Source organism: Nicotiana sylvestris, chromosome 2 (genome assembly GCF_000393655.2).
Source record: "Nicotiana sylvestris chromosome 2, ASM39365v2, whole genome shotgun sequence".
Lineage (NCBI taxonomy): Eukaryota > Viridiplantae > Streptophyta > Magnoliopsida > Solanales > Solanaceae > Nicotiana > Nicotiana sylvestris.
In genome coordinates, this window is record NC_091058.1 from 134,535,868 (window position 1) to 134,586,580 (window position 50,713).

Here is a 50,713-nt window from a genome sequence, read left to right on the forward strand (position 1 = left end):
TTTTATATTTCCTTAGTTTTAATTTTTTTATCCAATTTTTAGTTTTTTATCTAGTAAAAATTATAATTTTGTAGTCTTATCCATAGTTTGAGCGTTTCACCATAATTTTAATCTAAATCTCAAGTTCAAATCGTCTTTCCCTTCTATTTCTAATATAAATATTTTTAAATTTTTTATTATTGTTGTTAAGTTACCTAATATATATAGTATTTTATTTTCTTATGTGGCTTTCATTAACATGCCTCTTTATTTTATATCTTAATCTATTTATATCCTTTAATATTATTATATAAATCGATGTATAATTTTTAATATTGAAATAAATATTTATTTTATTTAAAATTAATACCCAAAATTATCAAATTGTTTAAATTTATTAATAATATTTTTAAGCCTTATATATTTACTTTATTTTATATTATAACTAATTCTTAGTATAAATAACCTCACATTATCTCTAATTTATTAATATTTTAATTTTTTTAAATTTTTTAATCTATTAAACTTCAGTTATGTGGTCTTATCCACATCATGGACATTTTTTATCATACTTAAAAAAAACTTTTTTATATCAAATTTAAATAAAATTTATCCTTTTTTGTTCTTTATGATAGAAATTTTGATTTTTTTCTCTGTTTGTTTCTCATTTTGCTATTGAATACTTAATATTATTAACGTTGTTTATTAGTTTACTTGAATTTAATATCCACTTTTATCACATTCATTTTAATATAATATAAATAATAAATAAAAATTATTTCAATAGTAACTTTAACTTTATTGCTCATATTCTTAAATAGTATGAATTTTCTTACTATCATATTAAAAAAAAGTCCCATCTCAAATTCAAATATATCTTATTCTTCTATTTTCTCCATTGGACCATATTTCCAAAAATTATCTTATACTTTCAAACTTAACCTAGCAATACTCAATTCAAATATTAATTGTAAAAACTCTAATTGTTGCAACAATATTTTCACTATTATTTTAAGAAATATTTATTTATGTATAAAATATTTATTGTCCGAATTGTCAACATTAATATAACCTCATTATATATATAATTATGTATAATTATAATTTTTTAATAATTATATATATATATATATATATATATATATATATATATAAAATTATTTTTCCTACCATAATTGAATTATACACAAAATTTACTTAAAGATACATATAGTAATGTATATTGTTCACAAATAAGCTCAGATACAAAGCTTGTACTAAATAAAAAATTATTATTCCAACTTAACATTAATGTGTAAGATACAAATAAAAATTTAATTAATTCTTTCTCAAAAAAATATACCTACCATAACTGAATTATATAAAAAAAATTAATTAAAGATACCTACAGTAATGTATATTGCACCCAAATAAGGTCAGATACAAAGTTTGTACTAAATAAAGAATTACTATTTAAACTTAAAATTAATGTATAAGATACAAAACGAAAATTTAATTGATTCTTTCTCAAATACCTACCATAACTGAATTATGCATTAAATTTTAATTAAAGATACCTACAGTAATATATATTGTACCAAAATAAGGTCAGTTACAAAGCTTGATCAATTAATTAAAATTCGTCCCTACCATAATTTATTTCGTCCCTACCATAATTATACAAAAAAATGTTAACTAAATTATACTGCTAATAAAGATTTGTATCATAATTAAAAAATAATTTTTATTGAACTACTACTTCCATTAATTATGTTTCTATTTATAATTCAAATTTTTAATGTTGTCTTAAAATTGTCAAGTGACTTTTTTTTAGCTTGCCACCTGGCTTAACGTCATACTTCACTATTCTCCTTTTAATATAATATAGATATTTTCAACATGTCTTCTTATGTGGAGGTATGATTCATTTGCACATTCTAAAATATTGTAGAGTGTGACAATTTAATTTGAAAGGTTAAACTGTTAAAGAGTGTATATTTTTTTTTACTTAATTATGTCTTGAACGCTTATGATTAGTCACACAATTATTGTGATAATAGTATCTCATGAACAACAAATGTAAATGTGAATTATAAGTTTTTTAAAATATTAAAAAATGTTAATCTTTTTCATAATGAACAAACAATGAAAAAGCGTTAAGAATTTAGAAAATATAAAATAAAAAGTTAGACACACACACATATAGATAGGTATATACACCGATTATTACCAAAAAAATATTACTAGTATCTTGATAATTATAGTACATTAATTAAAATTCTAGATCCGTTTTTCACTTGGATTAACGTAGCTGGCTGTCATTTCGTCATATCTGCAGAGAGAGTGGACCTATAAATATGTCCGAGCATGACACCTTTCTTCATCGTTCAAAAGCTTGAACATTTCAAACCCGTAAAGCTCCCATTTCCCCAAGCCAAATTTCTTTCTCATTACTAAGTTTTTCTTATTCTCTTTTGTATCAATGGCGTTAAAAAAATCGCTAGCTCAGCGCCTTTTCAATGCATACAAAACCACTAATTTTTCCATTTCCACATGCCGTATTATTCCTTCAGCTTCATCCATGGCATCCAATTCATTGACTACTCCTTGTCCTGATAATAATATCGCCCCAGATCCCGGAGACAACGGAACTTTCCGGCGATTCCTCCACCGCTACCCATCTCCGGCGAACTCGCCGGATCTCCGATCACTACCCTCCGGCGAAAAGCTCATCGAGAAACTGCGTGAAATGGACACTGAAAGAAACAGGATCAGACTCGATGGACTCCTGACGCCGGAAAAGTTGAGGCCGGAGGAGACGTCGGAGGGAAAATTGACGGTGGAGGATGCAAGGAAGTTGCTGAAATTATCACAATTGGAGATGGTGAAATTGAAGCTAAGGAAAATTGAAAAAAATTGTATTTCGTACTCAGAATTTGTTCAGATCTGCTGTGAATCTTGTTCGAATAGTACTGATCAATGCCTAGAATTCGCGAAGATTCTAGATGATTCTGGAAGTGTAATTGTTCTAGGAAACGTTGTGTTCCTCAGGCCTGATCAGGTTGGTTTTCCACTTTTTCATTATTCTTTTATTAAGCCTTTCTCTGATACATAAGGATTATTGTTTCTACAGATTCTCAGAAAGATAAATTACGATGAATTACTATGTGATGGTTGGTAATTAGCAGCATTACATAGAAATTATACATGTTGATTTACTTTTCGTTAGATACTCCGAGTCTACCGAAAACTGATAGATTTTCATCTATTTTGTGTGTTTTTTCTCCAGACAGGAAAATGAAACAAAGTTACTCCAGATCTCTAAACGAGATGGTGACTTTTATAAAGGAGTGGACCAGTCGGATCATTTTCAAAGACCCAAAAATTTCTTCTTGAACACATTCGAGGCTTTTAAGATATTTCTCCCCAAAAAAAAAAAATTGAGATATTTGATTATTGGAGAGAAAAATGAGATGCTAAAATTTTAATTTATGGATTTTGGGGGTTTGGTGGGGGATGGGATGTAGGAAGAGTTGGGTAAGAAGAAAAGGACATCCAATTATTGTGGAGTTCAAAAAATTAGCAAAGCCCATAACAAAGAGAAAATGATTTAGCTATCAATTTCCATTTCCATTTCAAATTGCCCACTGGTATTTTCTAATGCTTGACGCTATAGAACTCTTAGCAAATTAGGTGGGTGAGAAGTTGTTTGCGTAGTCATGGGTAGAGAAGCCCCTTATGTCAATTGTGGCATATTCATATATTACGTGTGTTTAATGGGTACATAACGTGGTGGATTGGTCACTCGTCTATCCCATTCTTATTGGAGGAATAGAGTAAGAGAATAACAAATTTAGGGGCCAAGATATTTTCATTACTCTTAAGAGGGAGATGTTATTTTCATTTCTCTCAACAGGGAGTTAGCTCTCATTTTTAGGTAGGATTTTTTATGCGTGTCGATTGACTTTTCACAAATTGGGTTTAGGAAAATGTCAATTTTGAAGTTTTATTTCCTGTTTATAAATTAGTAGTTACATCGTATGATTTTAACTAGTGTCAACCTATTGTCTAATGTCTATATACATATGAATTTTTAAAAGAAATACTATTTATATATACGTGTAAGAAATACTACTATGCTGATTGTCATATGATCTTCAAATAGACAGAGGTATGTCAAGTGGAGTGTTAGTTTTACCCAAATGTTTGGTACTCTGTTTTTGTTTACAGGTAGTGAAAACCATACAAGGCCTATTACCAATGCCATTGCCGAACCCAAATGACCCACAAATGATGAAGGAGCTCAAGCAAATGGAGGAGGAAAAATCAATGATTGACAAGAAAGCTGAGTCATTGGTGCGTAGAGAGTTGTGGTGTGGGCTAGGCTATTTTGTCATTCAGACAGCAGCATTCATGAGATTGACATTCTGGGAACTTTCATGGGACGTCATGGAACCAATTTGCTTTTATGTCACATCCATTTACTGCATGGCTGGTTATGCATTTTTCCTCAGGACGTCGAAAGAGCCTTCATTCGAAGGATTTTTCCAAAGCCGATTTGCTGCTAAGCAAAAACGACTTGTGAAGCTTAAGAATTTCGATCTTCAAAGGTATAATGAGCTCAAAAGAGCTTGTTATCCTAATTCAACGTCGCCTCCTGGAAATACCTTAGCCTTTAACCCTTTATCCCTTGATGTAAACAAGACAGAATTTCACCATTTACCTGAACATTTTTCTAGGTAGAATAGTTTATTTCATGAATAGGGAAGATTAAAACAATATTATGGTTGCAAAAGAAAAAGAAGAGGCATCAATTTTGTCTCTGTTTTTTTTTTCTTCCCTTCTTGGTTTTAGTTTTACACTCGGACAAAGTTAACTTTTATTGTCTATTAATGACGGCCAATGTATATGTATGTGAAGAGTTTAGGAATGAAATGGAGTTCCAATAACAATACGAATCTCTTCTTCGGGTATATGCATTTTGTCACTACTCAAAACGGTACACTTGCCATACTCAGCTTCTCGTTATCAAATGGAGTATAATTTAATTAACAATTACAAGTGAATAAAATAATACAGTAGTTATAGAATATTGATGAAACCACCGGATCTATATTTTGATCCAACGAATATGCCAAAAAAGAATGACTCAGAAATTATGTGCCTGTGCCCCTCCAAATGACAAAAACTGGGAGATTAATGTAGATTCTTTTTCATCATTCCCGGAGATTGTTGGGGAATATAGAATAGGACAAATCAAAATGCAACAATTTCAAACGAATGCAAAGTATGGGTCCAGGGTCTACCTGGATCGGATTGGTCCGGTTTTTATCAAAACCAAATCAAATCAATTATATCGATTTAGATTGGTTCGGTTTAATCGGGTTTTTCGGGTTTTTTATTACTTAAATATTTGTTTACCCTAAAATTCGAGTAACAATTAAACTTATATTGTGATTTTAAGGATATGTGATTTAATCCAATACCAACTGATAAACAAGGAATTAAATATACAAATTGAAGAATAAAATAAGTCAAACAAGTGTGCAAACCAAATCTCGACCTCGAGCTATGACGGCCTAGAGGTGGAATAGTAGAAATAGCAAGTTATAAAGCAACTCTGATGAACAATGAATAAAATAACTAGAGAATAAAGTGTATGCATTGTATTATCAGTCAAAATGTATCTTACAAATGAATGGGCTCCCCTTTATATAATAGGGGAGTCCTAAATAAGGTACACTTCTAATTACGAAAATAAATCATGTGATTAGCGCCGATAACCGCTTGGTATTATCTATTCCGACATTCTACCGAGACCTTCGGTTGGTTGCTAATATCTTGTCATTCCGTTATTATGCCTTACTCGAGGTTGGTCATACTCGGCCTTGGTTTTCATCGATCACTTTGATCATCAAGCTCTATACTCCGCCATCGGGCTCGAGCCAGGTCCGTTTTGAGCTCATTCTCGCATCAACTCCTCGAGCCTACGAAATCGAGGCATACCTGATTTCGACCGTATACAGATAGTCCCCGCATTTCTCAGAGTGAAATGATAAGAAATGATTTGATCCTCGATTCTCCGATACCTCGATCATGACGTCATTTCCATAACGTCAGCGACAGAAGTGACTGAAGTGTCACGTCCGCATAGTTCCCAAGGCCATTAATTAACGATGGCTGATGGTTGGCCATGAATTTCCTCAAACCATTGAAGTGGCCACTATAAATAGATCAATTTCTCAATCTTTACTTCCAAAACCTTTCCTCAAATCTCTACAAGCTTCTCAATTTTCTTTAAATCCATCCTCCTCTTCAATGTGTGTTTGTCATAACATCAACTTCTTCTCCTTTATTGAATCCCATAACAGTGATGGCTAAAACATCTAAAGTTGTCCCTCAAAAAGAAAAAAAATCCTCATCGCGGTCGGCCGGTGATAAAATGTCGGTGGAGCCTCGCATTGAGGAGTGCGTTCCTGGGACATGCGAGCTGTCTTCCGATTTAAAATCGAAAGACATTCATCAGTTCCAGCCGATGCGAGACCATGTCCCGATACATCTGCTTGATATCTGAAAACGATCTCGAGCGGGTGAAAGAGGACTGCAATTGGGAAAACAAGGATGTGGTGATTCCTTCCCCTGAGGAGGACATCACTACCCATGTGAAAGGGTACTTAAGTGTGTATACTTACCCTTTAACATTGTGTCCCATAGATCCGGTCATACTCGATTTCTGTCACCAATATCGGGTGACCCTTGGCCAGATCTACCACTCTTTCTGTCGCATTGTCATTTTGATCAGATATTTTTTAAGCAAGGTCAAGGGGATATCTTTTACCCTTGACCATCATGTTATACAACCCACGCCTTTATCGAGGTGGGCTGATAAAGCTCCAGCGTCAGTCCGCGAAGGCGCTATTCTCGAGCATTGATGAGGACAAAGACCGAGGATGGATGGGCCGATTCGTCCGAATCAAGATCTCTGACCTGATCCCCGCCGAAAGAATGCCATTCCCCGAGGAATGGAACATGAAACATAAGTACAACTCCATCAATGATGTTCACTATTTTGCTTTCTTTATTCTCCTTCGATCTAATTTCTTTTTCATGGTGCAGTTTCCCCTTAGTTTCCTTGTGTGATTCTGGACTTTGAAGTTTAGGTTCTACAACTGGCCTCTACTTCTTCACACACCAAGCGTTGTTGGCGTGATTTGGCCAAGGGTCGGTGAGAAGCTAAAAACCACAGTGAGTCCCTTTGTTCACATATTGATGTTTCTCTGTAAAATACTTAGTTTCTCCTCATGCAGGCCTCAGATACAATGTTGTTTTGAGGTCGCCTCCGCCTGGTGAAGAGGAGATCCCGAAGCCAAACAAAGAGAAGAAAAGGAAAAGGATCTCGCCTCCAAATACCTCAAATCACAGAAAAAGTAGGGTTCGAAACCAAGAGTCGACCTGCATCCCTATCTGCTGATGCGATTCAACAACTTTGGGAGGAGGAGAAAGAAGGAGAGGACGTCGACTGCTTGTTGGTAGTTCGGAAGTGGGGAAGCACTGAAACTTCAAAGGTCGTTGAACCAGTGGTAGTTGATGCGGTTCAATCTCGAATCGAAGAAATCTCGGAGGGAAATCCGAGCAGAGTCCTCGAGCCATCGGGTGATAAAAGCGTACCCCTCCGTGAAGAATGGCTGGCGGGTATGCCTGAAGGGTCTAATTCTGAGGCCCCTCAAAAAGAAGAGAATGTCCCTAGTGATTCACTTGGGATAATTAATAACGATGAATCGCCACCCGGCCCTACTTTCTTCGAAGGGCAGTTCCGAGATGCTCGGGCTATGAAGACCTCTCACGTAGGGACGACCCACAAAGGGAATTATATTTTCTAGGGGTGCTTCATAGGGGTTGAAAATGGTCCCGATCCGAATGCTTCGTTCATTTTTTATGAGGCCCAGCGGCTTCTTAAACAAGTATCTGCTTTCATAATTATGTTTGTGTTTTACTCTCATTTTTCCAAGTCTGACTTTTTCCCTTTGTGTGAAGGCCATGATGCTCTATCGAGAAGCATTTTCCAAGTCTTGAGCTGAGCTGACCCGATGCGAGCCAAACTTAAGAGGCTTGTGGAGGAGAGAAACGGCCTCAAGCTCCTCTATTTTCAAAAAGATGAGGAGATCAAGGACCTCTGAGTCGAACTGACGAGGGCTCATCGAGCAGGTAATGTAACGTTTTGGGAATTTGTTACGTATTCATTTGATTTAGTGATTAACATTTTGACTTTGCAGGACCAGCAGAAGGATGAGCTGGTGGAGCAGCTTCGAGAAGAGGTCAAGACAAAAGATGCTGAGACCCTAGGGTAGAAATAGCACATGGATCATCTTGCCTCAGAGAAGGACACGCTTTGGGCCTAACTAACTTCGCTCGAATGCCAACTTCAAAGTGTGAAGGGGGAAAGCTTGGCCCAGATCCGGAAGATTGAGGAGCTCGAGGCTAAGTTGGCCGCTGAACTTGTAAAGGCTAAATCTAAGGTGGAGGCGTTTGTGTCCTCTTACCGAGCTGACGCCGAGGCTGCCAACATTCAGGCACAGGATATCTCGCCAGGCGACAATCCTAGAGAGAGACTCTCGAGGAAGTGCATGCTCGTGGCTTTGACCTCTCAACCGATATCGAGAAAGTGAAAGCTTTGGAGGACGAGGTTGTAGCTTTACTCTCCGATGATGAAGACTCTACTAGTGGATCTGAGAGTGGAGGAGATGAGGATGAGGTCCCCGAAGAAGCTGCTTCCGAAGATATAGCTCCCAAAGATGTGGCTCCCTAAGTGGACTAGGCCCTTAGGATTTTGTTTTTTGTGTAAGGCCCCTCGTGGGCATTGTACATACCTTCTATGTATAAAAAAGTTCCCTTTCTTTCCGCTCTATCTCTGATCCGTGGTAAAGTCTGCTTTGTTTTTGCCTTGCGATGTTGTTATAACTTCAATAATTGAGTGAGCATCAGCTCGAACTCAAAGTAAAACAAACCCTTAGGTTTTTTAGTAAATAATAGGAAAGTTTTGAACTTATAATAGAATACCTCTTAAGGTTTTATGATGAATCCTCGAGCTATATTCAAGTCAATTTTATTTGAGCTCGGAATAGTGGGACCCTTATGTCCGACTTGAATGAGAACAAGGTCTTGAACTCTAAATGTTTTGGACCTTAGGCTCTTTTAGATCGGACCGTTATGGCCTCTAAAAGATGGCTATTATTTCCCCCCTTCGGCTTAAAAGACTTAGTAAAAATTTCTTTATGACTTGGCAGGTATTTTTTACCCATTAGGTTTTTTGAGGGTCCGATGCCGATGGAGACCCCTTTGCTTTTTGTGCCTTAGAACGTTTGTGTTAGGTAATTTGATACCTCTTAAGGTTTTTCGAGGGCCAATTTTATTGAAGCCCTTTTTTATTATTTGTCGAGGGTAGCCTTTTTTAACCGGTTTTTCATAGAATCTGAAATTCTATTTTGATTGCGGGGTTCGGACGTCTCCGAGTCGCATTAATTTAGCCGTAGCCTTTGGGTATGCCTCTTGGGCTTATTTCCTAATAACACTTCGAACTTGTTTGAGGTGTTAGTCCCTGAGAAAGATAGCCTTGGCCTATAGATCGAGGGGCACCTATTGATGTCTAATGAATTCGAGTTGATTACCAATGACAGTCCCTGAGTATTCGAGGTATATTTGTGCTTGGCCCTTGAGCCATTATTCATGAAATTATAAATATAGAGCTCGTATAGTAGCAATTTTCCTTTGTGACATAAAGTGTTTGATATAGAAAGGATGCTTCTTTAAATAATTTATACATGCGTACATATTTTGCTATCGGGGCTCAACTAATCTATATAGCCACAGTTCAATCGACCGTTTGGCCCATTACAAAGTTTCTCTATCAAGACCTTTTGTCATGAAGTATTTTTCTCGAAAATATATCCTCCGAGGGTGATTCCCCCCAGTATTCGAGGTTGATTGAAAAGAAGCCTTGGATACTGTTGAATTTTTCTTAGGTAGCACATAATTGTTGCCTTGATAAAAACTTCGCCGGAAAAACCCATTTGGTATAAAAACCGATCTAAGGGAAAAAGAGTGCAACACATGCTTTAAACCTAAGGTCTTCGTGTTGAAGTGTTTCTCGACGTCTTCGATCGAACACCTGCAATATGTTAGTATCAAACACAAATGGAAAAAGGGAGAAAGTCATATCTCAACAATAATATCGTTTGAGCAGTGATATATTCCAATTGTTTGGCAATTGTCCGCCCTCCATTATGCCAAGTTTGTAAGATCCTTTTTCGATGATGCTGATAACTCGATATGGTCCTTCCCGCCCTTTGTTTGGGTTTCGAGTATTGAGGGTGACTTTCCTTAGAACTAAGTCCCCGATTCCGAAGTGGGGAAGGTTGGTTCTTTAATTGTAATATCTTTCGATTCTTTGCTTCTGTGCATCCATCCGAACAAGTGTAGCTTCTCATTTTTCATCCAATAGTTTGAGTCTAGTATTCATAGCCTCGTGATTTGATTTCTCCATTGCATGTCGAAATCTGGCGTTAGGTTCCCCGACCTCAACTAGAATTAAGGCCTCGGATCCATATACTAAGGAGAACGGGGTTTCCCCCGTGCTGGAATTTGATGTCATTCGATACGCCCAAAGAACTTCGGGTAGAACTTCTCTCCATTTCTCCTTAGCGTCATTCAACCTTTTCTTTAAGTTTTGAATGATAGTCTTATTTGTCGATTCTGCCTGCTCATTTCCGTTTGGGTGATACGGCATTGATAAGATCCTTTTTATTTTGTGTTCTTCGAGGAACTTCGTTACCTTGATGTCGTTGAATTGCTTTCCGTTGTCGCATACGATTTTGGCAGGTATCTGAATCGACACACGATGTGGTCCCAAATGAAGTCTATAACTTCTTTTTCTCTGACTTTCTCAAAGGCCTGTGCTTCCACCCATTTAGAAAAGTAGTCAGTCATAAACAAAATGAATTTAGCTTTACCTAGGGTCATTGGCAGAGGGCCGATGATATCCATCCTCCATTTCATGAATGACCATGAGGATAGGACTGAATGAAGTTGCTCTCCGGGCTGATGGATCATCGGTGCAAACCTTTGACATTTATCACATTTTTGAACAAACTCCTTAGTGTTTTTTTCCATGTTATCCCAGTAATACCCTAATCTAATGATTTTGCGAATCAAAAGTTCGGCGCTGGAGTGTTTCCCACAAGTGCCTTCATGGATCTCTCGTAAAACATAATCGGTGTCCCCCGACCCTAAACATACTGCCAATGGTCCATCGAACGTCCTTCTGTATAACATTCCATTTTCATCCAATGTGAACCGAGTAGCTTTGGTTCGTAGAGCCCTCGACTCTTTAGGGTCCGATGGGAGCTTTTCATTCTTTAAATATTCAATATATTTATTCCTCCAATCCCAGGTCAAGCTTGTAGAATTTATCTCGGCATGACCCTCATCGACCACAGATCTTGAAAATTGGAAGAAAGTCCCCAGGATAATATCATCTTCCTATACTGATGACCCCAAATTTGCAAGTGCATCGGCCTCACTATTTTGTTCTCGAGGTACGTGATCTAGAGTCCACTCCTTAAAGCGGTGCAAAGTTACCTGTAGCTTGTCCAAATACCTTTGCATTCTATCTTCTCGAACTTCAAAGCTTTTGTTTACTTGGTTCACTTCCAATAAAGAGTCACATTTGGCTTCAATGACTTCTTCCTCCAAGCCTTTAGCTAGCTCGAGACCTGCAATCATGTCCTCGTACTCGGCCTCATTGTTAGTCAACCTAGAAGTTTTGATAGACTGCCTAATAGTGCTACCTATGGGTGGCTTCAAAATGATGCCTAGCCTGGACCCTTTCACATTAGAAGCGCCATCTTTGAAAATGGTCCATACCCCTGATGACGTGCTCGATTTTAACAAGAGTTCCTTTTCAACTTCGGGTACGAGAGTTGGCGTGAAATCGGCCACGAAGTCTGCTAAAATTTGAGACTTGATGGTCGTTCGAGGTTGATACTCGATATCATACCCACTAAGTCCGACGGCCCATTTGGCCAATCGATCCGAAAGTTCGGGCTTGTGCAAAATATTACGAAGTGGGTAAGTGTTTAACACACTTATGGGGTGACATTGAAAGTATTGTTTCAGCTTTCTAGAAGCGCTTATTAGTGCAAGTACTAATTTTTCTAAGTGTGGATATCTAGTTTCTGTTTCCCCTAAGGTTCGACTTACATAGTAAATGGAAAATTGCGTGCCTAGGTCTTCTCGAACTAGGACACCACTTACCGCGATATCTAACACCGCCAAATATAAGTAGAGTTTCACATCTGCCTTCGAGGTGTGAAGCAAAGGTGGGCTCGATAAGTATCGTTTTAATTCCTCTAATGCTTGTTGACATTCTGGGGTCTAGGTGAAATCATTCTTCTTCTTGAGTAAAGAGAAAAATCTATGACTTCGATCCGACGACCTTGAGATAAATCGGCCTAAAACAGTTATCCGCCCAGTTAGCCTCTACACGGCTTTTACGCTGTCCACAACGGTGATGTCTTCGATGGCCTTGATTTTATCGGGGTTGATCTTGATCCCCCGACTTGACACCATGAAGCCTAGGAACTTGCCCGAGACGACCCCGAAAGCACATTTCTCGGGGTTAAGTTTCATGTTATATTTCCTCAAAATCTTGAACGTTTCCTACAAATAAGCCAAATGGTCCTCTGCAGTCTGCGCGCAGGGACTTAACTAGCATGTCATTAATATAAACTTCCATTGAATTACCTATTTGTTCTTCGAACATCTTATTTACTAGGCGTTGGTAAGTAGCTCCTGTATTTTTTAACCCGAATGGCATTAAATTGTAACAATATGTTCCATACTTAGTGATAAATGAGATCTTCTCCTGATCTTTTGGGTTCATCTGAATTTGATTATACCCAAAATAGGCGTCGAGAAAGGTAAGGGTCTCATGGCCAGCCATGGCATCGATCATGCGATCGATGTTAGGCAATGGAAAAGAGTCTTTAGGGCATGCCTTGTTCAAATCCTAGTAATCTACACACATTCTAAGTTTGTTCCCTTTTTTAGGGACTACGACTACATTGGCTAACCATTTGGGGTATTTTACCTCCTGAATGGATCCTATTTTGAAAAGTTTAGTTACCTCATCCTTCATAAATGCATGCTTTACCTCGTACTGGGGCCTTCTCTTTTGTTTCAGCTGTTTGAACCTGGTTCAAGGCTTAGCCGATGCGTTGTTATCTCTGGTGGGATCCATGTCATGTCTAAATGGGACCAAGAAAAACAATCCATGTTAACCCTATTCCCAGGTATACCTTTCGCTCGGGCAGGTACTCGATCAATTAACCTGTTCCAGCTCCTCGACCGTTGATTTGGTGGCGTCGGAGTCTTCGGGTACAATAAAGGTTCGAGAAATCAGAAAATCCTCCTCTTCTTCTATATCCTGCTTTCTTGATTCGGTCGAGGTTGGTGGCTGTCATTGCTATTTGGTTTCCTGTTTACCTTTGATGATTGACCTTTCCGAGGTTGATAATGATGATACCGGTATTACCTCATCAACTACAAATATTTCCTTCGCAGCATGTTGCTCCCCGTACATTTTTTTCACGCCGTCTGACATCCAGAATTTCATCATTCTGTGAAGAGTCGAAGGAACTGCCCTCATGTTGTAGATCCAAGGCCTCCCGAGTAGGGCATTGTACCTCATGTTGCCCTTGATCACGTGGAACTTGGTATCTTGAATGGTTCCATCCACGTTCACCAGTAGAGTAATCTCACCTTTAGTTGTTTCACTGGCCATGTTGAAGCCATTTAAGACCCGAGCTACGGGTACAATTTGATCTTGCAAACCGAGTGCTCCATGACCCTCGATCGGATGATGTTCGCCAAACTACCTGAATCCATTAAAACACGCTTAACTTGAACTTTATTTAATATGATAGAAATTACCAGAGCATCGTTGTGTGGTTGAGAAATTCCTTCTGCTTCCTCATTGTTGAATGATAAGGAACCCTCAGGCACGTAATCCCGTGTCCGCTTCTCTCTAGTAATTGACACCTTAGTGTATTTGAATACGAGCCCTTATGGAATATCGACCCCGCTGACGATCATATGAATGATATGATGCAGTTCCTTCTATTCATTTTTCCTATTGGCATCTCTGTCTCTGAAATGGTTCTTAGCTCGATCGCTGAGAAACTCTCGAAGGTGGCCCTCGTTGAATAGATGGGTTATTTCCTCCCTTAATTGCTTGCAATCCTCAGTTTTGTGACCATGCGTGCCATGATATTTGCACATTAAATTTGGGTTGCTTTGGGAAGGATTGGTTTTTATGGGTATGTGCCATCTAGTATCTTTGATCCTTCCGATTGGGAATACAATGCCTGATGCATCAACGCTAAAGTTATATTCCAACAACCGAGGTGCCTCCACGGGATCAACATGCTTATCAAAATTGCTTTTACTCATAAGTCTCCGAGAATTTTGTCCCCGATCGTTCCTTCGACATTCCGGGGGAGGATTGCGGCCCGAGCCATTGTTCCTTTGATACACGGTATATGGTTGATATCACTCCATGTTTGACCTTGGTTCCCTGTGGATGTCCCTCTGGGTTTTAACTACTAACCTGTTTGGATGTACTGAACCGGAAGGGGCTCCTAATTGGTCGTCCTCGACTATGATCTTCGATTGATATCGTTTGTGCACATCTGCCCAAGTTACAGCTGGATACTCGACCAAGTTTTGTTTCAACTATCGTAACGCTATCAAACTTCGCACGTTCAACCCTTGGGTGAAAGCTTGAACGGCTCAATCATCTGTGACCAGTGGCAACTCCATGCGTTACATTTGAAATAAGGATATGAACTCCCTCTGCATTTTATCACCCTTCTATCTTATCTTAAAAACGTCTGATTTCCTTGTTGCGACCTTTATGGCCTCAGCGTGCGCCTTCACGAAGGCATCTGCTAACATGGCAAATGAGTCGATGGAATTTGGTGGCAGGTTGTGATACCAAATCATTGATCCTTTTGACAAAGTTTCCCCAAATTATTTCAACAAAACCGACTCGATCTCGTCATCATTGAAGTCATTTCCTTTAATCCCGCATGTGTACGAAAGTGATGTATTCATTAAGATCGGTTGTCCCATTGTATTTAGGCATATCTGGCATACGGAACTTCTTAGAAATGGGCTTCGGAGCTGCACTCTGAGGAAAATGCTTTGCACGAACTTTTTTGCATCCAAACCGTTTAAGATCAGGGGTGCCCCCGGTATCTTATCAACTCGGAAGTTGAATGTTTCCATTTTTTATCATTATCTTTGATTTTCTTCTCTTCTGACTCGATTCTTTTGGTTAGCTCCTCGAACATCTTCATAATTGTAGGATCAGTCCCTAATATGTTATCATTCGACCTTTCTGGCACTGGCTCGGTACGACGAGTGATTTCTGGTTCGACCACACTCAAAGTTCTATGTTGACTTTGAAGCTGAGCGATAGCAGCCTGCTGAGCCTGCATCATCTCGAATATTACCTGGAGGCTAACTCCCCCGTCTCAAACGCCTTGTATTCTTTGGCTACCAGATTGGCCTTTCCTGCGTACACTCCCTTCGGGGTCTGCGCCTAAATCCGCATTCAAAGAAATGTGCGAACTGATATAGACTGGATTGACCGGTACTCCCTCGAGATTAGCCGGTGGCACTCCGGCTCCTGGAGCAATTACGTTATCATTTTTCCCGTGAAATCCAAGAACATTATCACCATGTACGGGTGCGTTCTGTGAGTTTGACATGTTTTAGCCTGTGAACAAAAATTCTTGACAAGAACAAGTGTGAAAATAACGTGTGTTATCGGAATCAGCACTGAAACAATCACTATTATCCTTAGCCCCACGGTGTGTGCCAAATTGTTTACCCTAAAATCTGAGTAACAATTAAACTTATATTGTGGTTTTAAGGATATGTTATTTAATCCAATACCAACTGATAAACAAGGAATTAAATATAGAAATTAAAGAATAAAATAAGTCAAACCAGTGCACAAGCCAAATCTCGACCTCAAGCTATGACGGCCTCGAGGTGGAATAGTAGGAATAACAAGTTACAAAGCAACTCTGATGAACAGTGAATAAAATAGCTAGAATAAAGTGTATGTATTGTATTATCAGACAAAACGTATCTTAAAAACGAATGGGTTTCCCTTTATATTATAGGGGATTCCTAAATAAGGTACACTTCTAATTACGGAAATAAATCCTGTGATTGGCGCCGATAACTGCTTGGTATGATCTATTCCGAGATTTTCGCCGAGACTTTCGGTTGGTTGCTAACATCTCTCCATTCCGTTATTATGCCTTACTCGAGGTTGGTCATACTTGGCCTTGATTTTCATCGAGCACTTCGATCCTCAAGCTCTATACTCCAACATCGGTCTCGAGCAAGGTCCGTTTTGAGCTCATTCTCGCATCAACTCCTCGAGCCTACGAAATCGAGGCATACCTGATTTCGACCGTATACAATATTATTTCAATCTTACTTTGTTAAATTTTTTATAAGTAAATATATATTTAGTAAAAAATTTTAAAAAAAGTTACAAACATATTATCTATTGAAATATTCTTATAGGAGAATTTTTTTAGTCGTCTGACAATAATTTGTCTTTGATGTACACTTTAAAGGTTAACCGAATTTAGTAATTAAACGTAAAAGTTAATATGTACCTATATAATAATAACCACTTCAAATTTGAAAAGGATATATGAATTTAATATATCTTGACATATGAATATGAAAGAACAAAAAGATTGATGCATTGCAGTAAAACTTGACAAGAAAGTAATCATACAACTCATTATTTAAGGTTGACAAATATGGAGAACTTCATATTCTATTAAATATTATATCCCGTAAGAGAATCCCAAATATTTCTAGACATTTTTCAAAAGAAAATTCTATATAAAATCTAAAAAGTATATAAAAAAGTTATATATTTGTATGTCGGTTTGGTTCGGATTTTTTTACTCAATACCAAATCAAATCAAACAGAATCTAGTCGAATTTTTTAATCGATTTGGTTTGACTTTTCGGTTAGGTGTGATTTTTCGATTCGATTTGTACACCCTTAATGCACGGTAATGGCATGTGTTTTTCCTAACAAAAATTGTAACCAACTCAATTAATTAAGGGTTCATGAGCACTATTATCGCTAGGTGTTATTTCTGTCTCACATTGTTTTAGAGAATAAGTTGCCTTCTTTTATGATTTTTGACTAATTCATATCATTTGAGCTAACTTTTCACACTTTTTGGATGCAGTTGCTGCGCCCTGGGTGGGACCATTGACGACAATGCCAACTTCAGTTGTTCAAATTTTGATTTGACAATTCCAAAATTCAATATTGTGCTGCTAAAACGAATTTGACCCTTATGGGGAAACTGGAAATGAGTTGTAACTAATGGAACATTTATTTATTTATTTTTAAAAATTGCAATATTAATAATCAAAAGAATGGAAAACACCACCTATTGAGAAACTTCAATTGAGGCGAAGCACAAGAAAATAGGAAAGATTATCTAGTGGATGTTCCCGAGCCATAACTTGTACCAAGATGTTTGGAGGTCACGCTTTCAGCATTGGGACAATACGTTTTTGTTTTCGTTCAAATAATTATAGGGAAACAGCCAGGAGCCAACGCAAGCCAGCCACTTTGTCACAATCTTGTTAAAATATTTATTTGTCTTGAAAATGGTTGCTAGACCTAGTTGAAACTCAAATGCTTCATTTGGTTACGGTTAAGACTTATGATATTAATAATTTCAGTATAAAATTCGATATTACTTTATATGCATTTTGTTTGAGGTACAGGATGTAATGTTTTAACTTTATGCCTCAATTTTAGTTTATTTATTTATTCCAGATTGGATAACTTACAAGTATAAAATATTAAAGATTGAAATAATCTTGAGTCCCCCCCCCCCTTAAATTTAATAAGAATATAATTGTAACTTGTAAGTCCTTATATAATACACTGTACATTTTATTTTAATAACTAATGCAATAAACTAAACACTCGCAAAAGAAAGCACATGCACTACTTAATTTAGTGATGCAACTCATTATTAATCTTTGTATTACAATTCATTTGTAACCTTGTCGGCGGACCAACAAAGCATTAGGTATCTTGTTCATTCGGGTGTTTATCGGGCAGATAATTAGGCTTAACGGTTTGGCTTATCGGTTATCGGATTATAAATATAGTAATCCGCTAGTCATCCAATAAGACAACGGGCGAATTGATATCGGATTAACCATTATCAGATGGTTTATCGACTAAACCAAATAGAAATTTTTTGAACAATCAATACCAAATGACTAAATGCATAGTTCAAACCATCTTTGTTAGTTGTAGTAGCTTTTCCAGATTAGAAGCCAAAGACGACTGCCAATGCCATTAGCTACAGTTAGACGACAGTTCTATTGAGAATTAGAAATTAGGGATTTAGCCATTTAGGTTTTAATAGTACTTTATATACATAGGGGTAAAAGTATAAATATAAAAATTCTTAACGGGTTAATTGTTTACCCGATAAGATAATTGAGTAATCTGCCCCCAAACCGTTAAAACGTTAATTATAAAATCTCAATCTGTTTACCATCCATTACTCCGATAATCCGATACCAATAAACCAATAAGCCATCCATTTAGTTCGATTAACCCTACTTGTTCATATTCTATTCCGCCTGACAAAAGAAAAGAAGAAGAAAAACTCATTTTGTACTAGCTACTATAGGGCTTTTGTTATACTTCCACCATTCATACTTCTTCATTCCGTAATAACAAAAATAACAAGGATGACAACGGTTATTACCAGTGGTAACATGTATAAGAGGTAGATACTATGTTTGAAGGTTTGATTAGTGGGAGAAATTCAAAAATAGCCAGATTTACAATTGGTCGTTCAAAAATAGCTCAATTTCAAAGTAATCGAAATTTAGCCACTTTTCATGTAAAGATAAATCTGAGCGAAAACACTGTTCAAAACCCGAAAAATACGCAAGTATATTATACTGGAGTTCCAGCATAAGTATGCTTGAACTCCAGCATATTATACTGGAGTTCCAGCATAAGTATGATGAAACTCCAGCATAATATGATGGAGTTCCAGCATAAGTACACTAGAACTCCATCATAATATATTGGAGTTCCAGCAAGTATAATTGTCCAGTATAATATACTGGATCTTGGAGCACCGGTGCTCCAGTCTCCAGTATATTATACTGGAGTTAGCAAAGTACACCGGTCCAGCATAATATGCTGGAGTTCATACACAGGTGCACTGAACTCCAGTATATTATGCTGGACCGATCTCTGTTGCAACAAAATAGTAGCTATTTTTCATTGACTTCGTAAACGCTGACTATTTTTGAATGACCAGTCCGAAAACTGGTTATACCATGCTATTTTTACTTGATTAGTCTATATTGCTAGTTTGTTCATTACTAAAGTTGGGGCCTTCTGACCCTTTAGAGGTTTTTTAATCTTGCTTGTAAATATATATTTTTTCCTGGTAATGAAATTTCCTTAATTGCAAAAAAAAAAAAAAAGAAGGTAATTACTTCTTTAATTGCATTGTATTATTTCAGACGTTATTATATTTAAAGGTGATGACTAGGAATTTCATTGTCAAGCAGCCACCTATCATCTAAACGTATTTTCGTTTGTGTAATGAATCATTTTATTTTATCTTTTGTGTGTATATTACAAGTAAAGATAATCAATTGTAATGCCTCTTTATGATTGGAGCCACTCATAAAGGGTTCAAAAACATCAAATGCTCACACGGTCACACCTAGTGCTGTATTCTGGCCCGGGCCCGGGCCTTCGTGGGCCAAATGGGCTGGGCTTCGTGGGCCTGGGCTCTGGCGGTCCTGGGCTTCGTGGGCTCAACGGGTGGAACCGGTCCCGTGACGGGCCTAAGCCCACATGGTCCCGGGCTTAACGAGCCGGGCTCGTGGGCTTCGCGGGCCTAGCGGGGTTTTTTTTTTTTTTTGTAAGGCAATTTATTGTAGTATCATGGCTATATTAAAAATATATATGTAGTATATATGTAGAAATCTAATTATTAAAGTGCTTGACGAAAAATAAAAATAACAAAACAATAGTAAAACACTAAATTGTCATGCATAATAAATTAATAACAAAGTACAACATGAAGCATATTAATATATATATATATATATATATAGTATACTAGTATAGAATGTTATGTATATATATTTCATTGTATATTTTCTTGTAGTATATATTGTATGTTATGTATATATATTCTCTTGTATATTGTCTTGTAGTATATATTGTATGTTATGTATATATATTCTCTTATATATTGTCTTGTAGTATATATTGTATGTTATGTATATATATTCTCTTGTATATTATCTTGTAGTATATATTGTATGTTATGTATATATATTCTCTTATATATTTTCTTGTAGTATATATATTGTATCTTATGTATATATATTCTCTTGTATATTGTCTTGTAGTATGTTATGTATATATATATCCTCTTATATATGTTGTTGTAGTATATATTGTATGTTATGTATATATATTCTCTTGTATATTGTCTTGTAGTATATATTGTATGTTATGTATATATATTCTCTTATATATATATATATATATATATTGTCTTGTGGTATATATTGTATGTTATGTATATATATCCTCTTATATATGTTGTTGTAGTATATATTGTATGTTATGTATATATATTCTCTTGTATATGTTGTTGTTGTATATATTATATGTTATGTATATATATTCTCTTATATATTGTCTTGTAGTATTGTATGTTATGTATATATATTTTGTAGTATATATTGTATGTTATGTATATATATTCTCTTATATATTGTCTTGTAGTATATATTGTATGTTATGTATATATATTCTCTTGTATATTATCTTGTAGTATATATTGTATGTTATGTATATATATTCTCTTATATATTGTCTTGTAGTATTGTATGTTATGTATATATATTCTCTTGTATATTTTCTTGTAATATATATTGTATGTTATGTATATATATATATCCTCTTATATATTGTCTTGTAGTATATATTGTATGCTATGTATATATATCCTCTTATATATATTGTCTTGTAGTATATATTGTATGTTATGTATATATATTCTCTTGTATATTATCTTGTAGTATATATTGTATGTTATGTACATATATTCTCTTGTAGTATATATTGTATGTTATATATATATATTCTCTTATATATTGTCTTGTAGTATATATTGTATGTTATGTATATATATCCTCTTATATATATTGTCTTGTAGTATATATTGTATGTTATGTATATATATTCTCTTGTATATTATCTTGTAGTATATATTGTATGTTATGTACATATATTCTCTTGTATATTGTCTTGTAGTATATATTGTATGTTATATATATATATATATTCTCTTATATATTGTCTTGTAGTATATATTGTATGTTATGTATATATATCCTCTTATATATATTGTCTTGTAGTATATATTGTATGTTATGTATATATATTCTCTTGTATATTATCTTGTAGTATATATTGTATGTTATGTACATATATTCTCTTGTATATTGTCTTGTAGTATATATTGTATGTTATATATATATATATATATATATATATATATATATATATATATTCTCTTATATATTGTCTTGTAGTATATATTGTATGTTATATATATATATCCTCTTATATATGTTGTAGTATATATTGTATGTTATGTATATATATTCTCTTGTATATTGTCTTGTAGTATATATTGCATGTTATGTATATATATATATCCTCTTATATATTTTCTTGTAGTATGTATTGTATGTTATGTATATATATTCTCTTATATATTTTCTTGTAGTATATATATTGCATCTTATGTATATATATTATAACTTATTACTTATATATTTTCTTGTAGTATATATTGTATGTTAGGTGTATATATTACCTTATATATTTTGTATGTTATATGTATATATTCCTTATATATTTTGTATGTTATGTGTATACAAAAAAAAAATTAAAAAAAAATCCGTCGGGCCCGTTAGGCCCGCCAGGACCGGCCCAGGCCCGGCTGACGGTCCCAGGCTAAACGGTCTCGGGCTCGTGGGCTAATCTATGAAGACCGGCCCATCACGGGCTTCTCAGGCCCACCAGGCCCGGCCCACCAGGCCCGTTAGGACCGCGGGCCCGGTCCGGTCCGGTTCAGGCCCGGCCCACCAAGCAACATAAGTCACACCTACTTTGTCCACCATCCATTTTAAAAAAGCATTTACTGTTACACACAATATTGAATAAGTCTTTATGTTTAATTACGATAAATTGTCATGTCCTTTTTAATCTGAGGCATTCTGGCACATTTAAGCAGGAAAAGGATGACATAGTCATAATGTATTGTTTACCCTCAAAATCGGATAACAATTAAATTTATAAGTGGTTTCAAGGATACGTGAGTTAAATTGATACAAAGTGATAAATTAAATTACAATTGAAATAAAGTATGGTAAAGTAAACTTAAACCATACAAATTGAACAGTTACAACCTTGGAGGTGAGCCAACCTTGAACAAAATGCACTTCGATCAGTGTCAAGACACAATTGAATAATAAATTTAAAGAGAAAATACTAGTATATTGCTTCTGAATGCGTGTAACAATATAATATCTTTTACAAGTAATCAGACCCCATTTACATAGTAGGGAAGTCCTACTTTATGTACAATTCTATAAAAGGTAAAAATCTCATGATTTGCTGATTTGCCGATTCCTTATTGATACGTGCTGAGATTCCCGCCGTAATATCCGACTGGTCACGGATACTTCGGACTTCTGTTATTTCGGTCTCATGTTGGCTGTACAGACAATGTTTCCCCGAGCTCGTTCGGGGTCAGGGTCCGTTCGGGGTCATGGAATGTTCTCGAGGACAGACATTCTGACCTCGTGTTCTGGTTAGATGGGACTCGAAGTCGGTCTTCAATCCCTCATGTTTCGAGCCCGATCTGTTGTGCAGTAGACGAGCCTGATTTTTGACCATATACAGATAGTCCCCTCTTTTTTCTGAGAGTAAACGACGAGAAACAATATGAGCTTCTGATTCTCATCTCGATACTCCATGTCAGAAATGACAAAATAAATGAAACATCTCGTCAGTCACAACTCAATGGCATTAAATGCTTGTCAGTTGCTGGTCGGCCACTTCTGGATTTGAACCGTCGTTTGAAAACTATAAATACCCTCTTCCTTATCCATTAAAACTATACTTCCAAACTTTCTACCCTTGTTTCTTTGCAATTTCTCTATTTTCTAGCACTTATACTCTGATTTCTTGAGATCCTTTGTAAGGGATTTTGTTTGTCTCCACCTCAAATTATTAAGCGTACTGCTCTAACTTCCTCTTCTTCTTTTTCCTCCATCTTTAAGAGAAATGGCAAAAACTTCAAAAACAGTTCCCCAAAAAAGAAACTGCTTCTACATCATGGCCGGCCGGTGAGGAACCAACGGCGGAACCTCCTCTTAGCGCGTTCATTCCTGGAGGTGCTCCGTGACCTTCGATTTTAAGGTTGAAAAACCTTCACCCGTGTCGGGCCAGGGTGAGAAGGTTTTGAGGTCATATGCTCGATCGCTGAAAAAATTCTCCCCATGGTTAAAAAAGATTGCAACTGGGTCAACAAAGACGTGGTGGTTCTCAGGCCCGATGAAGATATCACTACACAAGTCGAGGGATACTTAAGTTTTTATACTTATCCCTTTATGTTGGGCCCGTTGGACCCGGTAATCATCCATTTCTGCAAAAGGTACGAGGTGTGCCTAGGCCAGATTTTTTGTTTTGGAGAATTGTCATCATTCTCCAGTTCTTTGTGAGCAAGATCGATAGATGCTCGTTCATCATCGACCACCTTATGCACATATACAGTCCCCGACTTTTTCGGGCGGGAGGGGGGACTGATTAAACTTGCATGCCGGGCTAGTAAAGCCATATTCTCGAGCATCGATGAAGATCAGGATTGAGGTTGGCTAGGATGAGTTGTTAGAGTGAGGACCTCGGACCTGATCCCAGTCGAGCACATGTCGTTCCCTGAGAAGTGGAAAATAAAATGGAAGTAAAGTTTCGTTTTTCCCAAAATATTATTTTTTACTCTTTTTTCCTTCCTTCTTATCGGTGTTTGGTGGCGATGTAGCTGTTGTTCAGGTCCCGAACGTAGTCCCTCAACTCAAGGAGTGGGTCGAGGGCATGTTTCTCGAAAGCCATATTCTGAACGCGTATGGCGCGAACTTTCAAATGGTCGGTGGGAGGTCCGTTCTCACGGTGAGATTCCTTTCTTAAGTGGACAACACTTGGGTTTCCTTCGTGCTGCTGACTTCTTACTCGTTTTGTTTCTCTTTGTAGGTCTTTCCAGGGATGTCACAAGGAGGCCCCCATCCAGTGACGAGGATGGCCCAGCCGAGTCCCCTACTCCGAGACAGGGTGAGGAGAAGAAGAGAAAAATGGCTCCGAGTTCTCTGACTTGGAGAAGAAAAATTCAAGGAGGAGGCTAGTGCGAAAATCTAAAGAAAGCACCAGTTCTCAAGTACCATCATCAGACTCTCTTTGCTAGCTAAGGGACGAATCTAAAGAAGAAGAAGAAGAAGAAGCCTCTGAACTAGTGGCCCGCGTGCGATTGCAGATCGAGGGACGAGGGGTCTTCGAATCAGAGAGAGGTAAGGCCGATCTGCCTTGAGCCAGGGAGGCCGACGAGGAGGTCATGGTCGGGTCCAGTGTGGAGATAGTGGTTGGAGACAATCTGGAGGCCATGGTCGAGGCTTCCCAGGATGAGGGTAGTTCCCTGAAGGATGTACTCGGCATGATAGACATCACCGAGTCACTTTCGTTCACTGAGTCTATGATCAACGTGGCTCAGCCAGTGAAACCTCGCCCTAACGAGGGGGGCCCATAGAGCGGACGACCCCTTCCGCGGATTTTTCGATGGCATGGATTCTACCGCCATGAAGGATGTTACCGGTTTAGGTGACTTAGAGATGACAAGGAAGAGTCCATCTTCGGGAACAAGCATGCCTTCCTCAAGCTCGAAATTAGTTAACCGGTTCCCAACTCCAAGCGTGGATCCTGACCGAAAGCGATCGATTGTTATCTCGATTCTGGAGGATGCCCGAGTCCTTTCTGCCCCGGTAGGGGTGGCTAGTTACCTTCGGTGCTTGATTACTGAGAAGGACCAAGCCAAGATGAATGAGGTGGAAGTGCCCTGCCTGTTCAATGAAGCTCAACATGCGTTAAACTAGGTAACTTCAGATACCTCTTGATGATTTCTAGTTTGTACTTAGATTAATTTATAGATGATCATAACATTTCTCTTTGTGTTTGTAGGCCTCAGTGCTTCACCATGAAACTTTTCTCCGGTATCGAGAAGAGTTAAACCAATATGAGGCTAAGATTCAAGGGTTTACTGAGAAGAGAGATGTTCACAAACTTCTCGGCGAGCAAAGTGAAGGGGAGGCTAAGAGCCTCCAAGCTAAGCAAGAGGTGGTTCGGAAGGAGCACGCCGATCTGGTTGAGAAGATAAGAAGATTATTTGAGGTCAGTGATGATGATTCGGACACGGTGACTAATGGTACAAACCCGCAGGTCCAAAAGAAGCTTGATCAGATCGAGCAGCTCCAGGCAGAGGTAGATGCAGTAAAGGTCGAGGCCGAAGAATGGAAAAGAAACATGGATCACTTGTCCACAAAAAAAGGAGACTGCCCGGGTACAATTAGCTTCGGCTAAGGTTCATCTTCAAGATGTAAAGGAAAAAGCATTGGTGCAGGCCAAAATAATCGAGGAGCTTCAGTCCCAACTAAGTTCGGCCATCTCCGACCGAGAAAATTTGGCCACGGAGCTTGAAACGGCCAAGTCGGAGGCCAAGGTGGTCAAAGTCGATGCTAATGAGATGGTGGCTATTTATAAAGCCGATGCCGAGGTGACTTAGGTTCGAGCAAAGGATATCATCAAGCACGCGAAGCGGTAATCTCGAACGGAGGCACTTGAGGAAATTCATGCTCAGGGTTTTGACTTATCGACTGAGATTGAGAATACCGAGGAGCTCAAAGCCGAGGCTAAAAAGTTGGGTTATCCTAAGGATGATAATGGTTCCGAGGGTTTAAGCGGATTCGAGGGCGGAGAAGACCCCGAGGATGACAAGGCAACCCCCAGCGAAGACCAGGCCACCTAGGCTTTTGCAAATGTTTTTATTTTTTGCTTTTTGTATTATCTTTTGGTTGAGGCCGTTTGGCCTTTGTATAAATTTGTATCAAGGTCTATTAGTCTTTGTAAAAATCTTTTGATATGTATATAAAGCTTCTTTCCCTTCAACAATTTCTGAGTTTTTCCCTTTGCTTTGTTACTTATATTCACAAAGATTAAAATGCCTTAGCATGAAATAGTTAGGTTAGGCTCAGAGGTTCGAGCAAGTCTTGCCTTCAATATTATTTTGTTTGTAAGGCATCGTGGGGGTTCGGTGTGACCAAAAATTTTACCCTAAAATACTTATACTTTTCTAGATTACAGTTTGCCGAGGGTAGCTTTTAGAACTGGTTAAGAAATTTTAAGGTCTTGTTGTTTTTGTTATGAGTCTCCGACGTCTCCGAGCCGTTTTAATTTGGCCATAGCCTTTTTAGTTCGGGTGTTTCACCCTGAGTTATCCGGACTTGTATAGGATAACAGTCCCTGAGTGGGGATGGTCATAACCTTTAAAATTCGGGCGTTGCCTTCCCCCAAGCTCCAATGGCCCGAACCGACCGAGTTTGTTTTCGGACGGCAGTCCCCGAGTGAGAGTGATTGTTTGAACTCTTATTAAGATGGACCTTGGGCTCGATACCTTTAGGGGATCAGATGTAGGAAATTTCTTGAGAAATGCAAGAAAATTTTTAAAGGACAAGATATTTATCCGCAAGGAAGAGACTTCATTTTATTCTTTGTGCATAATAGTTATACATGTGTACATGATTTGTGCCAGGGTTCGAGTAGTCTATACAGGCCCAATTTATTTGACTGTTTGGCCCTTACAACAAATCCTATCGATCGAGACCCTTTAATTACGAAGTTTCTTTTCTTGTAAAGTCGATATCCGAGGGTAATGCCCCCTAGTATTCGAGGTCGATCATTGAGATAAGCCTCGGATAGTGATGATGCGATCTTTGACCCCAATTCATGAACGGTCTTCTATTCTAAGTTAGTAGGATCCACTGTTGCCTCATTAAAAACCTTTCTGAAAAACCCATTTGGGATAAAACTGGTTTAAGGAAAAAAGAGTGCAACGCGTGCTTTCATACCTAAAAATCTGTACCGCTCCTTGTTGGTCACCTGCAAATGTTAGTTCAAGATATAAGTAAAAAGTAATGAATGGGGTCGTACCTTAGCAGTAATATCGTTTCAAGTGAGTTATATTCCATTTGATCGGTAGTTGCTCGTCGTTCATTGTTTCGAGTTTGTAGGATCCTTTTCCGGTGATCTCGATAATTTGGTACGGTCCTTCCCAATTCGGTCCCAACTTCCCTTCGTTCGGGTTTCGGGTGCTCAGTGTGACCTTCCTTAGTACTAAGTCTCCTATATTGAAGTGTTGAAGGTTGGCCCTTCGATTGTAATATCTCTCAATCCGTTGTTTTCGGGCGGCCAACTGGACAATGGCAGTTTCACACTTTTCATCTAATAGCTCCAGGCTCGTACTCATGGTCTTGTCATTCGATTCCTTTGTTGCATATCGGAATCTGATACTTGGTTCTCTGACTTCGATCGGTATTAGAGATTCGACGCTGTAAACTAATGAGAACGGGGTGGCCCCAGTACTGGACTTCGAGGTCGTACGGTATGCCTGTAGGACTTCGGGTAGGATTTCCTTCCGTTTTCCTTTGGCGTCGGTTAACCTATTTTTTAAGTTTTGGAGTATGGTTTTGTTGGTCGATTCTGGTTGTCCATTCCCACTAGCGTGATAAGGTGTTGATAAGATCCTTTTGATCTTATGGTCTTTGAGAAACTTGGTCACTTTGCCACCGATAAATTGTTTCCCGTTGTCGCACACGATTTCGGAAAGCATTTCGAATCGGCATATGATGTGGTCCCAAATGAAATCGATGAGTTCCTTCTCCCTGACCTTCTTCTATGTCTGGTCTTCCACCCACTTAAAAAATAATTAGTCATAAACAAAATAAATTGAGCCTTACCGGGTACCCGTGGAAGAGGGCCAATGATATCGATTCCCTACTTAATGAACGACCATGATGACAAAACCGAATGCAGCAGCTCTCCGGGTTGGTGGATCATCGGAGCATGTCTTTGGCACTCATCAATTTTCGCATGAACTCCTTTGCGTCCTTTTCCAGGTCGATCCAATAGTAACCAGCTCTGATTACCTTTCGAACCAATAATTCGGCACCTGAATGATTTCCGCAGGTGCCCTCGTGAAATTCCCTCAGAACGTACTCGGTATCTCCCGGTCCCAAATATATCGCTAGCGGCCTATCAAACATTCTACTGAATAGAGTTCTATCTTCGGACAAGCTAAACCCGTCTGCCTTCGTACGCAGGGCCCTCAATTCTTTTGGATCCGAGGGCAGTTTTTCCACCTTCAAATATTCTATATACTTGTTTCTCCAATCACAAGTTAGGCTTGTTGAGTTTATCTTCGCATGGCCTTCTTCCACTACCGATCTCATGAGTTGTACGACTGTCCCGAGTTGAGCTCGTCGTCCTCGACCGACGATCCTAAGTTAGCAAGGGCATCGGCCTCACTATTTTGATCCTGAGGCACGTGTTGCAAAGTCCACTGCTTGAACCGATGTAATGTCACTTGCAACTTGTCCAGGTACCTTTCTTCGTTCTTCTCTGACCTCGAATGTCCCGTTAACTTGGTTTAACGCGAGAAGGGAATCGCACTTAGCTTCGATCACCTCCGCCCCTAAGCTTTTGGCTAGTTCGACACATGCAATGATGGCCTTATATCGGCCTCGTTGTTAGTCAATTTCACAATTCTAATTGATTTTCTAACTATATTGCCTGTAGGTGGTTTCAATACGATGCCAAGTACGAACCCTTTTACATTCGAGACAATGTCCGTAATTAGGGTCCATATTCCCGAAGACATCTATGAGTTTACCAATAACTCTCTTTCGACCTCAGGTACTAGGACCGACATAAAGTCGGCCACGAAATCTGCCAAAATTTGAGATCTAATGGCTGTCCGGGATCGATATTCAATATCATACCCACTGATTTCCCTGACCCATTTGGCCAATCATCCCGATAGTTCGGGTTTATGCATTATATTTTGCAATGGGTAAGTAGTCACAACATATATAGGATGGTATTGGATATATGATTTCAGTTTCCTAGAGGCACTTAGCTAGGCGAATGCCAATTTTTCTAGGTAAGAGTATCTAGTTTCGACCTCACCTAGAGTCCTTCTAACATAGTAAAGCGGAAATTGCGTACCTTGCTCTTCCCGGACCAGGACTCCACTTACCGTTATCTCTGATACTGTTAAGTATAGGTATAGTTGTTCATCTATCTTTGGCGTGTGAAGCAGTGATGGGATGGATAGATATCGCTTGAGTTCTTCCAAGGCCCGTTGGCATTCCGGGGTCCATGAGAAAATCTTCTTCTTCTTCAGTAGCGAGAAGAACCGATGGCTCTTGTCGGAGGACCTCGAGATGAATCGCCCCAGGGCGGCAATGCGCCCGGTTAACCTTTGCACGACCTTCATATTGTCTACCATCGTAATATCTTCAATTGTTTTGATCTTGTTAAGGTTGATCTCGATTCCCCTGTTGGATACCATGAACCCGAGGAATTTACTCGATCAGACTCCAAATGTACATTTCTCTGTGTTTAGCTTCATATTGTACTTTTTCAATATGTTGAAAGTTTCCTGCAAATGTTTTAAATGGACCTCTGCTCGCAGGGACTTAACCAACATATCGTCAATGTAAACCTCCATTGATTTTTCCTATTTGTTCCTTGAACATCTGGTTTATTAGGCATTGATAAGTGGCACCGACATTTTTTAATCCGAATGGCATCATGTTGTGGCAATATGCGCCATACTTAGTGATAAAGGTGGTTTTCTCCTGATCATCCGGGTCCATTCGTATTTTGGTTTTACCCGGAATATGCATGGAGAAAACTGAGGATCTCATGGTCGGACGTGGAATCGACCACGCGATCGATATTGGGCAAAGGGAAAGAGTTCTTGGGACACGCCTTATTCAAATCCTTATAGTCTACACACATTCTTAATTTGTTCCCCTTTTTAGGGACTACCACTATGTTTGCTAACCAATATGGGTATTTTACCTCCCAAATTGACCCTATTTTAATGAATTTAGATACCTCGTCCTTGATGAAAGCGTGTTTAACCTCAAACTGGGGTCTCCTCTTTTGCTTGACCGGGTAGAATTTCTGATCCAGGCTTAGCTTGTGAGTGGTTATCTCCAGTGGGATCCCTGTCATATTAAGATAGGACCAAGAGAAATAATCTATGTTAGCTATAAGAAATTGAATGAATTTTTCCTGAGCTCGGGAATTAACCTTATACCAAGGTATACCTTCCGATCGGGTAGATGTTCGATCAATGTGACCTTTTCTAGCTCCTCGACTGTTGATTTTTTGGTGTCGGAATCATCGGGGACTATAAAAGATTTGGGAACCCCGTAATCATGTCTTCATCAGTCCTATGTTTATCCGATTGGGTCGTGGCCGGTGACGGTAATTTCTCTTTAGACCCTTGTTTTGTATCCGAACTTGGTTCTTTTGATGTTGCAAGTGTTGATATCAGAATCACTTCTTCGATTGCAAACATTTCCTTTGCGGCTGGTTGTTCCCCGTAGATTATTTTAATCCCTCATGGCATTGGGAACTCTAATACTTGGTGAAGAGTTGGATCTATAGCCTCACGAACAGGGCGTTGTATCTCATATCTCTTTCGATCACATAAAACTTGGTTTCTTGGATGGCCCCGATGGCATTCACTGGTAATGTTATCTCTCCCTTAGTGGTTTCACATGCCATGTTGAATCCATTTAGAATTCCGATTGCAAGCACGATTTAATCTTGTAGGCTGAGCTGTTCTACGACCTCGATCGGATTATGTTGGCCAAGCTACCTGGATCAATTAGCACATGCTTAATTCGAGATTTATTTATGAGTACAGATATTACCAATGCATCATTATGGGGATGCACGATCCCTTCTGCGTCCTCATTATTGAAGGACAAAGCTCCTTCTGGTATGTAATCTCGAGTCCGTTTTCCCCTTGTGATGGATACTTTGGTGCGCTTCAACATCGGCCCTTGAGGTACATCGACCCCACCGATGATCATGTTAATGATGTTTTGAGGTTCTTCTTGTTTGGTCTGTTTATTAGAATCCCTATTTCTGAAATGATTCTTGGCTCGGTCGCTCAGGAATTTTTGAAGATGCCCATTGTTGAATAACCGGGCTACCTCCTCCCTCAACTGTCAGTTTGTTCATCTAGTTTGTATCCCTTTGGGTCGGGTTGGATTATAGAGGTCGAGGCCATTTGGTGTCTTTGATGTGTCCGATAACTGATACGATGGAAGCAATATCAACATTAAAGTTATATTCTGATAACCTTGGTGCTTCTTTAGGTCCGATAGTTCTGTCGAAACCGTTCTTGCTCATGAGTCCCCGTCTGCTCTGGCCTCGGTACTTTTCCTTTCATTTCTCATAGAACTCCGTTCGGACCTGTTGCTTCTTTGATCCCCATATTATGGCTGGTATCGATACCTGTTCGACCTTGGTTCACAGTCGATATCTCTCTTGACTCTGTCGATGGGTCTAACAGGATAAACGGACCCGGAAGGAGCCCCTAGTTGATCATCTTCGACTCTAATTTTTGATTGATATCGATTATGCACATCAGCCCAAGTAACAGCCAAATACTCTACCAGATTTTGCTACAATTGTTGTGAAGCCACCGAACTTCGAACATTGAGTCCTTGGGTAAAAGCTTGAATGGCCCAATCATCAGGACCGGCGGCAGATCCATCCATTCTATTTGAAATCGGGATACGAACTCCTTGAGCATTTAATTATCCTTCTATCTTACTTTGAAAAGGTCTGACTTCCTGGTTTCGACCTTGATAGCTCTGGTGTGTGCTTTCACAAATGTGTCTGCAAGCATAGCAAATGAGTCAATAGAATTAGGAGGTAAGTTGTGATACCATATCATAGCTCCCTTTGACAAGGTCTCTCCGAATTTCTTCAGCAAGAGAGACTCGATCTCATCATCCTCCAAGTCGTTTCCTTTGATGGCGCATGTGTAGGAAGTGACATGCTCGTTTGGGTCAGTCGTTCCGTTGTACTTAGGAATCGCGTGCATGCGGAATTTTTTAGGGATCAGATTTGGAGCCGCACTTAGAGGAAAAGCTTTTTGTACTAACTTCTTGGAATCCAAGCCTTTCAATATCGGCGGTGCTCCCGGGATCTGGTCGATCCTGAAATTGTAGTTTTCCACCTTTTTGTCATTTGCTTTGATTTTCTTCTCCCCTGATTCTATCCGTTTCATCAGCTCCTCGAGCATTTTTATGATCTCGGGGTTGGTACCCGACTCGTTTTCATTCAACCTCTCTGTGACCGGTTCTTCCTTGTGGGTGATTTCCCGGGACTGATCGGGTTCAATTCTACTCGATGTGCGGCTTTGGTTTTGTAACTGAGCTATCGACGCCTGTTGAGCTTGTAATATATCGAAGATCATTCATAGATTGATCCCGTCTCTTGTATTGTTTTGAGTATTCTGCACTGTCGATCGGGCTCCACCACGGATGATATTCTCGGGGTCAGTAGGAAGGTTTGTGTCGATAGCCACATGCGAGTTAGCGTCCAACGGGTCCGCAACTGGAATTGCGATGGGATCAACGAGTAGTACCTCGTTACCGGGCGCTATGTTGTTATTTTTACCGTGGTGACCGGACTCATTGTCAAGAGGTAAAGGTGATAATTGTGAGTTTGACATTTGAGCTTAAACTTGAAATCAGAGACACTTCAAAGAACAAGTGTAAAATTGTGTGTGATAGAAATTTGTATCACACAACCACTATTATCCTTAGCTCACAGTGGACGTCAAACTATTTACCCTCAAAATCGGATAACAATTGACTTTGTAAGTGATTTTAAGAATACGTGGATTAAATTGATACAAAGTGATAAATTAAATTACAATTGAAATAAAGTATGGTAAAGTAACCTCAAACCACACGAATTAAACAGTTACAACCTTGGAGGTGAGCCAACCTTGAACAAAATGCACTTCGATCAGTGTCAAAACACAATTGAATAAGAACTTTAAAGAGAAAATATTAGTATATTGTTTCTAAATGTGTGTAATAATGTCTTTTACAAGTAATCAGACTCCCTTTATATAGTAGGAGGTACTACTTTAGGCACAATTCTATAGAAGATAAAAATTCCTGATTTGCTGATTTGTCGGTTCCTTATTGGTACATGCCGAGATTCCCGCCGTAATATCCGACCGGTCATAGATATTTCGGTCTTCTATTATTTCAATCTCATGTTGGTTGTACAAACAATGTTTCCTCGAGCTCGTTCAGGGTCAGGGTCGGTTCCAGGGTCATGGATTCAATGTTCTCGATGACGGACATTCTAACCTCGTGTTCTGGTTCGATGGGACTCAGAGTCGGTCTTCAATCTCTAATGTTCCGAGCCTAATCTGTCGTGTAGTAGACAAGCCCGATTTCGACCGCATACAAGTATAGACTCATAGCTTGATAAGATTTGAACGAAAGACCTCTGAACGTGTTATATGAGTTCAAACAAAAATTAAAAAGAAGAATAATCAAGTGTTATAGAATATTCTCATATATCACAAAAAAATAAAAGGGAAAACGATCAAGTATTACAGAACATTTTCATATATCTCTCAACGAGATATGCGTCAAAATATAAAGACTCGTTCCCTTCGCACATAATCCACAAATTCACTTGATGCTCATTGTAGTACAAGTTAAAATAGTAAATCTTAAATTCTCATAAAATAAGAATTATAATGTGGTGTTGATTTAATTTAGTCATTCTTCGATTATTTTTTTCCCACTTTTACTTAGTTTTGCTCTTACTTTTTTATAAAGAAAGCATGATGTGCACTATTAAAAGCTTTACCAAGAATATTATGATAATTTGTGTAGTTCTACGAGGTCGATTCAAGTTTGTATAGCAAGCAAGCCATATGGTTTTTATTGTACGGAAATTTTGTTTCCAAAAGTTCTTATGATAAAAATTAAAAATAAAAATAGACAAAAAAATACAACTGCCTGGACTGCCTTGATTTTTTGCTATGTTCCAGGTGGTATACGAAAAATTAGAGCCTTAAGCAATCAAATTTCTAAAAATTATCACTATTCCGAGCTGAATTATTTTCATTTAACATAATCAATACATCGAGTTTGATACTCTACGAAGTATTGGTATCAGAAATCAACATTATGATGATAAGAATGCCACTGCATGTTGATTAGACCCAAGTATCAGGGGATGATGTCTAATAATAATACAACATTCTTGCCTTAATTAAATAACAAGAATACACCCTCAAACATGAATAATCTTTTATAGCGTCAATGGCTTGTAAATCACATCTTACATCTTTTATACACTGCATTTGATATGTGTTGTAATTGGCATGCATTAGTTTATACACATGCATTATAGAGTTCGCCAAATAATTTATGTGTCATTCTCGCGAAGAACCTAATATCTGCTTCTCAGAACATTCCTTCTGGTGAATATCTCTACCTCTAGATGTAAATTCAAACATTTTGGTTAAATTTATAAAATTAAAAAAAAAATTAGATTACCTACCACAACCTTTTATAGATCAAATTGTTTCTAAATTGATTGCAAAAAACAGTACATAATACTTTAAAAAAAAAAATTAAATTCTCAAATATGAGTCTGCTTTAATAATGGAACTGGCCTGCTAAATTTTGAAGACATGATTCAAATATACAAAACAGCAATTGCTGGAGAAAAAAATTGAATCCGCCACTTAAGTTTGGGTCAACTACGAAACAAGGGTGTCTAAAGTTCAGCTTTAACGAGGTATATTTTCAGCAATATATTGACATCCAAGTGGTTCTAGAAAATTGTCATAAGCAAGTTTTTGCCTTAATAACTTTCTGGTCTTCATTCCAGTTTCTTAGAGCTTTCAACAGACACACACAAAAACAATCTATTAATAATTAAAAGAGAAAACTATGGTTTTGGTGACTTAATTATTGGCAAATTCTAATTATGGGTTCTCATTTAATTAGACAAGTTTAACCTTCAACTAGTAGAAATGTGGCTTCTGCGCAATGGGTAAAAAATAGTACGGGCTAGCCAGTTTTCGGCAAAAATAGCCAGCGTTTGCAAAGTAATTGAAAAATAGCCAATATTTTGCTGCAATACGGAAAGTTCCAGTATAATACACTGGAGATCGGTGCACCCGTGTATGAACTTCCAGTATGTTATGCTGGAACTCCAACACGCGGAAAGTTCCAGTATATTATGTTGAACCGGTATATTATACTAGAACTCCAATATAATATACTGGAGTTTCAATATACTTTTGCTGGAACTCCAGTATAATATACTGGAGTATTTTTTCGGATTCTGAACAGTATTTTCGTTCACATTTATCTTTACATGAAAAGTGACTAATTTTATTACTTTTGAAACTGTGGCTATTTTTGAATGACCGCTTATAAATCTGGCTATTTTTGAATATCTTCCGCGCCACAGTGATGTCTAACAAAAAATCATACTCCGCAATGATCATCCTTCTTCATCTTATTTTTCACATGGAGTTCGGGCCCGTGAAATGAAAATGTGTTCAATTGGATCTACTTTACGTCCATCTTAACCCAATTAAGTCCATCCATCCATCATACTTGTAAAAATAACACGGCATAACCAGTTTTTGGATTGGCCATTCAAAAATAGTCAGCGCTTACTAAGTCAATAAAAAATAGTTATTACGGTCCAACATAATATACTGGAGTTCGGTGCACCTGTGTATGAACTCCAGCATATTATGCTGGGCCGGTATACTTTGCTGGCTCCAGTATATTATGCTGGACCGCATACTTGCTGGAACTCCAGTATATTATGCTGGAGTTCCAGCATACTTATCATGGAACTCCAGTATAATCTGCTGGAGTTCAAGTATACTTATGCTGGAACTCCAGCATAATATACTGCCGTATTTTCCGAGTTTTGAACAGTGTTTTCGCTCAAATTTATCTTTACATGAAAAGTGGCTAAATTTCGATTACTTTTAAAACTGGACTATTTTTGAACGACCAATTGTAAATCTGGTTATTTTTGAATTTCTCCCATAAAAAGAGATTTTTACATATCTATATACTATTAAAAACTTTATTACCAAAAATATCTATGTTTAGTTAATTACCCGACCTAAATAAGTTTTGTTTACAAAATATATATATTCCACCTTAAAAGGCTCTCAATCAATTATTAGTGTCTTCAATCAAGGATTTAGTTACACCATTTTCCTTTTTTTCCCCATCTTCTCTCTCTTCTCTCCAGATTCTGTTTGCTATACCCTTTATATCTGAGATCTTTTCTCCTCTTTGAATATTCATTGTATTTACACTTCCTCTGAGTTTTTCTTACGTTTTCTTCGTGCTTGACGAATATCGAACACTATGGGAATATCGAACACTATGGACCAATATAGAATTTCCTTCTTGTATCTGTTGCCAATACCTTGAAATGCTTGTTTTTTTTAAGGTTTCCTTCCCTTTGTAATTCCGGAAGAAACTAAGGAGTCGTTTGGTAGGGTGCATAAGAATAATGCTGAATAGGGTGTATAAGTAATGCTGGTATTAATTATGCTTGCATTAGTTATGCTGGTATTAGTTATGTTGATATATTTCTTATCCATTGTTTGGTTTGATGTATTAAAGCATTGCACAATTTCTAAAAGAATTGTTTGTTTACAAAAATGCCCTCAAAACTAGTTCACACTCTAACTTTTTAAAAGAAATATATGTTGAGAAATATTTTTATATGAAAAAGTTTACAAAAAATTATTTGATTTGTCTACCTATATTGTAAAATAAAATTAAATATTTATTTATAAAAAAGAAAATATGCTAAGTATTTATTTATTTACTAGGGATATAATTTTATTTCTCACTATTTGGATTATTTTGAACTTGCATTAATATACTAACTAGCATATTTTAATCAAACATAAATTTTGAAGGACAATTTTATCTTTAACTAAGCTAATGCATGCATTAAAACTCATTGCATTGCTAATACCATTGTTTTCTATGCATTAGTTATGCATAGGATAATACCAAATAGGATGTATAGTTAATGCTTGCATAACTAATGCATAGGTTCAAAATGTGTACCAAACAATGTATTATTAATACACAAAGCTAATGCATGCATTATTTTATCTAATGCATCCTACCAAACGACCCCTAAATCTACAGTTTTAGTACATGATTCAAATTATCTAACAGCTTAAGCATACAAATTAATGAAGTTCTGTCAAGCATTTCCAGTGTGGCATGTGTATCTAGAGGCAGAAAATATTTATTCATGAATTTTCTTGGCTCCTTGAACTGTAGATAGTAGTAACAGATTTAATGTGCAGGAGATACTCTTTTCATATATGCTTGCATACCTTGGATGCTTAGAAATGCAACTTATTACTTCATCCAAAAAAGGAAGTTTGATGGAATTTTGAAATTCAATCTCTTAAAACATTATTGGCATTTGTCAAATTGCAACACCGTCTTAAATACAACTTAAATATACTTTTTACACAAATTTTATAAAATATATCTTTTGTATATTTTATATTTGATTTATACATAGTAATTATATATTATACAACTAATTTACAACTTATCTATAATTTTCATATATTATTTCTACCTAGTTAAATACAACTACAATATCATACCACTTAAAAATAATTTTTATACAATATGTCTTTTGTATATTTTATCTACGATTTAAATAAATTTTATACAACTAATTATATATTATACAACTTATCTACAACTTTCACATATTATTTCTACCCAGTTATATACAACTACAGTATCATACAACTTAAATACAATTTTTATACAATATTGTTCAACTTTTATACAATATTTAAATAATATATATCAGAATACAATTTTTCTATAATTTTACTATAACTTTACTACAATTTCTGTAGTATAATGTATGTCATGTCTTATTCTTCTTCTTATTCGAGTTTCAATTTGAAATTCAGCCAGAATCAAGTCTAATCTTCAGCAAAACACCCTCAAAATTGAGATATAAACTCCAAACAATATTTTCAATTGTTTGCAACAACACCCAATCCAAACAAATAATGGTTTTTGAAAATCCAAATTCGAATTCAAAACTTCAAAGCTTTTTAATGGTTGTCAATGGTGGAACTGCTGCTCTCTTTTCCTTTGCTTTACATTACTGGAATTAGGGATTGAGAGATAGAGAGAGACGTAGAGAGAATTCCCAATTATTTGCAATAACACCCAATTCAAACAAATAATATTTTTTGAAAATCCAAATTCGAATTCAAAGTTTCAAAGCTTTTTAATGGCTATCAATGGTGGAATTGCTGCTCTCTTTTCCTTTGCTCTACATTACTGAGGTTAGGGATTGAGAGATAGATAGAGACGGGGAGAGAGAGAGAGAGAGAGAGAGAGAGAGAGAGAGAGAGAGAGAGAGAGAGAATAAGGATGGGAGAGAAAGCATAAGGGAGAGTGAATAAGGATAAGAAATAATTGATTCCTAATATAAATAGATACTCATTTAATTCCTAAAGTGTATATAATTGGTAAATTTGTATATAAGAGGTAATTAAAATTGAAACTTGAGTAGGGAGGGTAATAAAGTTTCTAATAGTGTATATGTATGTAAAAATCCATAATAAAAATTCTATTACTGGATATAGTGCACTGTTAAGGTTGGTGTCTGGTCAGCTTGTGCATATTTCTTGTTATTTTATTGAGTAATTGTAATTTACTACCAACAAAAGTATTAAATACCTCTATTTACAAAGGTGTAAGTCGAAGAAAAATAAATCACATAATATTTTTCTCTTTATTAGTATTCAAAACCTTATCTCCCCATGATTTTCATGTATTTTATAGCAAACAATAATGATGATTATTGACCCTAAAAAAATTACACATAAAAGACATCTTTTAGTAAAACAAGTGTTTGCCTTAGGCGGAAAAGCAAACTTTAATATTAGTAGTGGCCTCAAAAGAAAAGGATATAATATATATGTTACACCCTACACCTTCCCACCCCCCCTCTAAAGAAGTTGGAATTAATAAAGCCTTTAAGCGCAACTAATCAGCCGGTAGCACATTATGGAGATAAAGGGTGATTATGCATTTTATTAGATTGCGCCAGCTGCCCCACCTGACACATTGTCTGGTGAGGGGCAAACTGTTTAGCACTTGGGGCGGAATTTTCTAGCACCTAATATAAAAAGTAACGCAACTCCTCTCTTTTTCATTCTACGACATCCCACCAGCTTTAGGATTTTCCAAAATACACTCAAACTCCTTCTAAGAACTCTTAGACAATTCAAGGCTAATCCAAAGCGAACCTAGCAAAATTTAACGAAAAGGGTCTCGTGATTATCTTTCATCACTAAGCCAGTTGTCTTCTTGTTATACTGATTTTGAAGACTTCCTTGGAAGCAAAAATAATCATTATAGAAGTGTAAGAATTTAGAAAGCGTAGTTAGTTCTTTAAAAAGGTGTGAGATTTGACTTTCTTTCTTTGGCATGACTTGATGTAAGCGTTTCTTTCTAAATGATTCTTATGTCGTAAGACTTTTTTGTTATTGATGTTCATGTTCTCATTCATTCTTTACCGGTGACATTTTCTTTCAAGTTTAAGATGTTCCCGGAAGGTATCGTAAGGTCGTGAAATGTAATTCACTTAGAATCTAACCTTGATAACTCTCAAATATAGTCTTGCATTGCGCTCTCTCTCTCTATATATATATACCGAGCTGCGCTATAGTTGGCCGGGTACAAAATCAATTACTGATCAGTTGATTATGACGTGAGACGTTATTAAGCCCTCTATAAGGCCGGGTATAGAATAACATAATATGAAATATTACTGATCTAGCGCTAAGGGATGATTTATGGAAAGACATCAGGAGTATAGCAGATCAAATGAATGGGGCATGGGCAATAATGGGGGATTTGAACTCAATCCTAAACAAAGAGGAAAGAGTGGGAAGCAGGGTAACATATGCAGAAATCAAAGACTTAAAGGAATGTGTGGAATATTGTGGGCTACAGGAAATGAAATCATCAGGATGTCACTATACTTGGAGTAATAAGCAGGAAGGACAAGATAGAGTAATGAGTAGGATTGATAAAGTATTCATAAATACAGAATGGATGAACAAATTACCAATAGATGAAGTGTAGTATCTGCTACCAGGAGAGTATGATCACAGTCCAGCAATAATACAATGGGAAGGGAATGATAGACCAAGACAAAAGGCATTCAGATATTACAACATGTGGAGCATGGATACTTCATTTATGAGCAAGGTAGAAGGAAGCTGGGAACAACATATACAAGGATAAAAAATGTATAGGATAGTGGGAAAGCTGAATAGACTCAAGAAAGTGTTAAGACAACTAAACAAGGACAGGTTTAGTGATGTTGAGAAAAAGGAAGAAATCTGGTTGCAGAAGCTATTAGAATACAAGGAGGAAATACAAAAAGATCCTAGGAATGAAGGACTAAGCATAGACGAGAAGAAAATGACAAAAGAATATATGTACTGGAAGGAAGCAAAAATAAAATACCTACAGCAAAGAAGTAAGGTACAATGGATCAAACAAGGGGATATGAACACTAGATATTTCCATTCTATGATTAAGGCAAAAAGGATAGCAACTAGAATTTTCACCATATAGGATAGCCAGGGGAAAACAATGCAAACAACAAAGGAAGTGGCAACAGCTTTTGTGGAATTCTATGAGAAGATACTGGGTACAGACAAGAAGAACAGGAAGCATGTTGTAAGCAGATTAGTTCAAGCAGGACCAATGGTATCAGAAGAGCAAAGAGCAAAGATGTTAAAAATATTTACAATGCAGGAAATCAAAGAGGCATTATGGGGAATAGATGGTACAAAAGCACCAGGACCTGATGGATATGGAAGCCAATTCTTCAAGGAGAGCTGGAACATAGTAGGAAAAGATGTTGTTGATGCAGTCCTAGAGTTCTTTTAATCTGGGAAAATGCTTAGAGCAATGAATACTACTGCAATCACACTGATACCAAAGTCTACACATGCAGCAACAGTAGGGGACTACAGACCTATATCATGCTGTAATGTGGTCTATAAGATCATTTCAAAAATGCTATGCAAAAGACTGAAGTTGATGTTACCAGAGATAATATCACAAAATCAAAGTGTATTTGTGGCAGGGAGGACAATTGTACAGAACATTCTGATATGCCAGGATCTAGTCAGATTGTATAATAGGAAGAACACAACAAAAAGCTGCTTAATTAAGGTGGACCTGAAAAAAGCCTATGATTCAATTGAATGGGATTTTGTAAAGGAAATGTTACATTCTCTCAACTTTCCAACCAAATTCATTGGGTGGATAATGGAATGTATAACTACAACAAGCTACTGCATCAACTTGAATGGAGACTCTTATAGGAATATAAAGGGCAGAAGAGGACCAAGACAAGGGGATCCAATATCACCCTTGCTATTTGTTATCTGTATGAAATATTTCACAAGAGTGATGGGCCATGTTACAAAGTAGAAGGAATTCAAGTATCACACGAAATGCAAGGAGATGCAACTAACACACCTGTGTTTTGCAGATGATATGATTCTGTTCTGTAAAGGGGAATATAACTTTGCAATGCTGATGCTGAGAGGACTAATGACATTCTCCAACACTTCAGGGATGACAGTAAATGCTGAGAAATCGAACATTTTCTGTGCAAACATGAACAAGAAGGAAATGGAAGACCTATGTGAGATAACAGGCTACAAGAAAGGAAAGCTTCCATTCAACTACCTAGGATAGGGATGACAGTTGGGGCAGGGCAAGGCGGGGCGGGGAAAACAGTAAATGGGGCAGGGCAGGAAAATATGTAAATGGGGCGGGACGGGGCAGGGCAGGGCAAAACTATATTTTAGAAAAAATTTAGTGGGGCAGGGTAGGTTGTAGGTCAGCCCCTTGCTTACTTTATTGTTCATGTCTTCTTTTTCATAAATTGATATTGAAGTAGCTAGAGGATGTCACAGACACAAATTTGGAATAATACCTTTAAAGGATGGTAGAATTTTCTACGTATTAATGAATGTAACGTGAAAGCTACAATTAAAGAAATAGACAATCCAAAGTATACATACTATGCATTATCTTGAGAGTGAGAGAAGCCATGTGCTGTATGATTTTCAGCCGTGACATTTAGTAATGCCAACTTTAATTGTTCGCAATTTATAATTCGTGAAAATTTTTAAAAAGAATGCCGGAGTCCCTTCTTAATTGTCAATATTTATAAAGACAAATATTGACAATTAAGAAACACATATAATTGCAATATAATTGAAATATTGAAATATTGAAACAAATATAATTGCAACAAATATTGAAATGTAATTGCAATATTTCAATACATGTTAAAAATTATGTATCTTCTCATAGTTAATCTTCGAAGATGATGGTTAAAAACCAAATAGCACGTTAATCTTCGAAGATGATGGTTTAAAACAAAGATGATGTTCTTTGTTTTTCTTTGGCATAGTTGATGTAAAATATGGTATTTATATAAATATACGGGTAAGACAAAGTATTTACTGGAAAATGAAAAAAAAATAAAAATGAATCTAAACGGGGCAGGGCTTAATAGGGCAGGGCAGGGCGAAATTTTGGAACAAGGCTAAACGGGGCAGGGCAGGGCGGGTCAAAATCTTAGTGGGTCAAAGGTTGCCCTGCCCCACCCTGCCCTGCCCTGCCCCAATTGCCATCCCTAACCTAGGAGTCCCTATTTCTCCTAAGAAGTTGAATGCAGTGGATTGTGAAAGATTAATAGACAAGATATTAATAAGAGTCAAGGGATGGGGGTCCAGGAATCTCTCATATGCTGGAAGAGTTCAATTAGTTAACACTGTGTTACTGCATCTTCATACTTATTGGGCATCCATGTTCATACTGCCAAAGGAAGTGATGAAGTCCATAGTTACTATCTGCAGGAACTATCTATGGGATGGGAGAGTGATTACCAACAAGCCTTCATTGGTAGCTTGGGACACTGTATGCAGACCAAAGAAAGAAGGGGGACTAGGGATACATGAATGCATAGTCTGGAATGAAGCAACAATTGCCAAATATGCATGGAATATAGAACAGAAATGTGATACACTATGGGTAAGATGGGTGAATCATGTATACATAAAAGGGAAAGATTGGTGGCAATACAAGCCACCTCAGGATTGCACATGGTATTGGAAGAAAATATGTGACATTAAAGAAAAATTTAAGGATGGATTTGAACAAAGAGGATGGAAAGCAAAGAATAAACAGTACACAATTAAGGATGGCTATAACTGGAGAAGAGGAGAAGCAATCAAATGGCCATATGCTAGATGGATTTGGAACAGGCTAAATGTTCCAAAACACTGTTTCATTGGATGGGCGATCATGAAGAAGAGATTACTTACTAGGGATCGATTGAACTTGATAGGGGTGAGCCAAGAGAAGACATGTCTCCTATGTGAAAGAGCAGATGAAACAATCCAACACTTGTTCTTTGAATGCAAGTACTCAAGAAGGCTGCTGGAATACTTATGCAAGTGGCTGAAGATCAAAATAAATAATGCAGACCAGAACAATATATGGAGGAAGATAGGAAGATGCATCAAAGGGAGAATATGCAGGAACTTTGTAGCATCTATCATCACAACAATCATGTATGGGATCTGGAGAGCAAGAAATGAGGCACTGTGGAACAAAGCAGTACCAATTCCAGAAAAAGTATGGCAAGGAATCAAGGAAGACAACAAGTATAGAGTGCAGGAAATAAAAGATAGTAGGAAAAATAGGAAAGAAAAAGAATGGATAAATACATTGTATAGATAGGATACTAGAGAGCAAACCTACCTAGTAGGGATATATAGGAATAAGCTTAAGGAGATAAGGTTATAGTCATAACATAATTACTAAATTGTAAAAGTTTTTTGTCAGTGGGAGATAAATAAAAATTTTCTTTTACCCAAAAAAAAAGAAATATTACTGAGCGTTCTTGAGACCGGGTACGCTAAGTTCTGTTAAGACTGGGTACAACCGAGATCTCGTGAGGCTGGGTAAGACCGAGACCTCTTGAGGTCGGGTATGATGTGATGAAAGCATGGGACTTTATCGAGTCCTCTATGAGGCTGGGTACGACATGAGATCATATGCCTCAAAGAGTGGGTAAATAATATTATATTGCACCTAATGCATGGGCCTAATGAGTGGCTTGATTTTTATAAAACTTACATACATTTATGATTTATGGATACTACAGTTCATGCCCCCGTAACTTATTTTCGGTATTCAGGTTGAAATTGTATCCATATCTCTTAGGTTATGCTTTTGGTATACATACATTATCAGTCTACATACTCGGTACATTTTTCGTACTGACGCCCTTTTCTTTAGGGTGTTGCGTTCATGCCCACATGTATGGATAGATCCGGTGACATCCCTCTTCAGTAGGGTGCTCGTTTCAGCTGTTGGTTATCGCACTCCACTTCTCTAGAGTAGTTGTACAGAAGTCGATAGGTATTGAAGTATATGTTTCAGTCATTTTGGGTACGGTGGGGCCCTATCTCGACTAAGTTAAGTTATATGGCACTTTTAGAAGCTTGTATACTAGAGTCCAATGTGTATGTAAATGTTGGGATATTAAAGTTTCCTCTATAGTCAGTTGTGAACGTTTCTTTTAAACTTTGGTACTATACTTGGAGGTTTTGCCGGCCCAAATTTCATGTTGAAAGATCTAAGTAAGGATGTTGGTTCACATGCGCCTTTGGGCGTCGTGCCGGTCCCATCTCCCGAGGTTGGGGTGTGACATATATCCCAAAGAAAGGGCAACCCACCTCTCCTACCAACAACAAAAAAGAAAGAAAAAAGCTACATTCATATGCAGGACTTTGAAGTAGTATATATATACTTTTGTAACTTGTGGGTGTTTGAAAGCCATAGCATTTTTATGATCACAAAATCATAATGTTAAAAACAAATTTAAAAAATTAAAGTTAAATTGTTTCTAAATATAAAATAATAATTATTTTTTAACCAATAAAAAAAATATCACTTGAATGGAAGGAATACTTAGTTATTCAGCAAGCATTGCGTACCCCAAACAGTTGTTGGGTTTTAACTGGACTTCGGAAAATTAGGGGGCCCAAAGAGAAGGACGGGCTGAGCTGAAGTTAGGAGTGAAGCCCGTAGAAGATTCTTATTGACAGTGTCCTAAATTTTCTCCTAGGAAGCTTGACTAGTAGATTTTGAATCCGCGGAACACGTTTGGTTCCAAAGCTTGTAGAAAGCCCTAGAATCTTCTATTTGGGGTCAATGCTTTTATTATTACGACCAAAGATCAAGAGAATGATTACATTTTGAAGCCATCACCATTCTCGTTTTTCCAAATCGGTAAGTTTTACAATTCTTTTGTATTAATCAATCAATTTCACCGCATCTTGACCTATTTTGCGTCCGTTCCATGAATTTTATGTAATTCTTAATTTTAATTTGCATCTTATGTGATCTGATCTGAATTTAAGGCAATCGCAAGCTATAGCTCTTTCCTTTATTTATAGGAACATTTATATTTCACAATTTATTAGGTTGAATTATGATTATAGATAATTCAGCTTTACGTCATTGTACAAGGGGTACGATTATAATTTAGGGTTTCTTGTTGTGCGCCTAATTTTCCGTCCAAAAAGCTATTTTAAATTCAATTTCAAGGTATAGCAAATAGTTGGATATTCGATTTAGGACAATTGCCCTTTACAAGTCACTTCAAACTTAGAGATTTTTTCAATGCCATAAAGAATGAAATAGAGGTGAAATTCTTCCTCTCTAGCTTGGTTGATCCATGATTTACCTTTCATCTATGCGTTTTTTCGTTTTCGAAAAATGTATGGATCAATTTCGATTCTTTCTTTCTCTTGACTATTTTTTGAGTGTTTTTTCTTCAACAAATTTCCAGGCTGAATATATGAATTGGAGTTGGTGATTTTATAGTTGTCATATACGTATCATTTTAATTGAGTTTTTTTTTTTTTCGTTTTAATTGTATCATATGCTCAAGCAAAAGAAAAAGTTCTCATTTTTTGTTGAATGTTTGTAAAGTGACAGCTAGTTCTTGTATTATGGCGGATATCATGTTTAAGGTTTCTGCTTTTTTATGCTGATCTGCCATTCATTCTGTTTATCTAGATTTTGCTAATCGCATTTGTAGTGCCTTTTGACTCTATTTTTTAATTTTTAAAAATTTTATGTTGTGCGCAACGTCTGTTGGTTCTGATTTTGTAACTAATCTTGGAGGACTCCTGATTGACAGGTGAAGTGCATATCTGTGTGCCAATAAGAGATATCTGTTGAAATGCAGAACTCAACTACCAGTGCATATGAGAGTTCTTCTTCCTCAGGAAATAGTAGCAATGATGCTGGTGATTTTGAATGTAACATCTGTTTTGAATTGGCACAAGACCCTATTGTGACACTTTGTGGTCACCTCTATTGTTGGCCATGTCTCTATAGATGGCTACGGCTTCACTCACAATCCCATGAATGTCCTGTTTGTAAGGCCCTTATACAAGAGGAGAAGTTAGTCCCTCTTTATGGCAGAGGGCGGACTTCAACTGATCCCAGATCAAAACCGATCCCTGGGGTTGAAATTCCTAACAGGCCAGCAGGGCAAAGACCTGAAACGGCTCCTCCGCCAGTATCAAATGCTTTTCCTAATCTCGGTTTTGGTCATGTGGGAGGATTTTTTCCAGGAGCATCTGCTAGTTTTGGTAACTTTACAATGTCTGCTGGTTTTGGCGGGTTGTTTCCATCGTTGTTCAGTTTTCAATTTCATGGATTTCCCAGTCCAACTGCATTTGGTGCAACATCAAATTACCCATTTGGATATCATCCTGCATATCGTGGGGCGAATGTTCCTAATGCTTCACGGCCAGCCCAAGGACAGGCAGATAACAATCTGAAGCTTATGTTCTTACTTGTTGGATTTCTTGTGTTCCTATGTTTGTTTGGTTACTGAATAAACTTTCCCTCTTCATCTCAGGCAGCTGGTTCCTGATACTAACTTGTAGTAATCATTCTTAATGGTTGTAAATACGTTGAACTTTTGCACTCATGATAGAGTTGCTACACTCAAAGGAACTGATGTGACAAGCGGATTCTGCACTTCGCATTTTCCGTATAACATATTTTTTTCCCTTAAGATGTATGTGATAAGGAGTACGAGTGCTAGTGACATTGCCTAGTTTTTCCTTTCCCTGCGGAAAACAGGTATTCAAGAAGCCTTTTATTTTATACCTCATTCCCGGTTAGCCATTTTACTTTTTTTCTTTTCTTTTTCAAGTTGGCGTTTCATACTTACAGGGCCAAGTGTGGCTCCTCTTACGTGATAGTTAGTGTATGATTTGCTGAAGTAATGAGTTATGAACTAATTATAATGGTGATTAGTGGGACAGAAATTATGGCTTGTTGTCGTGTCTTCATCGTTTTTAGGTATGTAGATTGAATGTGATTGTGAAACCTTGTCTGTGAAAGATGAGAAATAACAGATGATTTCAATAATTTCCATCAGCTGATTGATAAGTAATTGGGGGTAGGGGTGTTCAAATCGAACTGGAAAACCGCACCAAATCGAAAAATCAAATCAAACCGATTAGAAAACCCGACTAGGTTTGGTTTGACTTCGTTTGGTATTGAGTAAAAAAACCCGAACCAAACCGACATATAAATATATAAATTTTATTTATATTTTTAAGACTTTATAGTGAACTTTTTTTAGAAAACGTAGAAATATTTGGGATCCTCTCATGTATTAACCTTGAAAGCGTAAATTAACGAAAAATTATTGTTAGATAACTAAGAAAATAACTATCACGTATTACTAAAAAAATTAGAATATTTTAATAGATTATATATTTGTCAATTTTTTCCATATTTACTAAACATATATTCACTTATCAAAGCTTTATCTATAATTTTAACAAAGTAAGATTGAAATAATATTCATGTAAAAAAAAAAACCCGAAAAATCCGACAAAACCGAACCAATCCAAACCGATATAGTTGGTTTGATTTGATTTTGATAAAAACTGAACCAACCCGGTCCATATACAACCCAACAGGGGGAAAATTTTATTGTTTGAATTGTAGTGTCATGAAATTGAATTTCATGGAATGAAAGTATTGTTGTTCAGTTGCACTTGTCGCTCCTCCGTTAACCAAGTAAAGAAAAGAAAACTATGTGCAATAGCAACCGAAAGAAAAAATTGAACGAAGAGTTTCTGATTTATCTGGCAGTACAGCATGCCCGGTACTAATGAAAATTAATAGATATAAAGAAAGTTGATTCAACATTTGTAACATCTATACATCAAATTAATTGACTCGCAATAGTAGTTAAATTATTAAACTTATGATTAATTAGGCAAAAAAAAAACTCACAATTTATATTTTAATCAATAAGCAAGATTTCTTAGTCACACATCTTTTATGCATAAATATTTTTCTACCACAATAAAAAGTAAACTATCTTATAAGAATCGAATGCTCACTAACCGGCCTCTTCTTTCGAATGGAGTGAATACCAGTATCCTTCTCACATTTAAGATATACTCTTTGTCCAATGTGGTTGCACTATTTTCAATTATTGTCGAGTCGAAAATGTAATATTCATTGCCAAGTAAAAAATGATTAACCGTCGTGGTCTACCAAATATTTGAATAAGTTTGAGCTTTTATATAGCAATTTAAGATTTGTTTGAATCAGTGATTGGAAATTGTCAATTTTTATGTTAATTCATATTGCTCTCATGAAAATATTATAAAGCTTTTGATCGGCTCTTTACATATTCAGTTTTAACTCTTATGTCCCACGTGGTTATTAGACATTCCCTCAAAATCACATTAGTGTATAACATTTATTACTTTTGCTTATTATCTGTTTACAATAAGATGTTTAATTAAAAGTGGAATGGTCATACGGAAGGGTTGCAGAGGCTTATAAGATGCTGAAGAAATGTCTGCAAAATGGTATCTCTCCAGATTTATTGACTTACACCATTCTCATATCTCGGAGCTGCAAGCTAGCAGTTAATAGGCAAGTCTTTGCCTATTTTAGTAAGATGGCCAAAATTGGTATCAACCCCGATATGCATATTTATACCACATTATTGTTGCCTTCTGTAGGCAAAATAAAATAAAAGAGAGTGAAAGCTCTTTGATGATGCTATAATTTTATGTTTGATACCTACCAATTACCAAAGAGACTTTCAACATTTGCAACCCTTCCCTTTTTACAACCTTTATCAAAAGATGGCTTTATGACGACCTATACAAATCCATAAGGTCATAAACATAGCAAATTGCACAATCTATTCTATATGTATACAACAGGATATATCTTCTTTATATCATTATAACAAGAAATATTTTTATTAGTCACACTCTAACATAATGTCCAATGCCTTTTGAACTAGAATACACACCAAGAATGTTATATAAGGTGGATGCAACAGAGTATAATTGTCTATTTGTGGCCCTCTCAGATGGCTAATCTCCCCTGGAAAAAGGGAAAGCTTCTTCTACTTGACAAATGATAACAAAATATACATGATCAAAACAATGAAAAAGGCAAAAATAAAGGTGAGATCTCTAACTTTATCCATAATATATGTGTACTTAATTGCAACAAATTAAGGTTCAAAGTTGTGGTACTTGCCATCAATAGCGACTTTAGAATTTGGAGTTAGTTGGTTCTGCTCTTTATATTTATCGCAATTTTCTTCATTCACATACATGATTCGAGAATCATTGTATGTGAAAGAATTCTAATCAAACTCTAATTGAACGCACATTTTTTGGCTTATATCCTAATTTTAAATAACTCAAATTAATATTGGAATATCTTAGTAATGGAGAAAGTGAAAATAAATATTTTCATAGGTTATATTGGAATTCTTATAACATTTTTCGTATTAGTTCTTCATAGTATGCTTTGCATTATAGTTGTACGTGGATTGGTATTTTTCTCTTTTGATTAATGATCGTCTTGTGAGAAGACTATTTTATGAAACTGAGCGTAATAGATCGTAGTTGATATGTGTGCAAGAAAGAAAAATGTTGGTGTTCAATGTTATTGATGTTGATGTTCAATGCTGCGGTTCTATTTTAACTAAAAATATCAAGTGTTGTGATATAATTTTTTCTATACAACTGTGTTAGGATGATTTGTATCGAATTTTCTTTTTGCTAATATATAGATTGAACCTACTTCTAATTTCATCTCTGTCAAC

General features: G+C 36.9%; 4 protein-coding genes across 4 annotated transcripts; all 4 read left to right on the forward strand.

Moving 5' to 3' along the window:
* The first annotated feature begins 2,340 nt into the window (after positions 1-2,340).
* On the forward strand, positions 2,341-4,931 carry LOC104214110 (calcium uniporter protein 2, mitochondrial-like). The gene is made up of 2 exons (XM_009763734.2): positions 2,341-3,019; positions 4,189-4,931. Exons 1-2 carry the CDS (start codon positions 2,441-2,443, stop codon positions 4,699-4,701), a joined length of 1,092 nt encoding a protein of 363 aa, XP_009762036.1. The 5' UTR covers positions 2,341-2,440; the 3' UTR covers positions 4,702-4,931.
* Positions 4,932-40,737: 35,806 nt separating this feature from the next.
* On the forward strand, positions 40,738-41,388 carry LOC104214111 (uncharacterized). Its single transcript, XM_009763736.1, has 2 exons — positions 40,738-40,977; positions 41,071-41,388. The coding sequence occupies exons 1-2, from the start codon at positions 40,738-40,740 to the stop codon at positions 41,386-41,388; spliced, it is 558 nt and encodes a 185-aa protein (XP_009762038.1).
* A 1,965-nt stretch (positions 41,389-43,353) lies between these two features.
* LOC138885633 (uncharacterized) lies at positions 43,354-44,265 on the forward strand. Its single transcript, XM_070166602.1, has one exon. The coding sequence runs from the start codon at positions 43,354-43,356 to the stop codon at positions 44,263-44,265; it is 912 nt and encodes a 303-aa protein (XP_070022703.1).
* Positions 44,266-45,693: 1,428 nt separating this feature from the next.
* On the forward strand, positions 45,694-47,725 carry LOC104214109 (uncharacterized). Its single transcript, XM_009763733.2, has 2 exons — positions 45,694-45,822; positions 46,739-47,725. Exon 2 carries the CDS (start codon positions 46,781-46,783, stop codon positions 47,441-47,443), a length of 663 nt encoding a protein of 220 aa, XP_009762035.1. The 5' UTR covers positions 45,694-45,822; positions 46,739-46,780; the 3' UTR covers positions 47,444-47,725.
* Positions 47,726-50,713: the final 2,988 nt, after the last annotated feature.

Coding starts and splice junctions, on each gene's coding strand:
- LOC138885633 (XM_070166602.1), top strand. CDS start 43,354: ATGAAGTCCATAGTTACTATCTGCAGGAACTATCTATGGGATGGGAGA.
- LOC104214111 (XM_009763736.1), top strand. CDS start 40,738: ATGTATAGGATAGTGGGAAAGCTGAATAGACTCAAGAAAGTGTTAAGA. Junction 40,978..41,070: donor ACCTACAGCAAAGAAGTAAG/GTACAATGGATC, acceptor TTCACCATATAG/GATAGCCAGGGGAAAACAAT.
- LOC104214109 (XM_009763733.2), top strand. CDS start 46,781: ATGCAGAACTCAACTACCAGTGCATATGAGAGTTCTTCTTCCTCAGGA.
- LOC104214110 (XM_009763734.2), top strand. CDS start 2,441: ATGGCGTTAAAAAAATCGCTAGCTCAGCGCCTTTTCAATGCATACAAA. Junction 3,020..4,188: donor TGTTCCTCAGGCCTGATCAG/GTTGGTTTTCCA, acceptor TTTTGTTTACAG/GTAGTGAAAACCATACAAGG.